The 72,089-nt window shown below is 42.5% G+C and overlaps 1 protein-coding gene across 1 annotated transcript; it reads left to right on the top strand.

Annotated features, from left to right (window-relative positions):
* The first annotated feature begins 25,717 nt into the window (after positions 1 to 25,717).
* Positions 25,718 to 67,297, top strand: LOC124718661 (probable cytochrome P450 304a1). Its single transcript, XM_047244288.1, has 9 exons — positions 25,718 to 25,859; positions 36,898 to 37,146; positions 39,609 to 39,772; positions 44,732 to 45,025; positions 47,194 to 47,311; positions 51,180 to 51,360; positions 53,062 to 53,179; positions 59,487 to 59,628; positions 67,004 to 67,297. The coding sequence occupies exons 1-9, from the start codon at positions 25,760 to 25,762 to the stop codon at positions 67,177 to 67,179; spliced, it is 1,542 nt and encodes a 513-aa protein (XP_047100244.1). The 5' UTR covers positions 25,718 to 25,759; the 3' UTR covers positions 67,180 to 67,297.
* Positions 67,298 to 72,089: the final 4,792 nt, after the last annotated feature.

Genomic DNA, 72,089 nt, shown 5'->3' with positions numbered 1-72,089 from the left:
TCAATGGTTCAAAAATTTCGTTCAACAAAATGAGAGGGATATTCTTAATGAAACGTTTTTCACTGATGAGGCGTGGTTTCATTTATCTGGGTACATAACTCGCAAAATTCTCATATGTGGAGTACTGCAAATCCATTGTGTATTCATGAGGAACCACGTCATTCTGGGAAAATAGGAGTCTGGATTGCAATATCTAGACGTCGGATTGTGGGTCCCATATTTTTCAACGAAACAATAAGCGCACAACGATACTGTAGTGATATTCTGTACCCATTCATAAGAGAACTTGTGTTAAGTGAAACACTGAACGGTTATTTTCAACAAGATGGTGCAACCGCACATAAAGATCGCGTTTCAGTGTCACTGCTTGCTGATATTTTTGGTGATTGCACAATTTCACAGCGACTTTGACCTCCAAGATAGCCTGATCTCCTGACTTTTTCTTTTTGGGTGCAGCGAAAGCAACTGTCTATAATAACCGTCCAAAATCCATCAATGAATTGAAAACTGCAGTATGCACTTTCACTGCTTCTGTTGCAGAAGAAATGTTACAGCTTGTGTTTGAAAACACGATTAGACGAATTGAACTGTGTATTCAGCAACAGGGGGGGACACATTCAACATTTAATGTGAAAATTTGTAAGTAAAAATGAATAGTCAATAAATTAGTAACTTGTATTTCAGTGAGTTTCATTTCGGTATATTCACTGCGGCATACGGCACGCGCGGCTAATAATCATATGTCACTGCGGCGACACTTTTTGAACACCCCCTATTATTAGAAGTGTCTTTAGGGACTGTGAGGAGAAGTTTTACTTTATTGTACAACTGCTTATTACTTAAACTTTGTGTGCATCTGATCTATTTGATATTGTTAATATCAGAAAATTTTAACAACTTAGTCTTGGCCACAGCCCAAACCACTTTGTAAAATTTTTTGAGGGAGCAGGGGGCTATGTAAGTAGCCTTTTTATATTTTGTATGTTGGCAGTGCTATAGACTGCATTAATATCGCTGACTGCGCTCTGCGCCCTCGGTAAGAGACTCTGTGGTTGAAATCTACTATGTTACGACTTATCGGGTCTAGTGCAGCAGGGGATACAACCCGTCGGCTTTGAACAATGACGTCATTCCTTAGTCATAGATCGTAATGTCTTCACTTCGAGGCATAGATAATAAAGCAGTTCTGTGTTCTAATAAGCACTATCATTAAAATAATTGAATGTTAATCTAAAAGCGATCGCTTGATATTCGGTACATCATTGAACGTGTGATTTAATTAACTTAATTGTTTGTTTTTTATTCGGCCGGTACTTAATAATAACCTGATCCTAAGATACAGATGCTTCAGTAGCTGATAAGTGGTTTTCGGCTTTTTTTAAAAAAAATGTCACAGTAGCTGATAAGTGTTTTTTGGCTTTAAAAAAAAATCTCACGAGGTAGAATAAACTGATCCTACTTTATTAAGCAATCAATAAAAAAACTAAACTAAAACGTAACAGCTTTTGCTGTTATGTTTTAGCAGTAGCTGATAAGTGTTTTTTGGCTTTTTTTAAAAAATAATCTCACAGTAGCTGATAAGTGTTTTTTAGCTTTTTTTTAAAAAAAAATCTCACGAGATAGAATAAACTGATCCTACTTTATTAAGCAATCAATAAAAAAACTAAACTAAAACATAACAGCTTTTGCTGTTATGTTTTAGCAGTAGCTGATAAGTGTTTTTTGGCTTTTTTTTTAAATCTCACAGTAGCTGATAAGTGTTTTTTGGATTTTTTTAAAAAAAATCTCACGATATAGAATAAACTGATCCTACTTTATTAAGCAATCAATAAAAAAACTAAACTAAAACATAACAGTTTATTCTATCTCGTGAGATTTTTTTTTAAAAAAAAGCCAAAAAACACTTATCAGCTACTGAAGGGAGCTACAACACTAAGAAGAATCGCTTCTCGGCGTTTGACAAGATATTGCTTAATAAAGTAGGATGTTAATTATATCTCGTGAGATTTTTTTTTAAAAGCCAAAAAACACTTATTAGCTACTGAAGGGAGCTACAACACTAAGAAGAATCGCTTCTCGGCTTTTGACAAGATCAATGTTTATCTCTCTCACATTCCTTTGTTTCTCAACATTCTCCTCAGCTCTTTCATCTTTGTAATACATGGTCTCTGGCGACTTGTGACGTCATTGTTCAAAGCTGACGGGTTGTATCCCCTGCTGCACTAGACCCGACTTATCTCATCTAAATTGAAGCTACTTTAAAATAATCAAAATAGAATAATCAATAATGAGACCGAGCGAACGGCTTGAACATGTGTCCTTTGTGGAGACTCAGTGTTGGTAGGACATGCATTCTAAAATGAGGATGGATGTAGCTGGTAATGGTTGGGGAAATACAGAAGCGTCCGATCTTACCCGTCGGCTTTGACCCATGACGTCACAAATACCGCGGAAACGACTATAAACAATTCCAATATGGCGGATATAAAAACATCGCATACGTATTGTAAACACTGAAATACACAAGTTTCACAAAAAGCCTAATGACTGTAACGGGAGAAGCGTGGGAAATTAGGGGTTTTTGGGTGCGGAGAAACTAAATATACAGAAATGTAGCCACCGACCGCCATTCAAAACCACGCAAAACAACGAAATAAATCAACATCACAAAACTGACCAAATACCAAAAAACACATTCCTATCCATAATCGGACACTTCCCTTAACCTATATAGCTCAACAGAACCTACCGATCACATCCCCCAATAGAAAACTAAGAAACGAAAGCTTCCCTTACACCTACATACATCGGCACTTATGCAGTTTAGCAGGTACGGAAAAAATTTTTCATTTTTTTTCAAAATTTGATCATCATGTGTCGTTATGCGGTGGAGGGAGTCTGCAGTGCCCCCCCATCCCCCCACAGGCTTCATTAGTGTCAAATCAATATTTTCGAATCATAGGCGGCCGCTGCCGCGGCCGCATTCCAAAAAAAAACTCCCAACCTAACCTCAAGTGGGCTACGCTACAGATCAATATGTTCATCAAATTGCTTCATACTACGTATACATGTTCATTAGTGTCAAATCAATATTTTCGAATCATAGGCGGCCGCTGCCGCGGCCGCATTCCAAAAAAAAACTCCCAACCTAACCTCGTATTCAGGGCTACGCTACAGATCAATGTGTAGGTCCCTTACGTCACGGGTCAAAGTCGACGCGTGAGATCGGACGCAATGAGCATTAAATTAACCATTAACTCACTAATAGAAATTCCGCTTCAAATCCAACACCTGAGCAACAGAAAACTGACCCCACCACACGAAACAAACGAAACAAACGAAAACCATGAACACACCACCAGAGAGCACGACAAACAAAAACAAGACATCTACAAACACGCCACAATCGCAAATCAAACTCCGCGCCGTAATGACGTCACACACCACAACACGCTTACGTCACGGGTCAAAGCCGACGGGTAAGATCGGACGCTTCTGTTGACCCAATGGTTGGTTAGTGGAATTATTGACAGCTATATAATTTATTGAACTGGATGTCACACGAATGAGGTAAAATCTGCTAAATACATTGTTTGCTCTTCAAAAACTCTTTCTTTTGCTATCCATATGACTCCTAGTAGTTAGAGCCCATAATAGTTAGAATCCTTTTATTTAGCTGGTTGTAGTTGCTGCTTGCAATAATTGCTGTAGTTCGTATTATGAAGATTTTCTGTGACGTAAGTGACTTATGAATAGTATGGGTTATTGTTAGGATTCCTTCCAATTCAGGGCCATTCTTTTGTGTTAATTATTTGAGGCCGTGTTGTCATTGTATAGCAGTCAGATTGCGTTGGGTTGTACAATTGCGGGTCCGGGAAGATTCTGTAGGTCAGTGTTTGAAATGATAAAAATAAGTAAACACAAAGAAGTTTCAAGACACGGACAAGTGCTGTTTCCTCACACACACGCCTCAGGAAACGACGAGAAAACCAGCAAAATTAAAGCTCATACGGAGATGTATCGACACTTGCTCTTTCCACTACCTAGTTAGTTTTCCTCTGCATTGCAAACAAACGAATAGACCTCCTAAAGTACAGTATTTCGCATATTTACACTCAATAATACGTTACAGAATGATTTGTTGGAGTAGCTCATCACTTAGAAAGGAATTAACTGATTGCACAAAAGAAAAAAAAATGGTTCAAATGACCCTGAGCATTATGGGACTTAACATCTGAGGTCATCAGTCCCGTAGACTTAGAACTACTTAAACCTAACTAACCTAAGGACATCACACACATCCATGCCCATGGCAGAATTCGAACCTGCGACCGTAGCGGTCACGCGGTTCCAGACTGAAGCGCCTAGAGCCGCTCTTCCACCGCGGCTGGCCACTGATTGCACAAAACCAAGCAGTGAGAATAATATGATGTCTATTCAAAAAAATTCGGAACTTTGTCCACCAACTTTTTTGCGCTTATCTATTAATTATCGTGCATGGTCTCCTCCGAAATATTTTTAGCACGGTGCAGCAGAGTCAGCAACTGTAAAATGCAATAATATTAAATTTCAGCCTCCAGTTACATAAGCCCGCGGCGCTCAGTTACGACTCAGCGTTCGCGGCCCACCTGTCTGGCACCTGCGTGGCCTATCGGCAAAACATTAGTAGAAGTGACGCAGTCTTATGACTGTGTACTGTAGTACTAACATTTTAAGTTTGATAAGGCCAATATCTGGAATGTTCTAATTTTATATTGTGACATTTCTGAAGAAGGGTACATTATTATAGCCGAAACCTAGGTAAAGTTTCTTTGCTTATACAGCTTGTAATGGTACTTGAATTACGTAACCATTACGGCAGCTCACCTGAACCTCTTGATACCAGCAATATTCTACTGTGTTTTTTTAAGCAGTTAACACATTTCTGAGACAACATTCAGATTTGATTTCATTAATGTAGAGATGCTTTGATACATCGATATGTTTATATTGCAATGATATTATTCTTATGTGTATTCTTTCTTTTGTCACTATGATCTTTGACGTACTTGTAACTCTGATTTTCGGGCGCGTAAGCGATTATTAGAGAATTAGAGAGTCGGACCTTGAGAAAGTCAAGTCTTGGACGTCATGTTGGAAAGACGCATAACGTAGTCAGCTTATAACATGTGAACTTTGACAGTGAGGAAGATGTTTTCAAGTATGTTTTGTATTGTGAAGTGATGTTTTGTGTGTTACGTGGTATTGCAATAAAAGCAATTAAAACGAAGTGTAACTTAAATTCGGAGTGCTGATTACTTTTTTTACATCACCATTGTCCTGCAAAAGTGTAATCTTCAAGAATGGTTTGTGAAATACATCTATAAAACTTTTGAATATAGCAGGATAAAACCTAGGCCTCTTTACATCCGAGCTTGGAATCATCACCACCTAGATTTTCGACGATTGAGCCATGATTTTACAACGAGACCAGCATGGGAAACACGAAAAGATGAGTGCCTAGTTTATTTATTATTACATGGAATGACTTTATTAACTGTGCTCTAATGACACCTGCCACACAATAACTTTGTTGTTGCCCGAAAATGCAGTATTTATCAGCGTGAGCAACACCACAATCATTATTAACTTTTGACCTTTGTTGTGGTAGGGTTGTTAGAAACTGGAGGCTGAAATTTAATATAATTCCTTCGAAATACTCTCCTCCACAATTTACACACCGCTCCCGATGCCGTTTCCACTTCCGGAAGCAGTCTTGGTACGCCTGTTCCTGGATCCCGCGATGCGCAGTCTGCGAATTTTCTTTTCTCTCGTCTATCGTTGCAAATCTTCGTCCATTCAGCGGGGTTTTCAACACTGAAAATTAAAAAAAGTCCGCAATGGTCAGATCTGGAGAGTGCAGAGGATGAGGCAGCACAGTGATTTCGTTTTCTGTGTAACAGTCACACACCAACAAGCATGAATGTGCGGGTGCGTTATCGTTAAGCAACAGCCATGAATTGTCTCACTGCATTACAGTCCGTTTCCTTCTCACATTATCTCGCAGGTGTCGCAACACGTCCCGATAGTACCATCGCTTAACAGTTTGTCGCTCTGTCACGACTTCGTGATGAACTAATCCTTCAGCGTCAAAGAAAACTATCAGCATTGCTTTGACATTTGAGCTGACCTGACGATCTCTTTGATTCTCTAGAAACATCTCGTCCGCATTTTGCACAATCCAAAAACTCTTTGACAGATTGCTAGCCGAAGGTGTTTCTAGTCATGACTCATGAGCCATGGGACGGGATATCTGATACGATCCTACTGAAATGTTGGATTCTTCCCCAATTTCTCGGACTGTCAATTTTTGATTGGCACGCACAATTTCGTTAACTTTCCTGGCATGACCGTCGTCGTTAGACGTCGAAGGGCGTCTGAACGAGGGTCATTTTTAACTTCTGTTCGGCCATTTTTAAACTGTGTGAACTATTTGTAACATCGAGTACGGCTTAAAAACTCAACGCTGTAGGCTTCCTGCATCATTTGGTGTGTCTCTGTAAAGATTTTCTTGAGTTTCACGAAATATTTAATGCAGACGCGCTGCTCTTCTAAGTCTGCCATCTCGAATTTCGCAAACTGTGCGACGAAACGTTCTGCTCAATACGAGGGGGGACCCAAAAGAAATCGGATCGATGTCATAAAAAAATTATTGATGAACATTTTTACAAAATTACTTCAGTCACCTTCAAAATACTCTCCATTACATGCGATGCACTTGTCGAGTCTCTTTTCCCACTGTTGGAAGCATGTTTGGAACTCTTCAAGTTTGATATTGTCCAGCGCCCTTTGCGAAGCTGTTTTTACCGCCTCCACATCGTCATAACGCTCCCCTTTTAGCGTTTTTTTTTTCATTCGTGGAAATAGGAAAAAGTCGCATGGGGCTAGGTCCGGCGAATACAGAGCGTGGGGAACGACAGACCACCTCTGAGATGCCAAATAGTGGGTCACTCGTAAGGCCGTATGTGCTGGAGCGTTGTCGTGATGCAGAAACCGGTCAACTGATCGCCAAAGTTCCGGACGTTTCCTCCTTACATCCTCTCGCAGTCGCCTTAAAACATCCAAGTAAAAGTGCTGGTTAACAGTCTGGCCAGGGGGCACGAATTCCCAATTCACAATTCCACGAACATCAAAAAAGACAATGATCATCGCCTTCACATTTGACCTCACTTGCCTTGCTTTTTTTGGTCTGGGAGAGTTGGGAGTCCTCCAATGGCTTGACACTTGCTTGGTTTCTGGGTCATACCCGTAACACCAACTCTCATCCCCTGTAACGACTTTGTTCAAGAAGTTTGGATCACGTGCAATCTCTGTTTTCAAGTCCTGACATACATTCATGCGGATGGTTTTTTGCTCCCGTGTGAGAAGGCGCGGAACAAATTTAGCAGCAACACGTCTCGTGCGCAAATCCTCACTCAAAATCCTCTGGCACGAGCTCCAACTGATTCCTGTCTCTGCTGAAATTTGGTCGATCGTTTGGCGACGATCCTCGTTATTCTTTTGGCGGACCTTTACAATGTTCTCCTCATTTCCCGATGTTGAAGGGCGTCCAGAACGAGCTCGGTCTTCAACACACATCTCACCACGTTTAAAGCGCCCAAACCACTCGAAAACCTGTGTGCAGCTCATAGCGTCCTCCTGGAAAGCTCCCTGAAGCCTTTGGTGTGTCTCAGTCGCAGTTTTTTTAAGCAGGAAACAAAATTTCACACACACTCTTTGTTCTTTTAAAGTTGCCATAACGACTTCGCAGAGGTGATCCGCCAACAGTCAGAGAAACACAATACCACACTCGCACGTTAAGCTCTACACTGACGCCGTCTGCACAGCTGTTTCATGAAGGTCTCTACTAACACCATCTAGCGTGAGAACCCTGCACTACGTCTAAGAGTGGTAGCGCCCTCGGAGTCCGGTTTCTTTTGGGTCCCCCCTCGTACAGCACTGAACAATAACTAACAGACATACGACAATGAAAGTTCCGGCAGTTTACACAATAAACACAGGAGTGTGCAGAGATGCCAACAGCATTTAGTTACAACATACCATTGGCGCGAAATCACGAACGTTGTGGAGTTTTTTGAACAGCCTTCGTATGTAGTGTTCACTTGGAGTCACTTTGAAGGACGGACATAATGGCCAGTGACTTGATAGCGGCTGTATGAATTGTGAGCCCATACAGCACTGCAATCATGCGGAAACAGCATAAAAGTGTCCCACAAAAAACTCCCTCAGTTATGCTTAGCCAGAGTATCCCGTTGTCTCACAGTCCCGTTTTTTATGGCTCGAGACTTATATCTACGTAAGTCCGCCGGTGTGGCCGAGCGGTTCTAGGCGCTTCAGTCTGGAACCGCGCGACCGCTACGGTCGCAGGTTCGAATCCTGCCTCGGGCATGGCTGTGTGTGATGTCCTTAGGTTAGTTAGGTTTAACTAGTTCTAAGTTCTAGGGGACTGATGACCACAGCAGTTAAGTCCCATAGTGCTCAGAGCCTTATACCTACGTAATATAGAATGTTAGAACATAATGAATTTTGAACAGAATGACCTCCTCAAAGCCAACCAGCATAGATTTCGAATACATCGATCACGTCAAACCCAACTCGCGTTTTTCTCACATAACATACTGAAAGCTTTGATCAAGGCAATAAGGACTTAACTGCTGAGGTCATCAGTCCCCTAGAACTTTGAACTACTTAAACCTAACTAACCGAAGGGCATCACACACATCCATACCCGAGGCAGGATTCGAACCTGCGACCGTAGCGGTCGCGCGGTTCCAGACTGTAGCGCCTAGAACCGCTCGGCCACACCGGCCTGCGCAGTAAGGTATTTTGTGGTTTCCAAAAAGCATTTGACTAACAAGGTGTTATATCCTAGCCAGTAATGCCACCCGAGCCCGCTGCCAAAAGGTTGGCAGCATGAAAGTCCGGACGCCGTCCGCATAAGCAGCGCCAGCGAGACAGGAAATCGCCGCAAGTCTGCGCGCGCCACCGCTGGCTTCTGGCTTCTTAAGCGCTGGAGTCGCGAGCGCTAGCACAGTTCTGTATTCGCCGCTCAGTTGTATACTCGCCACCGAATTGTGTACTTGCTAGTCAGTTGTGTGTTCATCGCAGCAGAGTTGTTGTTTGTCGTCAGCCGACGCTGACCTAGCCGCTCCGACTCGAACTAGACAGATTTCTGTAGACACGGAGTTCAGTACTGTGTTTCTGTACCTTCGTTAATAAAGATAAGTACCGACTTATATTTAATCAGAGTGTTTGGGTTTTCATCTTTCTGTTCGCTGTTCCAGCGGACCGGTCGGCTCGCTATTAAAAGTGTGGCGGTGACTTCGTAAGCCGTTTCTACAGCGAATAGTTTGTCGCTACGAACACCGCCACAAAACAAGGGGAGGCCGCCAATTGTGAAATTCAGATTCGATTCATACTGCGCATAATAAAAGCTCATGCCCAGAGGTGTAATGTGGCAAAGCACCAAGATGCACTTCTCAGCCGTTGTCGAGAAAATCGACAGTTAAAAGAAACCGTTGCGGTGAAATACTCTCTACGATTAATAATTTTATAGAGCGTCGTGGCGCAGCGGTATATATATATATATAGTATTAATGAATTGCTTATGCATGTTGGTGAAGGCGGATCGCTCTCCAATTGCACCGCCTCCATTTTTCCGTTTGTTTAACAGGGTGTACCAAAGCTCTCCCGTCCGCACTGATTTTCGACGACGTTATAAGTTGCGCTAGGGACCGCATCTACCTTCTTTCGAAGTTAGCAGGCAACTACGCTTTTATGCGGCGGCTCATTTCGGCCCATTCAACATCTGTCCTTCAAGTGTAACGAGCGAGTAAAGGAGTTTATATTTCATACCTGCCGCAGCAAATTTGTGTTCTTGGGGTCTCTATTCTAATTCGAACGTTTGACTTACGCTATACGTATTCGTTTCGGAATATCGTTTCTACGTCTTCCGTTAACTATACGTGGTTAACATTATGAAGATAATTAATAACATTTGTGAAATACAACTTTGTTTGCAGAAAACATAATGATGTTCGAAGTCGCCAGTTTTTCCACGAAAAACGACTTTCAACAACTTATTAAACTTATTATATGCATAATTGTTGCAACTGATTGCCGGGAATTATATATATATATATATATATATATATATATATATATATGTGTGTGTGTGTGTGTGTTTGTGTTTGTGTGTGTGTGTGTGTGTGTGTGTGTGTGTGTGTGTGTGTGTGTGTATATATATATACACACATTTGAATTACAAAAAACAAATACTAAAAAAAAAAAAAAGGTTGCATGGCGCGAGATTCGATCCGGCGACCGTCGGATTACGAACCCGAGAGCTTACCGCTGCACCACGACGCTGTAGAAAATTAATAATCGTAGAGATTATTTCACCGCAACGGTTTCTTTTAACTGTAGATTTTCTCGACAATGGCTGAGAAGTGCATCTTGGTGCTTTGCCACATTACACCTCTGGCCATGAGCTTTTATTATGCGCAGTATGAATCGAATCTGAATTTCACAATTGGCGGCCTGCCCTTGTCAGTATTGCACCTACACTTACTGTCAAAAGTACGATCGTATGGGGTATCAAGCTAAATTTATGACTGGATTCTTGGTAGGAAGGGTGCAGCATGTTATCTTGGATGGAGAGCAACTGTCAGATGTAGAAGTAATTTCAGGTGTACTGCAAGAAATGTGTTTGGACCCTTCTGTTCGTATTGTATGTTAATGATATTGCAGACAATATTAATGGTAAAATTAGACTGTTTGCCGATCATGCAGTTATCTATAATGAAGTACTATCTGGAAAAGCTACATAAATATACAAACACCTGGGTGGAACACTATTTAGGAATCCGAAATGGTCACATAGGTTCAGTTGTGGGCAACGCACATGGTAGACTTCGGTTTATTGGAAGAACGCTGGGAAGTGCAATCAGTCTACAAAGGAGATGGCGTACAAATTATTCTTGCGGCCGGTTCTAGAATATGGCTCAAGTTTGTGGGACTCGTACCATATAGAACTCAGAGGGGATATTTAACGTATACAGAGAAGAGCAGCACGAGTAGTCAAGGTCTGTTTAATACGTGGGAGAGTGTCACAGAGATACTGAAGGAACTGAACTGGAAGACTCTTGAAAATAGACGTAAACTATCCCGAGAAACTCTATTCACAAAGTTTCAAGAACAGGCTTTAAATGATGACTCTAGCAATATACTACAAGCCCCTATGTATCGCTCACATTCGGCTCGTGATTAGAATAATTACTCCAAGCACAGAGGCATTAAAAAAATCATTCTTCCCGCACTCCATACGTGAATGGAACAAGAAGAAACCCTAATAAGTGGTACAGTGGGCTGTACCCTCTCCCATGCACCTTACAGTGGTTTGCAGAGTACAGATGTAGCTACATATACATCTGTATACAAACCACTTTGAAGTGCATGGCAGAGGATAGGCCTACAGACATTTACGACCATATCCTGTCGTAGGAGGGAGCGGTTCTAGGCACTTCAGTCTGAAGCCGCATGACTGCTGCAGTTGCAGGTTCGAATCCTGTCTCGGGCATGGATGTGTGTGATGTCCTTAGATTTTTTTTTTTTTGGTCGTCAGTCTACTGACTGGTTTGATGCGGCCCGCCACGAATTCCTTTCCTAACCTCTTCATCTCAGAGTAGCACTTGCAACCTACGTCCTCAATTATTTGCTTGACGTATTCCAATCTCTGTCTTCCTCTACAGTTTTTGCCCTCTACAGCTCCCTCTAGTACCATGGAAGTCATTCCCTTATGTCTTAGCAGATGTCCTATCATCCTATCCCTTCTCCTTATCAGTGTTTTCCACATATTCCTTTCCTCTCCGATTCTGCGTAGAACCTCCTCATTCCTTACCTTATCAGTCCACCTAATTTTCAACATTCGTCTATAGTACCACATCTCAAATGCTTCGATTCTCTTCTGTTCCGGTTTTCCCACAGTCCATGTTTCACTACCATACAATGCTGTACTCCAGACGTACATCCTCAGAAATTTCTTCCTCAAATTAAGGCCGGTATTTGATATTAGTAGACTTCTCTTGGCCAGAAATGCCTTTTTTGCCATCGCGAGTCTGCTTTTGATGTCCTCCTTGCTCCGTCCGTCATTGGTTATTTTACTGCCTAGGTATCAGAATTCCTTAACTTCATTGACTTCGTGACCATCAATCCTGATGTTAAGTTTCTCGCTGTTCTCATTTCTACTACTTCTCATTACCTTCGTCTTTCTCCTATTTACTCTCAAACCATACTGTGTACTCATTAGACTGTTCATTCCGTTCAGCAGATCATTTAATTCTTCTTCACTTTCACTCAGGATAGCAACGTCATCAGCGAATCGTATCATTCATATCCTTTCACCTTGTATTTTAATTCCACTCCTGAACCTTTCTTTTATTTCCATCATTGCTTCCTCGATGTGCAGATTGAAGAGTAGGGGCGAAAGGCTACAGCCTTGTCTTACACCCTTCTTAATACTAGCACTTCGTTCTTGATCGTCCACTCTTATTATTCCCTCTTGGTTGTTGTACATATTGTATATGACCCGTCTCTCCCTATAGCTTACCCCTCCTTTTTCAGAATCTCGAACAGCTTGCACCATTTTATATTGTTGAACGCTTTTTCCAGGTCGACAAATCCTATGAAAGTGTCTTGATTTTTCTTTAGCCTTGCTTCCATTATTAGCCGTAACGTCAGAATTGCCTCTCTCGTCCCTTTAGTTTTCCTAAAGCCAAACTGATCGTCACCTAGCGCATTCTCAATTTTCTTTTCCATTCTTCTGTAGATTATTCTTGTAAGCAGCTTCGATGCATGAGCTGTTAAGCTGATTGTGCGATAATTCTCGCACTTGTCGGCTCTTGCCGTCTTCGGAATTGTGTGGATGACGCTTTTCCGAAAGTCAGATGGTATATCGCCAGACTCATATATTCTACACACCAACGTGAATAGTCGTTTTGTTGCCACTTCCCCCAATGATTTTAGAAATTCTGATGGAATGTTATCTATCCCTTCTGCCTTATTTGACCGTAAGTCCTCCAAAGCTCTTTTAAATTCCGATTCTAATACTGGATCCCCTATCTCTTCTAAATCGACTCCCGTTTCTTCTTCTATCACATAAGACAAATCTTCACCCTCATAGAGGCTTTCAATGTATTCTTTTCACCTATCAGCTCTCTCCTCTGCATTTAGCAGTGGAATTCCCGTTGCACTCTTAATGCTACCACCGTTGCTTTTAATGTCATCAAAGGTTGTTTGACTTTCCTGTATGCTGAGTCTGTCCTTCTGACAATCATATCTTTTTCGATGTCTTCACATTTTTCCTGCAGCCATTTCGTCTTAGCTTCCCTGCACTTCCTATTTATTTCATTCCTCAGCGACTTGTATTTCTGTATTCCTGATTCTCCCGGAACATGTTTGTACTTCCTCCTTTCATCAATCAACTGAAGTATTTCTTCTGCTACCCATGGTTTCTTCGCAGCTACCTTCTTTGTACGTATGTTTTCCTTCCCAACATCTGTGATGGCCCTTTTTAGAGATGTCCATTCCTCTACAACTGTACTGCCTACTGCGCTATTCCTCATTGCTGTATCTATAGCGCTAGAGAACTTCAAACGTATCTCGTCATTCCTTAGTACTTCCGTATCCCATTTCTTTGCGTATTGATTCTTCCTGACTAATGTCTTGAACTTCAGCCCACTCTTCATCACTACTATATTGTGATCTGAGTCTATATCTGCTCCTGGGTACGCCTTACAATCCAGTACCTGATTTCGGAATCTCTGTCTGACCATGATGTAATCTAATTGAAATCTTCCCGTATCTCCCGGCCTTTTCCAAGTATACCTCCTCCTCTTGTGATTCTTGAACAGGGTATTCGCTATTACTAGCTGAAACTTGTTACAGAACTCAATTAGTCTTTCTCCTCTTTCATTCCTTGTCCCAAGCCCATATTCTCCTGTAACCTTTTCTTCTACTCCTTCCCCTACAACTGCATTCCAGTCGCCCATGACTATTAGATTTTCGTCCCCCTTTACATAGTGCATTACCCTTTCAATATCCTCATACACTTTCTCTATCTGTTCATCTTCAGCTTGCGACGTCGGCATGTATACCTGAACTATCGTTGTCGCTGTTGGTCTGCTGTCGATTCTGATTAGAACAACCCGGTCACTGAACTGTTCACAGTAACATACCCTCTGCCCTACCTCCCTATTCATAACGAATCACCGAGCGAGGTGGCGCAGTGGTTAGCACACTGGACTCGCATTCGGGAGGACGACGGTTCAATCCCGTCTCCGGCCATCCTGGTTTAGGTTTTCCGTGATTTCCCTAAATCGTTTCAGGCAAATGCCGGGATGGTTGCTTTGAAAGAGCACGGCCGATTTCCTTCCCAATCCTTCCCTAACCCGAGCTTGCGCTCCGTCTCTAATGACCTCGTTGTCGACGGGACGTTAAACACTAACCACCACCACCACCATAACGAATCCTACACCTGTTATACCATTTTCTGCTGCTGCTGATATTACCCGACACTCATCTGACCAGAAATCCTTGTCTTCCTTCCACTTCACTTCACTGACTCCTACTATATCTAGATTGAGCCTTTGCATTTCCCTTTTCAGAGTTTCTAGTTTCCCTACCACGTTCAAGCTTCTGACATTCCACGCCCAACTCGTAGAACGTTATCGTTTCGTTGATTATTCAATCTTTTTCTCATGGTAACCTCCCCCTTGGCAGTCCCCTCCCGGAGATCCGAAAGGGGGACTATTCCGGAATCTTTTGCCAATGGAGAGGCCATCATGACACTTCTTCAATTACAGGCCACATGTCCTGTGGATACACGTTACGTGTCTTTAATGCAGTGGTTTCCATTGGCTTCTGCATCCTCATGTCGTTGATCATTGCTGATTCTTCCGCCATTAGGGGCAATTTCCCACCCCTAGGACAAGAGAGTGCCCTGAACCTCTATCCGCTCCTCCGCCCTCTTTGACAGGGCCGTTGGCAGAATGAGGCTGACTTCTTATGCCGGAAGTCTTCAGCCGCCAATGCTGATTATTTATCAAAATTTAGGCAGTGGCGGGGATCGAACCCGGGACCGAAGACGTTTTGATTATGAATCAAAGACGCTACCCCTAGACCACGGGTACTAACTTCCTTAGGTTAGTTAGGTTTAAGTAGTTCTAAGCCTAGGGGACTGATGACCTCAGATGTTAACTCTCATAGTACTCAGAGCCATTTGAACGAATTGTCGTAGGAGGAAAGAGTTTTCTGCATGACATTTGAGAATCTACAATACGCAGCATTTGAGGAACTGGCCGAGAGGATTGATCTTGCGCATAATTGCAAAAAAAGGACCAGGATGGCTGGAAAGGGGTGGATTGTTGGTGTACAAGAAAAGTTTCCTATGCTGAGGTCATGGTCAGGTGCCCAGGGTATGCATTCGGGGCCCACAAAACGGGCGCGGCTATTGTCAATGTCAATGGAATTCACCAACACCCGTATAACTTAAGACATTATTTTATTTTATTTCGAAGGCTAGCAGTTTCAGCATTTCCTTATGCAATTCTCAGGCCCCTTATGAATCTCTGCAAATAAACTAAAATGTCATGTAGAGTTATAAATCACTGGATGTCGTGGATTCAGTCGTTACTCTAGTGCTTCATTCGAAAATTTGATAGGTTACTATCAAGTCTTCGAATAAAGCGTTAGAGTAATGATTGAATTCACGATCTGATAGGTTTGCTATCAAGTCTTCAAAATTGGAAATTTGTGGTAAGGACTAAGGGATCAAACTGCTGAGGTCATCGGTCCCTAGGCTTACGCACTATTTAATCTAACTTAAACTAACTCATGCTAAGTGAAGAATACTGAGTATTGTAGAACACTCAGTATAATGTCGTTTATTGAAACTGAACTACACTTCTCGAACAATCACTACATACACACAAAAACAAATAACTTGTAGACGACCATTCATCAAGAGCTTCGGCGAGGTCCGTCGGAGCTGGTCCTAGCTTGGCGAGGAACTGGCCGTACTGCCGCTGCTCTGGCCTCATAAAGCCGGCAGAGGTCGGCGGAGTACTCCAACTTCCTTGTGTCTGTGTGGCGACCTCTGCAGAAAAAGGTTCGCATTAGTCTCTAGCAAGTTCTGTTTGTTTTGAAGAAATATTTTCCTCTTGGTTGCGCCTGCAAGTGCTTGTGTATGTTATATGCTACACAGGGGTGTCTGGAGTGTAGTCTGCTGGCAGGGGCTGTCTGTGGCAGACGTAACACTAAGGACAAAACACACACCCATGCCCGAGGGAGGATTCAAACCTCGATGGGGGAGCTGCGCAAACCGTGGCAAGACGCCCTAGACCGCACGGCTACCCCGCACGGCTCAAGTCTTCAACTGAGGCATTAGTGTAACGACTGAATTCACGACCTCCAGAGATTTATGGATCTATATGACATTTTCGTTTATTTGGAGAGGTGCGTATTGGGCCTGAAGATGACATAGTGAAATGCTGAAACAGGTAGCCATCAAAATAAAATAAAATAACATCTTTAGTTACACAGCTATTGTTGAATTTCATTGACACTGACAACTACTTTACCAGCCGATGTTCTCTGTCCATGATTGGCCAACAAAATCGAATGTGATTATTTGTGCAAAAACTTTACTTAAATTTTTTCTTTAATTTTTTTTTTACTTTAGTAATAATAGTAAAAGCTAGTAATAATAGCGATTACTGTAGTAATAATTAAGTTCTCTTGAAATTGTGATTCACCTTATGTAATTAATTTGTCACTCTCAAAATGTAATTTTAAGTTTGTACTTTTTTTCTCTGTACACTTTTTTAAAGTTACAAGGGTCGTTCGATAAGTAATACCCCACATTCTTTTCTCAGAACATGTTTATTGTGAAGAGTCAGAATTTGGAGACAATATACCTCAACATGTCTTATGCATGTCCCATTTTTCTACATAGTCTCCATCACGTTATATGGCCGTACACTAACAGCAAGTATTCCCTGCTGGCAAAAGCTCTTATTTCTTCCTACGTAGGTGGGTGTCAACAAAATATTTTCGCATTCGGAAGAGAAAGTTGGTGATCGAAATTTAGTAAATAGATTTCTCCGTAAAGAAAACAGCCTTTATTTCAGTGACTGTAACCCCAAATCGCGTATAATATCAGTGACACACTCAACCCTATTGCACGATAACTCAAAATGAGCTGCCTGTCTTTGCACTTTTTTTCGATGTCCTCTGTCAATCCTACCCAATAAGCACACGACACCGCACAGCAATATTCAAGCAGAGGACAGACAGGCGTAATGTAGGCTGTCTCTTTAGTGGGTTTGTCGCATCTTCTAAGTGTTCTGCCAACAAAGCGCAGTCTTTGTTTTGCCTTCCCCACAATATTATCTATGTGGTCTTTCCAATTTAATTAACTTAGTATTAAGAAAACATTCTTAATCTTAAAAACGCGATTAAGACTGTTTTCTTGATACTAAGTTAATTTTATATCAATTGCTGTTTCTCCGTAACCATATTGTCCAAACATCTTTCCAATTTAAGTTGCTCGTAATTGTAATTACTAGGTATTTAGTCGAACTGACAGTCCTAAGATTTGTGCACTTTATCTTATAGCCAAAATTTATAGGATTTCTTTTAGTAGGCCTACCCATGTGGATGACCTCCCTCTTTTCTTTGTTTAGTGCCAATTGCCACCATACAGAAACTCTGTTTAGATCATTTTGTAATTGGAATTGATCGTCTGATGATTTTACTAGATGGTAAAATACAGCGTCATCTGCAAACAGTCTAAGGGGGCTGCTCAGATTATCACCTAGATCATTTATGTAAATCAGGAACAGCACAGGGCCTACGACACTACCTTGCGGAACGCCAAATGTCACTTCTGTTCTACTCGATGATTTACCGTCTATCACTACGAACTGTGACCTCTCTGAGAGGAAATCACGAATCCAGTCACAAAACTGAGACAATACTCCATATGCACGCAATCTGATTAACAGTCGATTGTGAAGAACGATATCAAAAGCCTTCTGGAAATCTAGGAATATGGAATCGATCTGAGATCCCTTGTCGACAGCACTCATTACTTATTGGGAATAAAAAGCTAGCTGCGTTGCACAAGAACGATATTTTCTGAATCCTACGGGAAAGTACCTTTCGAACTGTATAAGGATCATTGGCTTTCTTGTACATTAAAAATCGGTCCGTCAATTTTCGTGTTCTCGTGTTAATATTATGATGACGTAAGAATTTTACACCCATCCATTTCGCAAGCAAACTGCGTTTGTCGAGCCAGGCACAGCGGAAAACTTCCGCTGGACCACGCTGCCATCACGTATACGACGTTTAGGCATTGACGTCGCCAGACTCAAAATTGGCATTCGAATGGACGATACATGCGACGACAGCTTTACTCCTATATTTCTCACACTTAAGCAACGGCCTGGCCGCAGTGGATACACCAGTTCCCGTCAAATCACCTAAGTTAAGCACTGTCGGGCGTGGCCGGCACTTGGATGGGTGACCATCCGGGCCGCCATGCGCCGTTGCCATTTTTCGGGGTGCACTCAGCCTCGTGATGCCAATTGAGGAGCTACTCGACCGAATAGTAGCGGCTCCAGTCAAAGAAAACCATCATAACGACCGGGAGATGCAGTGTGCTGACCCCACGTCCCTCCTATCCGCATCCTCATCTGAGGATGACACGGCGGCCGGATGGTCCCGATTGGCCACTTGTGGCCTGACGACACACTCAACCCTATTGCGCGATAACTCAACAGATGAGGATGCGGATATTATACCCCACGCACATCTGATTATTGCAATGTTATTGCACAATTTACAGCACGTACCACAATTTTTAAAGCAAAAATTAATAGGAAGTTCACATTTACCAGGTTTTGTGTCGTGTATCCGCTTTTGAACCACGAAGACCTAAACATGTTCACAAATGGAGAGGGTGAAAACTGATTACGAATAAAAGATTGAATTTTCGGGATAATATTGCTCAAGTGCAAATTTAAGTCATAGCCATATAACAGGGTTACATCATGGTTGCATTTTGCGTTGTTAAATATACAGGGTGATTCAAAAAGAATACCACAATTTTAAAAATGTGTATTTAATGAAAGAAACATAATATAACCTTCTGTTATACATCATTACAAAGAGTATTTAAAAAGGTTTTTTTTCACTCAAAAACAAGTTCAGAGATGTTCAATATGGCCCCCTCCAGACACACGAGCAATATCAACCCGATACTCCAACTCGTTCCACACTCTCTGTAGCATATCAGGCGTAACAGTTTGGATAGCTGCTGTTATTTCTCGTTTCAAATCATCAATGGTGGCTGGGAGAGGTGGCCGAAACACCATATCCTTAACATACCACCATAAGAAAAAACCGCAGGGGGTAAGATCAGGGCTTCTTGGAGGCCAGTGATGAAGTGCTCTGACACGGTAGTTGACGTTCAGGTTTCATAACTAACCTTTTTCGTAGGACTCTCCATACAGTTGATTGTGGAATTTGCAGCTCTCTGCTAGCTCTGCGAGTCGATTTTCCTGGGCTGCGAACAAATGCTTGCTGGATGCGTGCTACATTTTCATCACTCGTTCTCGGCCGTCCAGAACTTTTCCCTTTGCACAAACACCCATTCTCTGTAAACTGTTTATACCAACGTTTAATACACCACCTATCAGGAGGTTTAACACCATACTTAGTTCGAAATGCACGCTGAACAACTGTCGTCGATTCACTTCTGCCGTACTCAATAACACAAAAAGCATTCTGTTGAGCGGTCGCCATCTTAGCATCAACTGACGCTGCGCCTAGTCAACAGCGCCTCAAGCGAACAAATGTACAACTAAATGAAACTTTATAGCTCCCTTAATTCGCCGACAGATAGTGCTTAGCTCTGCCTTTTGTCGCTGCAGAGTTTTAAATTCCTAAAGTTGTGGTATTCTTTTTGAATCACCCTGTACTATTAGATTTACTGCACATAAACTTTTTATCGTTTCAAAAATTGTGAGGTGAGAGGAGTGTTTCGAAATATATCAAAATGTTTGAAGATATGATTGCACAGTTGTAAAGTACTGTGGCAACCATGAATATTATGATCCAACATTTTTGTTATATCTTCTAATGTTTCGACCACGTGTGCTCAGAAAGAAACCGAGTTTTCTTCGGAAGAATTTTCACCAGCGGTCGTATGGTCACCTATAAAAAGATACGTGTCTCATATTTTGAGCTAGACTACAAGATATTCGAAGTGTATCAGAATGGGCGAGTGGCATTTGAGTCGTGTTACTTGTAAGTAACCAGGCGCCAGTGGAACTGAGAATACAGGGATCTGTAGTGGTACCTGAACTATCCTATGCCACACACCGTAAGCTAGCTTGTAGATGCAGGTGTAGCAGTGTTTTAGATGCAGAACTCCACACTGCAGGGAGATTGGAAAACCATGCGAGAGTACTTCAATGCGAGATGCTTTTAATAATTTCCACAACGAAACTCTGTCTCGGAATCTGGCAGAAAACCCAATGAGATTCTGGTCATACATAAAGCACACCAGTGGCAAGACACAATCAATACCTTCACTGCGCGATAACAACGGCGAAGTCACTGATGACAGTGCCACTAAAGCAGAGTTATTAAACACGGTTTTCCGAAACTCCTTCGCCAAATCGGACGAAGTAAATATTCCTGACTTCTAATCAAGAACAACCGCCAAGATGAAAGTTTGGAAGGTAGGAGACGAGATACTGGCAGAAGTGAAGCTGTGAGTACCGGGCGTGAGTCATGCTTCGGTAGCTCAGATGGTAGAGCACTTGCCCGCGAAAGGCAAAGGTCCCGAGTTCGAATCTCGGTTGGGCACACAGTTTTAATCTGACAGGGAGTTTCATATCCGCGCACGCTCCGCTGCAGAGTGAAAATTTCATTCTGGAAACATCCCCCAGGCTGTGGCTAAGCCTTGTCTCCGCAATATCCTTTCTTTCAGGAGTGCTACTTCTGCAAGGTTCGCAGGAGAGCTTCTGTAAAGTTTGGAAGGTAGGAGACGAGATACTGGCAGAAGTAAAGCTGTGAGTACCGGGCGTGAGTCGTGCTTCGGTAGCTCAGATGGTAGAGCATTTGCCCGCGAAAGGCAAAGGTCCCGAGTTCGAATCTCGGTCGGGCACACAGTTTTAATCTGCCAGGAAGTTTCATACCAGCGCACACTCCGCTGCAGAGTGAAAATTTCATTCTGGAAACATCCCCCAGGCTGTGGCTAAGCCATGTCTCCGCAATATCCTTTCTTTCAGGAGTGCTAGTTCTACAAGGTTCGCAGGAGAGCTTCTGTAAAGTTTGGAAGGTAGGAGACGAGATACTGGCAGAAGTAAAGCTGTGAGTACCGGGCGTGAGTCGTGGTTCGGTAGCTCAGATGGTAGAGCACTTGCCCGCGAAAGGCAAAGGTCCCGATTTCGAATCTCGATCGGGCACACAGTTTTAATCTGCCAGGAAGTTTCATGAAAAATATAGATATCCTCGGTATAATAAAGCAGCTTAAATCACTTAATAAAAGCAAGGCCTCCGGTCAAGATTGTACACCAGTCAGGTTCCTCTCACAGTACCGCTCGCTCACAGAAAGGTCCATACCTAAAGACTGGAAACTTGCTCAAGTCACACCAATACCCAAAAAGGGAAGTTGGAGTAATCCGCTGAATTACAGGCGTATATCACTAACGTCGATTTGCAGTAGGGTTTTCGAACATATACTGTCTTCGAACATTGTGAAGTTCCTCGAAGGAAAGGATTTATTGACACACAGTCAGCACGGACTCAGAATGAATTGTTCTTGTGAAACACAACTAGCTCTTTATACTCATGAAGTAATAAGTACTATCGACAGGGGATGTCAAATTGATTCGATATTTTTAGATTTTCAGAAGGCTTTCCACACCGTTCCTCACAAGCGTCTACTAATCAAACTGTGTTCCTATGGAATATCGCCTCAGTTGTGGACTTTCTTCGTGATTTCCTATCAGAAAGGTCACATTTCGTAGTAATAGACGGAAAGTCATCGAGTAAAACAGAAGTAATATCCGGCGTTCCCCAAGGAAGTGTTATAGCCCCCCTATTGTTCCTGATCTATATTAGCGACATTGGAAACAATCTGATAGTCCGTCTTAGATTGTTTGCAGATGATGCTGTCATTTACCGTCTTGTAAAGTCATCAGATGACCAAAGCGAATTGCAAAATGATTTAGATAAGATATATGATGGTGCGAAAAGTGACAATTGACCATGAATAAAGAAAAGTGTGAAGTAAACCAGATGACTAGTAAAAGAAATCCGCTAAATTTCGATTACGCGATAATTCACTCAAATATGAAGGCTGTAAATTCAGCTAAATACTTAGGGATTAAAATTACAAATAACCTAAATTCGTATGATCACATAGATAATGTTGTGAGTAGAGCAAACCAAAGACTGTGATTCATTGGCAGAACACTTAGAAGGTGCTACAGGTCTACCAAAGAGACTGCTTACACCACGCTTGTCCGCCCTATTCTGGAGTATTGCTGTGCGGTGTGGGATCCGCATCACGTGGGACTGACGGATGACATCGAAAGAGTACAAAGAAGGGCGGCTCGTTTTGTATTATCGCGAAATAGGGGAGATAGTGCCACAGACACGATAATTGAATTGGAGTGGCAATCATTAGAACAAAGGCGTTTTTCGTTGCGACGGGATCTTCTCATGATATTTCAATCACCATTCGGTTGACACCTACATAGGGAGAAATCATCATCACGATAAAATAAGAGAAATCAGGGATCGCACAGAAAAATCTAACTGCTCGTTGTCCCGCGTGCCGTTCGAGCGTGGAACGGTTATAGCGTCCCCAGTGAAATAATAAGAAAAGACTTAAAAAACAATATTTTTTTAGAAGAGACATTTAAAATTTGAATAATAAGTGGACACGAGCCACTCGGGCGAACATACATTTTTCTCCGCATTATAATAACTTCTCTGTGTAAGTTTCGAGGGCAAAGAAATACAACAAAATGATCTAAAGAGACGACAAGATACTCTCTTTTGTTAATTTTTTAGTCGTCTTCACTTCTTCGCTTGTCTTGGTTGCGTGTAGACTGACATCTTGCGAGTGCTGGCAAATGTAAGCATTTTTGTACTAATTAAGCAGATAATATATTGATTTAATATTGTTGTTCACTTTTTATTTGTAAGAGATGATTTCGATTTCACGTCCGCCTTCCTTGAATTAACCTACATTCGAGTAATTTACAGTGCAACAATCGCAGCGGCCGATGCAGCCAACGACGCCATTACGTGGCGATATTAACTTATAAAATTAGCGGAAGCGAAAAACTTGTCCGCTATTAACATAATATACATTTTTCTCCACAGCCGCCTGACGTTGCAGAAAATCCGTAGCTTTAACATTCTTATTTTCATTACAACAGCGGAGAGCCAGAGCCAGGACTCCGACTACAATGCAGTGGTTAACGGAGGCAAGAAAAAATACTCTCGCGCGTGTGTGGGCTGCAATTTTAATTAATAACTAAAGATTTTTTGCTTTAAAGTGAGCTGACTAGCCGAGGAAATTAATATGAAAAGTTTATTCCGTTGTTCAACTTATATGTTCATGTTTTAAGATTCAGCGAGTCTAACGTTCATTAACATAACAAATAATTTGTACTGTAGATTAATATTGTTAAAAAAGAGAACTTCACAAAAGCATTTAATTGTAAATCAGAATTGAAAGAAATATCATTTTGATTAAGGCCCGCCGGCCGAAGTGGCAGATTGGTTCTAGGCGCTTCAGTCTGGAACCGCACTGCCGCTACGGTCGCAGGTTCGAATCCTGCCTCGGGCATGGATGCGCGTGCTGTCCTTAGGTTGGTTAGGTTTAAATAGTTGTAAGTCTAGGGGACTGATGACCTCAGATGTTAAGTTGTTGTTATTGTTGTTGTTTTTGGGGAAGGAGACCAGACAGCGAGGTCATCGGTCTCATCGGATTAGGGAAGGATGGGGAAGGAAGTCGGCCGTGCCGCTTCAAAGGAACTGTTGTGAATTGGCAGGAGCCAATTCACGGGGTTTGGAGGAAGCCGAAAGGCACGCGTTTAAGCTCACGCAGACTGGCGTGAGGTCTGGAACAGGTAAAGTAATTATACTATCAAGAAAAGTACGTAGCTGCTGGAATACTTAACTTTAATCCATAATTGGTGAACATCGGTCTGACTGTACATGCATCCCAAGATAAATAACAAATGATAATGGCGCCTTGCTAGGTCGTAGCAAATGACGTAGCTGAAGGCTATGCTAACTATCGTCTCGGCAAATGAGAGCGTAATTTGTCAGTGAACCATCGCTAGCAAAGTCGGCTGTACAACTGGGGCGAGTGCTAGGAAGTCTTTCTAGACCTGCCGTGTGGCGGCGCTCGGTCTACAATCACTGACCGTGGCGACACGCGGGTCCGACGTATACTAACGGACCGCGGCCGATTTAAAGGCTACCACCTAGCAAGTGTGGTGTCTGGCGGTGACACCACAGGAACCATCCCGGCATTTGCCTGGAGCGATTTAGGGAAATCACGGAAAACCTAAATCAGGATGGCCGGACGCGGGATTGAACCGTCGTCCTCCCGAATGCGAGTCCAGTGTGCTAGCCACTGCCCCACCTCGCTCGGTCAGATGTTAAGTCCCATAGTGCTTAGAGCCATTTGAACCATTTGATTAAGGCCCACCACGTAAGTCGGCAACTATCAACATTACCGATAAATAATATATTAAATTACGACGGCCGTTCGAGGATGGAGTGGTAGAGAGACAGCTTGAAGGTGATTCATTGAACCAAAAAAAATGGCTCTGAGCACTATGGGACTTAACATCTGAGGTCATCAGTCTCCTAGAACTTAGAACCCATGCCCGAGGCAGGATTCGAACCTGCGGCCGTAGCGGTCGCGCGGTTCCAGACTGAAGCGCCTAGAACCGCTTGGCCACACCGGCCGGCTTCATTGAAGCCTCTGCCAGCCACTTTATTGTGAATTGCAGAGTAATCACGTAGATGTAGATGTGAGAGGTTTTGTGAAGTTATTTCAACTTCCAGACGACCAAAATAGCTTTTGCTTGTGATATGAGCCGATAATGATATACCACGTGACTTGCGTCCCGTGTTTACCTTTCCTCCGAACGATACAGCAGCGGTGCCTCAATAGGCCGCACGCGATGACTCGAAGGTCGCTGGGGACGCCTACTGCTCCAGATAGGTGCCTACTCATCACAGGTAGCGAGATAAGTCGCGAGCCATGCAAAACAAGAATGAAAAAGGAAAGCGATTTTTACGCTGCAGAATGACAACCTCGCTTCCTCCCGAACTGCCGCGTGTGATGACGTCAGCATCGTCTAGAGATGCTGGTACTACAGGAGTGTGTTTACTCATCATAGGTAGCGAGATAGGTCTTGTGGGGGTGGGGGGGAGGGAGGGAGGAGGTGGAGTGGGTGGTGGTGGGGCTACGATACGGTTAGGGGGAAGGGCGATGGAGGAACATTTCGGTCGGCTCTGCCTTTAAAACCACCCGCCCCAGCTGCTAGTGGGTTAAGTTGTGTTGCGTCGGAGTATCTCGCAGGAGTGTACCGTGCAGACACTGTGCTTGTCGGCCATGGCGATTGCCGGAATCCTGCTCGCTGTCTTAGCTGTGGGGCTGCTCGCTTACTACGTCATCAAGGCGGCCTATGACAAGCCCCCCAACTTCCCGCCAGGTACGTACCCAGTCTCACGGCGGTGAATTATTCTGACTAGGTGGTCGTAAGCTTCACAATTCGGAAATGTGGGTATCTGTTGCGAAACACGACAGAAATAAGATGGGAAATGTACAGCTGCTGCAGAGTATGACAGTCAACCTTCCTATCCAACTTATTATTATTTCGCTTCGGTATGTAGAACCACTAGCTAGCTTTGAGATTTGCTGTTGTTGTTGTTGTTGTTGTTGTTGTTGTGGTCTCCAGTCCAAACACTTGTTTGATTCAGCTCTTCGCGCCACCTTACACTGTGCAGGCATCTTTGCCTCTAAATAGCTACTCCAGCCTACGTCCATTTGATTCACTGCATTCGATCGTCGTTTTTCCTTCTGCAATCTCTACCCTCCAGTATTAAATTGACGAACTCTATATAGACACATCTGTGCTCAAGAGTGTACACATTGCAAATCAGTTATTCCTAAGAAAAGTTTATGTCTCTGCAAAACTTCCGATACCAAATGATGTGTCACAAACTTACTTTCTTACACTCACGTATTTATCAAAGAACAATATTGCTGATAAAAATAGAACAGATATTAGTGGGTCTTTTAAATAAATTAAATATTTTTATACACAAGGTGTACAACTTGGCTTCCGCCTTTTTTCCCCCAGCATTTGAGGCTTTAATGAAACAAATTGGTTACACTGGTATTATTCAAAGTATTTTCCATCGCTGTCCACTACTATCTCCCATCTTTCGGGCAGTGTACGAATTCCGCCTCGAAAAAATTCTTCACCTTTTGAAGCGATCCACGAATCGATGCAATTTGTGACTTCTTCATGAGATCGGAAGTGTTGGTCAGCCGGCCGGAATGGCCGAGCGGTTGTAGGCGCTACAGTCTGGAACCGTGCGACCGCTAGGCTTAAGTAGTTCTAAGTTCTAGGGGACTGTTGACCTCAGCAGTTAAGTCCCATAGTGCTCAGAACCATTTGAACCACATTTTGTTGGTCAGACAGACCATGCGTCATTGATCTAAACAGGTTATAGCCAGAGGGAGCAATGTCTGGAGAATACGGCGGGTGGGGTAGGACTTTCCATTTTATCGTTTCCAAGTACGTTTTGGCCTCTTTTGCAACGTGGGGTCGAGCGTTGTCGTGCTGCAAAATCACTGTATCGTACCTCTCGCTGTATTGTGGTCGTTTGTCTTTTAATGCTCTGCTCAAACTCATTAATTGCGTTCAATAACGAACGCCTATGATTGTTTCACTTGGTTTTAACGCCTCATAGTACACAACGCCGAGCTGGTGCCACCAAATGCAGAACATGATCTTGAAGCCGTGAATATTCGGTTTGGCCGTCGACGTGGAAGCTTGGCCGGGATATCCCCCTGGTTTTTTGCATTTAGGGTTATCGTAATGAACCCATTTTTCGTCCCCAGTCACAATGCGATGCAGAAATCCCTTCCGTTTTTGCCTCTGAAGCAACTGTTCACAAACACACAACGTCTCTTGGTTTCAGCTCACACGGGAGCCAAGTTCCTTCTTTCTGAATCATGCCCATAGTCTTGAGACGTTTTGAAATGGCTTGCTGTGTCACTGCCACTAATCGTGCCAATTCCTCTTGAGTTTGACGCGAGTCTCCACTCAGCAATGTCTCCAATTCTGCATCTTCGAAAACATTCTCTCTTCCACCACTATGCCGGTCTACGACGTTAAAATCACCGTTCTTGAAGCGTTGAAACCACTCACATTCTTTCACTAATAGCGTCCTTACCATACATACTTGAGAGCATTCGATGAGACTCAGCAGCTGTTTCCTTGATATTGAAACGAAACAGTAACACCTCACGCAAATGACGAGAATTAGGCTCGTAAACTGATATTTTCAATCAAGAACAACTTTATGATGCAGACACAAATCGACTGCCTGACCTCTGCGATCTGTTTCTTTCGACCACTACTTACCGTTGTCGCCACCTATCGGCAAACGGCGGAAGCAAAGTTGTACACCTTGTAGAATCTTAGTTATGAAAATATGTCTCTATAAGGGGCGGGAAATCCAAAACTTTGCATTTGGGGGCGTTGCCCCAGCAAATATGCAAAGTAGTACAACTACGATGCGGATATATAAGCACCGACACGTAGGCAAGGGATTAGTGTAATATTCGCGTCATTTCGACGTGTGTGCTGGAAATGAGGAAACGTTTACTGTGACGACGTTATTACCAAATGCATACGCACAGAACCGACGTGCTGTTATTATTTTCTTGGCTGCCGAAGGACAAACACCGGCAGATATCCACCGAAGAATGAAGAATGTGTCTGGGGCAGCATTTCTGTCGAAAACCACAGTTGTGGAAAATTGCGACAAGGGTTGCTGCTGCTTCGTGAATACGCACTTCCCAATATCGCAAATGTTACGTATGAGTTACGACAATTCAACTGGGAGACACTCGATTATCTGCCCTGTAGCCCTGATCTCTCCCTACGTAAGTATCACGACTTCGATCCCTTAAAAAAGGTCTCGAAGGGTCGACGATTCCTAGTGGACGAGGATGTGCAGCAAGCAGTTACCGAATTCTTCACACAGCACGACACAGTTTTTACCAAACGGGTATATTCAATCTGGTGTATCGGTGGGATTATTACCTCAATGCTGACGGTGATTTTGCCTCATTGGCGTACCGATTATAGGGTGTGCGACCTTCGACCGGAAACTTTTTGGACGTCCCTTACACGATTTCCTTTCTTAACAGTACACGTAGTCTGACTAGAGATAAAAATTTTGGATCATTTTGACAACATTACGATTTCAAGCTACTTTTCTTAAAGCCGTGACCTTCGGAGATCTTCAGTTATTTTAATAGTACAAAAATATAGGTGGAATGTTGGTATTAACATCAAGGCGAATCAGTTGTGTTTCGAAAATGTTGTCTACGATGCAATGTAATTGTTACTTACTTCAATTAATCCCCAATCCAGCAAGTGTGCTGGAAAGGAAGTTTTGCTGCATCTCCGTTACCTGTGCTTTGTAGTGACATACCAATATCATAAAGGATAAATAATTTTTGTAATTCGAATTTTCGTAAATTATGTGTTTCTTGAATTTCAGTGTTGTTTCCATGTTCTGGTAACACTGGAGAATATTTACGAACTGCAGTCTATAAGAGATTAGATTGTGGATCAGTGCAGGTTATTTGCGAGGCATGGCCAATAAGAGATTAGATTATGAATCACTGCGCATCTAATTGCTTCACTGTCTATCAGTATTGAATTATTATGTAGTTTTAACCATATTAGAAAATTTTAGCTTGTAATCAAACATTGCCAGTTGGACGAGGTTAATTCTATGTCAGTATCCCGGATAGCATAGAGAAGGTTGTCATTCCAATTACGAGTCTTAATCTCTAACGCATAGCGTAAAAGTATCGACTGCATTTCTCGATACCTAGCCTGTTTACTTTTGGATCATGGCCACCGATCTGATTATACAGTGAAAAGATAGATAGCACACAAAATGTGTTACACCATCAACCACGCCTTCTTTTACTCAAGCCACGCCTTAAATATCTTTCTTCCCCAACCGATTCAGTACTCGCTCATCAGTTATTCGAAGTACCTATCTAACCATTATCATTCTTTGATGGCACCACATTTCGAAAGCTGCTACTGCCTTCTTGCATGAACTGTTTATCGTTCACATTTCAGTTCCATACAAAACTAAACTGCAGACGAATACTTTCAGAAAAAAACCTGCTGATACTTAAATTTATACTCGATGCTAACAAATTCGTCCCTTTCAAAAATGGTTTTCTTGCTACTGGAAGCCTGTACTTAACATCGTCCCTACTTCGAACATCGGCAGCCATTTTGCTGTCCAAATAGCAGAACTTCAATGCCTCATTTCCTAATCTCGTTTCCACAGAACCATCTGACTAAATTCGACTGCATTCCGTTATCTTTGTCTTCCTCTGACAACGTTCATCTTAATAACATCATTTCAAGATACTGCCTATTCGCTTCTACTGCTCATCCAAGTCTATTACCGTCTCAGAATTAGAACGTCATAGGCAGGACTTGAAGTTCTTTTTATTTCTTCTGCCTGGCCTTTAATCCCCTTTCCACTTTTAACGTTGGTTTCCTTCACAGCTTCCTCATTAATAACATCAGGCCTAAGCTACAACCCTATCTCACTTTTTTCTGAGCTACTACTTCCGCTGCATGTCCATCGTTGTTATAACTACAGTCCAAATCCTGTACAAGTAGTCAAGTAGTAGGTACACATTCGCTCCTTGTATTTTATCCTTGCTACCTACAGATTCTCAAAGAGTGTATCCCATTTAACGTATGCTTTAGGGGTAACATATTTAAGGGGTAACATATTTAAGAGGTAACACCATTGTGACGGCCTAAGAAAAGCACTTCTTTTTTTATCACAAAATAGTTTGTCGGAAAATATTACAGATTATCCTAGTGAGCTTGAGGTGATCTGCGCCACACACTGTAGCTGGTGCCACTTTGAATCTGGAAAAAGGAAAGAAATATCTAAGTAATCTACATGAGTATAGCTAGTGAACCACACAGGGGATTTTAGAAATATTTATCTTTGCGTAGTTGGCGAGTGTTTGAATAAAGTCATTCTATTCCCACCAAAACACAGACAGTCATTTGGTAATAAATGTTGTTTAAATTTACGTAATCGAAAATTCCCTAGTGGTTATGCTATTTCAAAACTGTGGTTAAATTTTCAATTGAAAAGATTAAAAATTGTTGGAGTTATACTATGTGTCGTTTCGAAAACTCGTATTGCGAGAGAAACGTGTTTGAAGTTTTGAAATGTGTTACAGACACGAACACATGAAGAAATTCTACTTTTAGAAAACTCTTAGTGTTGATACGCTATCCCAGGACCGTCTTGTCGCACTGTTGCCGTTCCGACTGAAAACATATCCAGTAGTTTATCACAGAACGGTTGAAATATCGGTCGATGCAGTTAAATGAGCGAACAAAACGTTATAATTCCGTTAGCCCTAGTCCAGGCATTGCTTGGACGATTCGACGCTTGATTTCATATGCGTCCGTATAAACTTACTACTTGGTATAACGGCTTCTGTGAAGTTTGGATAAGCAATAATTATCGTGGAGCCCAAGCCTCGAAGACTTCGTTCTTGCAACGTGATTTCTGCATTGCAGTTTTTGCAGATCACGTGTTGAAAAATAACAAAGAAAACAGCAAGAACATTTATAATCCTATTGCTCAATCCGTAATGCACATCAATATCCTTGTCACTGTCTTTCAATTTCGTAGCAGAGGCGCTGAGTCATTCTCTGAACTTCTCTCAGCCTCATATGTACTCTCCGGACGCTTTGATGACATACTTCTTCGACGCCGCGTCGGATACGATATTTCCGCACCTTTTCTGTCCGAGTACACTTACTCATCACTCATTCTTACTTGAAAGACAAAAAAGTACACTATCAGATCACAAATAAACTATCATTCGAAAATACTGCACATAAATATCAAAATTCGAAGCGAATGAGTTGTTTTTTCTTACACCCATTGATCCCTGATTGCACCAAGCTACGTATCATTGCTCTGAAATGCTTGTAACTATACCCAGACACTACAGGGGGTCTCGAGTTGGCACAGGTAGGTAGTTTTGGGTCATCCGAGGAGCTAGAGGAGCGGCTTGGAATTCCATAGAACACTTATTTTTCAAGGATTAGAATTTTTGCCTCATATTTTAGAAGGTTCGAAGCATATTTTAAGCCAATAAAGAAATTGCTTGTTCGAAAATTCTGCTACCCGTTAAGGAAATCGAAATAAATTAATAAATATAAAAATTATGAATTTCTTCTGCGTTGATTAGTCACACTTTATGTCTCTAAACACTATTTTTTAAAAATGTCTGCCCCGGGTAGCTGAGTGGTCAGCGCGACAGAATATAAATCCTTAGGGCCCCGGTTCGATTCCCGGCTGTGTCGGAGATTTTCTCCGCTCAGGGACCGGATGTTGTGTTGTCCTTCTCATCATCATTTCATCCCCATCGACACGCAAGTCGCCGAAGTGGCGTCAAATCGAAAGACTTGCAGCCGGCGAACGGTCTACCCGACGGAAGGCCCTAGTCACACGACATTTATATTTTATTTAAAAATTTAAAAAATCTTGTTTATCATTATCTAATAAAGGTGGGTTTATTGTCACTTGGTATCCATTTGCATGTTTCATAAATCATGTGAGGTGCAATTCTCAATGACAGCAAATGACGTTGAATATTAGTTAAGCGGTATAGATCATGTCTCTTTTGTGAACAACAGTCTATTTCACAAAAACAAAAATTTAGCGCAACTGGATTAAAAATAATGGAAAAAACTCAGTTTCATGATGATTACATACATTGTTAATATGTAGACACTTCAGTTTTTAATATCTAAATTGTCCAGCTACAACTTGTTTACCAACTCTGAGAAGGGAGGCTGTTACCACCGTTCATGTACAACATATGAAAGTCGATAATGTCGACCGCTTTTGGCTCTGATTATACTTTCTACTTTCTTATGCCGCAATTGTTTTAAAATTTGATAAAATAATACGGCATACTTAGTACAAAATATCTTATGAAGTTTTCGTTGTATTTTCGATGTTTCTCTGTTTTGCTACATCCTGTAGTAATGCAGCAGCGGTAATGGTCCAGGTGCGTCTGTTTTCATCACTTAGTATTCATAGCTGGCCAGTAACCGGTACTAACACGTCCTTTATGTATTCGGTTGTAGTGTCTTGTCCGGAAGAAGCATCTCAGAAACAGGCTGGAAGATGAACACCAATGTAAGTGAAACAAAGGCAATGGAATGTAGGCAAATTCGGCCAGATAATGTTCGGAAACTTAGATTGGGAAATGAGACGGTAAAAACAGTACACGAGATTTGGTATCTGACCAGCAAATAAACCGACAGCTACATGAATCAGGAGAATACAAAATGTTCACAGAAAATAGCAAAAGAAGCTTACTTCTGACAAAAAGAAGTGTGTTACCGTCGGAAATACAATTCAACTGCCAGAAAGTATTTTCTGATGGTATTCACGTAGGTTGTAACCACGTTTGTGAATAAAATATGGACTATAAACAATACGGGAAAAGTAGAAAAGACGGCATTTGAAATGTGGTGCTACATTAAAGTGCCTTTTACGTCACAACTTGATGTTAAGAAGAGCTACTTTGGTTCGTCCAAACCACAAACATCAGGGAACATGCAGTTCGGTAACACTTCTTTGGTAGGTGACAATTAACTTACATCTTCTCAGTGCTATTATGGCTATGTGTGTTCCACTTTAATCTATAGTAACACTTTACTAAAATGTAAACCAATCGCGTACGAACACTACGTATTCACAAATTCACCTATAAAGTAGAAGGATATATCCACTAGTATGAATTATATATGTTTTTAAAACCGTTTCCATTGTCTGTCATCACCTGAAATTCACGAGGGAGGCGGTCAACTAATTTTTATGTCTACATGCGTTTGCTCTATTCTTTGCAAGATTAAGATTAAGATGTGGGCTGAGAAATCGGCTTATACTTCTAGTCTTACATTTATGTACTCTGCCTTTGTTTTCAAAGAATGCCTGATTCCCCACAACAGACATCATACAAGGGTAAATGGTTTTTGCCTTAATTTTTTTAACAGCAACTTACATGAAGGCTGAGGACAACAGCAGACAGATTCCCTATAGCATATGTTTGTACAATGAATACTGCTTGACTAATTGCATACTGCTGCATACAATTATCCAAAGTAATGCTAATGACTGGAAGTACACGAAGTAATCCAATTACCTGTTGGTTTCAACACCAAAATCATCACTTACACAGCTATAATAAAATGTGATTTCCAACTCAAGTTCTGCTCAATGCAGGAATCCTGAACAGTCAATTTAGCGTACTTCCTTTCCTATATTGTCTGTTGTTAATGTTGCTCATACATCCTGCCTAGCAGAGAACTGGATGAACTGAGAATCTTTCAAGTTAAGTTCAAAAATGGCTCTGAGCACTATGGGACAACTGCTGAGGTCATAAGCCCCCTAGAACTTAGAACTACTTAAACCTAACTAACCTAAGGACAACACACACATCCATATCCGAGGCACGATTCAAACCTGCGACCGTAGTGGTCACGCGGTTCCAGACTGTAGCGCCTAGAATCGCACGGCCACCCCGGCCGGCTTTCAAGTTAAGTGATGTAGCATCATGACGAATAATGCAGTGCTTTTCTATGTACGTCATTAACGTTTTAACCAATCTCGAGCGGTTTCACTTGTAACACAGTGCCAGTGAAAAATATTTACTTTATGGATTAAAGTCTGTCAGTTCTGATGCACATGCTGGTGAATACAAACCAACATATAGTGAACAGACCGACTTTTATTCATAACACGTGCTTCAATTTTCCTTTCTTCTGCGGCTACATCCTTATTGGATATGTTATGGTGCATGAGTCATCAGTAAATAGCATTGGTTTTGGTTTATTGCTGTAACCTGGAAGATCACTTGTGTATACAACAGAACATTGAACCCTGTACAACGCCAGTAGAAATTCGCGAAATCTCGATGGGAGATCTAACAAAATTCTTCGTTTTGACTTTTGTATTTTCAGTTACAGTCCAACAGTTATATAAAAATTATTTTTTTGGAAGGTTTTGAGAATGAAGTAAGTGAATCAGATCATTTATAATTAATATCTGTCATAAATTATTAATTGAATAAGAGCATGTTTTACTCTATGATAAAATCTTCTCGGGTTGACAGCCGAGTCAATGTGTTGTTCTCTAGCAACGTTTCAGCATGTTTCTCACTTTCTATCTTCAGGCGAAGTGTCAGGTTCACGTCTCGTCCGGATCTTTATAGCCACGGGCTTCTCTGCATCCTCGGCGCCAGTCGAGCCAATCAGGAGCGAGCGGAATCGGCGCGGAGGGGACGTGAACCCGACACTTCGCCTGAAGATGGCAAATAAGAAACTTGCTGAAACGTTGCTGGAGAACAACACATTGACTCGGCTGTCAACCCGAGAAGATTTTATCATCGACATTCGCGGAGAAAGCCTGCATTCTCATATGTTTTAATCTGTTAGGGAAGTTACCTTGAGAAAGTGACGATTCCCATGTGTGGCTGAGTACAAGAGCAGTGCTTGCTTAAAAATGGAAGTAGTTCAGCTAAGTTCATCTACGAGAATATTAATTATGACAATCTCCTCCAACACAATTCTAGTGGAGAATATTAAAAGTGAGAATGTAAGAGTTAAGCTTTTTTATCTCTGAGCCATCAAGAGAAATGGACAACGATATAACCACAAAACATAATTTCCTGTCTTATTGTCTGACTCGTGCTACCCCAGGATTTGTATTTATCAGAAAGCTAAGTTTTCATATTGGGGATCCACCAGGTGTAGCAATTATACATGTGCTTTTCAGCAGTATGTTTTTACATGCCTACCCTTCAGTATTTTTTTTTCCAAAATAGTTGTGTTGTTTTGAATTTAGGAATGTTTCTCCCATGTATGGCAGATCCTCCTTACATAGTATTCCTTTTGCAGTGGGAGCTGCTAAATGACAATCATCAACATTTAATATTGCTACTGCTGCATTTAACTGGTGCTCAGTAATGGTTAATACACAGACTACTACCCCAATTTATAACGCTTTTAAACAAACTATTAGATTAATAGCTCTGTTTTCCAAACGTATAGTAAATTTGTTGAGTAATACTAAATGAAGTCTCCAGTTTGTCTTTCTCTGTGGTTTTCATAACTTCATAATTTTAATTTTGTTCAGTATAGTCTTTATAAATGGAAAAGTTAATCTACAAACATGAGCCCCTTCCACACTAATTGATAAGTTGAAGGAAGTTAGCGTAAGTGTTTCGAGTATATTTAAAAGTCACCTTAATCCCTTGTTACAATATTACTTAAAATAAGCGTGCCTTGAGATTCTATTCTTGGACCACTGCATTTCTTAACAAAGACAGCTTTCAGGAATGAAATGGGAAGGACGATCTTTTAATGTAATAACAACTTCCTACTGTATATAATGAGTGTGCTAATTATTCTTCAAAAGTTTGTGTAACATTTGTGATTTTAGTGTATCTATTGTCCTTACTATCCGCTAACTGAAAGATGTAAATGATAGTCAAATTTGTTTCGTTTCATTTAACTTTGGAGCATCCACAGTTCTTATTTTCGCCAAAATGTTCTACATCTGTGACTTTTTCTGAGTCACTGATACACTACCATGAATTACTAATGTCGTGTCTGCATATTCCCTTCACTCATAAATGATTTTGCAACTTCACATGTCAATAATTCATGAATAATTAAGAGGGCTCTATGCAGTAGCCAATAATACCTTACAAAAGGAAGCCTGATACGAAAGTCTGTAAGAGGTAGACTGTAGACATCAAATAGGCAAGTACACTTTCTTAGAAATTCTGTCTAAAATTTATCACAATACCTGGACGATAATGTTCGCTGTTTTGGCCATGTTGTATATCTCAGATATTCGAAGCATACCACAATGTTATATGGGCTCATTATAACTGCCTCCATGAAAACGTCTTCCAAAGCTCATCGATCACGTAAATAAATAAATAAACGATGTTTTACTAATGAAGTGTCTCAATATATAATAATTATCAAGAATTCCTACAGAGACCATTCACTGGTACACACACCCATCCATCCATCGCTCACGCAAGTCCCATCTGTCACACAGGAATTCTTCAGGGCAGTCCATATTAGAGATACGTTGTTTAAATGCTTTATGAGGTGTTGGGCTGTAATAACTGTTTGCTTGACTGCAGTTTTTGTTGAGAAATTCGATTTGTTGAGCCACAATACAATGATTCACATATTGGATCCTTTGAAAATGGCATAATACCGAAATGCACGATCTGTAAAGAAACCTATAAGAACTATGGTGAAGACAAAAATGTTATTGTAGTGCAGTCCATCTGACTGTCGCAATATTTTGCTACACATATGTAATACATACTCAATCTTGTAGGCCCCCCTAGAATACCAATATGGGGCAGCTACATCCAGCTGCTTCTGGAGAACTACAAGTTCCCGTATAAAGTGATGCACGCCTTCACGCGCCGCTACAAGTCCAAACTGGTGGGCTTCTACTTTGGACCTCTTCCCGTGGTGGTCATCAGTGACTACGAGGCCGCCAAGGAGGCCTTGAACAACCCCGCTCTGCAGGGCCGGATATCCAATATCGCCATCAAGCACAGAATGCCACATAAGGAACTTGGTAAGTGCAGATTTAACTCACAATACCTTCTCTGGTCTGTAATAATATTCTAAAGGAATTCATCTAATAGAATACTGTTTACACACCAGTATCTATTATCATATGTTGTTGTGTGAATTATCCACACACAACAATAAAAGCTTTTAGAGTTTCCTACTAAAATTTATCATTATGAAGTATGAAACTGTTGGGCCCCTTTGAAGTGCGGCTACCACAGTGTTCTCTCTGCAGACCACAGCTTTCATTGATAAAACTTCTAAAAAATCTGTTCATTACATTAAGATGGCTCTAAAATACCTCTTATTTGTAAATGATGCAAGCAACATTGTTAATAGTTGAAATATAACGTAAATGACTTAGTTGAAAGGGTTCATTTATGTTATTCATCTATCAGTGAAAAATATTTCTCCATTAGGAATAGCCCCAGTTAAAGAGATGTGTATTATACAGTAGCATGATGGAGGTGGAGGGCGGGCTTGCTGATGCACTGAAGTACAAGAGGCTAGCAAACACTGGACACAGCAAACTAAACTCGCCAACGGTGATGTTTACTGCGATCCCTATTCAATATCTGGAATAGTTATGGAACTGTCGGTGTTCTGGGAACAATTTGTTAATGCCAAATGGACGTGTGTTGCTAGCTGAAAGGTGTTATTTTTCATGTTCAAAATTAAGCTTTGTAGGCTTTGTGTGTGACATGAGAAAAAAATTATGTGTACTACCTGACGAGTTATACAATGATCTCACCAGACGTTCGAATCCTTCCTCGAGCATGGGTGTGTGTATTGTTCTTAGCATAAGTTAGTTTAAGTAGTGTGTAAGTGTAGGTATCTCAGCAATTTGGTCCCTTAGGAAGTCACACATATTTTATACAATATAATATAAATAAATATGTTGAAAGTTATAATAAACACAAAGTAGAAGATTCCAAAATATACAAAGAAATAATGAGCAATCAACGTTTAAATTCGTTGCTGTGTCAGATAGATACAAACGTCTCAAATATTAATTAGATAAGTTACAATAAAATTAATCCTCAGAAAGAGTCAGGAAGTTGTAGCTGCATAAATATGCTAAAAAGGAACGAGTGTTCCACGTCTTGATTTGTTGCAGCATCAGGTAGACACACAAATATCATACATCACAAGAACACGTCCAATTCCCAACCATAAAGTCAAAAAGATAAAAAGTAATAATAGTTAACTGAAGCATGTAAGATAAATGAAAAAAAATAAGTCACTTATTTTTTACTAGTTCACCATCTAGCTTACGGATCACAATATAATGTATGTGGGTGCCAATACGTACATGTGTTCTTTCCAGCTCTCTCAGAGAGCACAGCAAAATGGACATGTTATTAGACGTGGATGTTCATTTTAAAATTTTCGTAATGGCGTGAGCAAAAAAAAAAAAAAAAAAAAAAAAAAAGAGTACATAGATTCGAAAGTCACACGGAAAGTCTCTATGGATTCCTGTTATAGCAGCAACAGTTATTACTGCCACTGCAGATTGAGAGCTTACTCACTTGATATTCCATCTGGAAGATAGCTATGTCAGCTATATCAGAAGACCTATCACCGCAGAGGAGTAGAAGGTACACAAACGTCCAAGAGGAGCATGGTTTTATGGCTACTTCTGAGATAACAAATCAAAAGAATAAAAAGCAAAAAGGGCATATGGGGTGGATGATGAGTGCAGTGTGTCGGAAGAGACTATGGGGATCGAGTGAGTAATCAGCACGAAGGAAGGAAAGGTTTGAGAGTTCTAGAAAGTGACTAGACGCGTCATCGGATGTAGTATGGAGGGGCGTGTGGTTTCTTGACATTGGAACCGACAGTAACCGGTCGAGCACCTCTACGGTCGACCTCACGAGGCTGAGTGCACACTGCACCTGTCCACCCACCAAGGAACGACCCATGGCGGTACCCGGAATCGAACTCAGTCCACTGCTTGCCAGTCAGCTGTGATGAGTGCTCATCTACAGAGGCGGAAAAGTATATTTATGTGGTGTTGCACTATTAAACTGAGCAGCTAGTCTTAGAGATGTTGTACAACTATGCATCGTATGGAAAAAATTAGAGGTATAATATGTTGTTACTTATTTGTAGTGAACCATACATCACTCATTGTTGTTGATAATCACTAGGTCATGTTTTCTATTAAGATATTTAGGATATTATTCAGGTATTTAGAACGATGACCAAAATAATATTTATGTGGCGTTGCACAGTATTGATGTTCTATGCTGCTGTGAAGGGGTGCTAGAGAGGTATCTTGCACTGTTGTCTTTCCATGTCAGCGACATTTTATTCGAGGCAGCTCTGCAACACAGGCCTAATATATTCAAAACTCTTGAATTAAATATTTTAATCGTAAATAAACTAAAGTAATAGTTAAATTTTTTGCATCGGATACTAAAAAATCTGGTGTGGATTCTGACTGTCGGGCTCTCCACTGTGCAGGCATCAACTTCCTGGAGGGCGAGGAGGCGATGGAGCAGCGCCGCTTCATGCTGAGGTACCTGCGAGACTTCGGCTTCGGGCGGCGATCCGACCGACTGGAAGCGGAGATCGAGTCGGAGATGAGGGAGCTGGTGGAGCTCATCCGCTGTGGGACCGGAGACAAGGTGGCTGTCCTACTTGTCCTGCCTCACTGCACTGCACACATTGTAGGGCTAAAAACGATCTGGCCCCAGGGAAGAAAGTACAAGGAAAACGCACATCAACTGTTATAATAGCCCAGGGGTGACTATACAACAGTTATATTGATTACTAGTCCAAATGGCCTGGGAGATGAGGATAATGGACTAAAGGAGGTTGAAGTAGACTAACGATCGGTCAAAGACCTCACGAGGATAGAAATAGAAATGGCTTTGTACAAGACGAAAGGAGGAAGTCACTGGGTGTGGAAGAAATAAATGCCGAAATGGTGAAACTGGCATGGGAGGTTGGGAAGCATTGGCTGTATTGTATGATGAGGGTGGTGTGATGAAATGAGGTGAAGACTTTGCGGGATTGTAAGAGGGCACTAATCAGCTGTGGATTCAAGAGAGAAAGAAGGAGGGATTGTAAAAACTACAGGGGAGTCACATTGATAGCACACTGTACCTAGGTATATGAAAAGATCCTGGAGAGCAGACTCTGAACGAGGGTCAAGAACAAATTGAGAGAGGAACAGCGTGGTTTCAGATCTGGGAGGCCAACTGTTGACCACATTTTTCCAATGAGGGATTTCCAGGAGCACCACTATGAATTTGGGGAAGACTTCATCATGGCCTTCCTTGGTATAGAAAAGGCATTTGATAGTGTCTGTAGAAGGAAGGTCTAGGAAGCATTGGAAAAGAAGAGAGTGAAAAAAAGAGAAAAGAAAGAGAGCGGAGGAGGTGTATTGTGTAGGTCTGAATTGTGTGAAAGTGGCAAATGAAAGGATGGGTTGGTTCCAGCAAAGGAGTTGTGTGAAATAGGGCAATGGATTGTCACCTCTCCTCTCCATTGTGATCTTGAATGAGATAATGATAAGGTGGCAGAAAAAACTGTGGAAGAAAAGATGAAAGCAATAATGTTTTGAAACGAAGGGATGATTTGCAGAAACAAGGAGGAAGACATTCAGGAACTGCTGCATGCTGGGGAGGAAACTTGAGACACTATGGAATGAAATTTAATGGAAACAGATCTTAAATTACAACTAGAAAAAAAGATAAAAAGGCTTGAAGGTGAACAATTAATGAAGATGGAAAGTGTCAGTTACTTGGGAAGCGTGACAGAGGAAAATGGAAGAAATCAGAGATGAGTGAAAGTGGCAGACAGGCAGAAGCACTGCTGCAAAATTTTAGGAGTCTGGTTTGGAAGAAAGATGTCCCAGGAAAAAAACAAAGAAGCGATATATAGAAGTTACTACATTGCAATACTGATCTGTGCATCTGAAACAAGGATAATGAAGACAAGAGAAGTAAATAGATTACAGGCATGTGAAATGAAGTTCCTCAGAAGTCATATGGCATTAAAAAGGAGAGATAGGGTGAGGAAAGAAGTGGTAAGGGAAATAATGAAGGAGGCACCATTTGCAGAGCAGGATAGAAATATCAAGAGTAATGTGGTATGGTGACCTAAAGAAAATGGAAAACAAGCGGATTCCCAAGAAGATTCACGAAATGACAAAGGGGTGTACAGCTGAAAGATGTGAAGGAATGTTTTGAAAAAAAGTGGTGAAGTCAGAAACAGAGTGAGTACATTAAGAGGGTGGAAAAACAGGACTACATGGTGAGGCTTATGTTCCGAACAGACCCAGCCTGTGGCTGCTAACTGGTGACGATGATTAGTTTCAATGTTCACAAAAAGTCCAGACCTTATGAGAAGGCCTCATGGACTGCTCTGTCCTCTTCGATTATATTCATACTGAGGTGATTTGAAAGTAAGTGCCTGGACATCAGTTTTATAATGCTGTGTGTCACACTTATCGAAAACACTCGAAAAAAATCATTTTGAAAAATTTCCATGTGCTCTTTAGTGTGAAAGTACAAAATGTTCGTAGCAGAGCTGCTTATTGCATGTACATTGCACATAACTGGCTAGTCCAACACTGCCGCTTAGTGCAGAGGAACTCCTGAGCGTTTCCCCCTCCCCCTCCCCCCCCCCTATCTTCCTTGCTGACAGAAGGAGCTAGTATAGGCCACTTTCCAGCCAGCCCAAATTGCACTCACTCTGCACTTGCAAGGCAACTAGCCATCCCCATCCGCATGCTTTCGGTCAGTGCAGTACTACCCAGCTGGCTGAGCCCACAGTCTGCAGGTCAGCTGATCCTATGTGCCCATTTTCCAATGTGCTGCATGCCTGTGGGCACGTGAGATGGAACAGTCCACTGTATAAGTCTCAGGGTTGCTGGTTACATACTTTTCCATACAGATCCATTTGAATTTTATTGCTGTCATGATACACAATGTTCAGTAGTAGGATCACAATTTCTTGAAAGAAATAACGTTTTTTAAATAACTAATCAAGTAAAAATGCGAGTATTCAAGATTAATGTCAAATGAAAAAAACTTTAGTAATTATAGAACACCATTACTGAAGCATATAAGTTTTTCATTTATCAATCAAAAACAAATAAGAGTGCTATGGGCGACTAATAAATGTTCTTAAAATATATTACACCTGCAGAATGAATTTTTCACTCTGCAGTGGTGTGTGTACTGATAAGAAACTTCTTGTGAATTTAAAGCTATGTGCCAGATCGAGACTCTAACTCAGGACCTTTGCCTCAAGTGGGAAGTGCTTCACCAACTGAGTTGCAAAAGCATGACTGGTTAACAAACCATGACACCTCCTGTCGCCCTCAGGGCTTTATTTCCGCCTGTATCTTGTCTGTACCTTCAAGACTCGCTGTGAGTCATCATTGGGTGGCTCAGTTAATAGAGCACTTGCCTGCAGAAGGCAAAAGTCCCGAGTTACACTCGTAGTGTGGCACCCAGTTTTAATCCGCCAGGAATTTTTATGTTAAGACTATCTTAGTAGCATCGAATTTACCTACTTTTGGACTGTGGTTAAAAATCACAGCAGCCTCTCTTCACAAAACACAGCATTTACACACCAATTTCACAAACTAAAATTAAAATGAAAAGAGCGGTAAGACCATTATATTACTGGAAATCTCAGGACCACCCTCCTAGGTGTCACTTTACTTCAAGGCATGCAGACTATTGGCAGACAGATCTTCACTGGGGTGCAGGGTCCGGAAACGTTTGCCAAGTATGCATTCAGTAGCTGCATTAGATTCTGCCAACAACTAGCAATAGCTGTGGGTGGCAGTCACTGCTTGTACACAGAACAAAGTCTTGAGCAACCTCCTAGCAGAATTGGAAGTGTCTCATACGAGGCTTAGGACCAAAGTGTCACACACAGCTACATGTACATTTACATCTTCATGTACATTTACAAATTTATCTGCATCTAGGGTGCTCTCTCTCTCTCTCAGAGGTCTGCAAAATTTTGTCTGAGATTGTCCTTATATCTGACTATCCAGCTCTGATTGTCTCTCTTGCCGCTCAAATAATTTGTTAGCATCCTTAATTGCTATTGTGTAACAATCACATTTCCCAATGCAGAAGAAACACACATACGTGGAAAATGTTCCATTCTAAGAGTATTCACTTTTGTGTATTGTTTAGTTTCTCTAATATTGTACATTTTCGGTCCTGTTGAGATACAAATCTTTTTGTTTTGGTTAGCACCTCTTTTGAACCGTCGTTAGCTGGGTCAGCTGGTGTGAGAAAGCTATGGTCTGGTCTTTTTCGAAAATTCAGTGGTTGGAAATGTTCCTCCTTGTGTCTGCCATGTCAGTTGAGAGAACTTGGTGGTGGTGTCATAGTACAGACAGACTACACACCAGTGAAGACAGAGTTGGAAATAAAGCCATAATTACCTTCATACAGGATTTTGCTATATAGAAGTGAGATAAAAATATTCAGGAAATTTTCAGAGGGTCACCACACTATCAACACTGTGAGAAGCTACAATGACTGTTCCATAGGGTTCAATGTTGTTGCCAGTGCTTCTTATCTCTGTAGGTATGAGACCCTATTTTATGTCAGATCTAGAGGTGATACTAATTCTTTTCATAGTTGATATCAGCGTTATCAAAAAGATAGATCCAACAAAAACTGTCCGGAAATTCACAAAAACTACCAACCTATTTTGCGTAAATGAACACTCTGTAAGCATAGAAAATAAAATAATGCCGAGCTTGGACAGGGAGAGTAGGTATGAGCTCTTTAGTGGGGTGTGAATGAAAACTGGCAACTGGAAGTCTGTATAGTGTATATCCTAAAACGTTTAAATTCAGCTACATTTGCCCTTAATATAATTGTTAACTAGAGATTAGTAATTGAACATATTGTTCTTGATTCATTTACAGATGTTCTACAGTGTAATATAATAGCTACCTCCACAGTCAGACACTCAAATTTCTTGAGGAGACTGTTAGGCAGCTAATGACAGGGCAATATGTCAAGCAGTGAAGAGCTATTGCGTAGCATAGGGTAATTAAAAGTTGCAAACAGAGTAACTGCTGTTCAGTTTAAAGCTATTCTTTGATAAGGGTGGATTTCAAAGGAATGAAACCATAATAATTTACTGAGATTACTTGCTGTCATACCTTAATGAGGTACATACACAAGTGAGCAGCTGTGACAAGCAGAAGCAGTAAGCTGGAGGATGGTTAGAATGTAGTTACCTGCATTTAGTTGGTGCCATTTGGGACATGTTAGTGTGCCTCATGAAACGACTCAAACCTCCAACAAATTACTAGCCCATCTCAATATGTTTTCCTCCAGAAACCCTTGAATAATGAAACTGGGAGACCATTAGCTATGAGGTAGTGATTTTTTTGGACACACTTGCCTTTCTAGAGCAACATTCAGATCAGGTTGATTTATTCGCTATATATTTACAGTTCACACTTGTAGATTTCCTTTAGATCATGGAGGGGTCAATCTCTCACCTAACACTGCTGTGTACAATGAAACATGGGGGATTAAGCATGTGGCACTGTACAGCGGAAGGGCAGAAAGTAACTGGTGACGTTTCGACAGGCTGTGATGCAACCGTCATCATACGGAGAAGGCTGCCGGCGTGTGCTGCTGCCCGACGCGCTGTTCCCCGGCTTCATCAATGGCTTCATGCCAGTGGTGGCTGGCAGCCGGCTGCCACGATCCGCTGACGGGACGTGCCGCCATCTTGGGCTGGCAGGCCTGCAGGCAGCCAGGGCTGGGGACGCCACTGGTGGTTTCCTCACGCTGCACCCCACACTCAGCAGCATCGCCCCCAAGATGTCCGGCTACTGGGACACGGTCGAGTCTGCTGAGAAGATCCTGGGTTACTTGCGTGTGAGTACCCGTGTACCTGTTACTCTGCTGTCTCACAAAGCCCTATGTTTGTAAAGTGAATGTAACAGAACCATATCAACAGTATGTATGAGAGATCTCCAATCCACAATGGCGAAATAAAAGAAAAAGAATGTTCCACTTTCTAAGTATGTTAAAACAGTTTAATCTCTCTTCAAAAAAGGCAATGTCCTCACTTACTCACTCACTGAATTATCGTCACCCAGCCCACACCACTAAGGATAGAAAGTTCAGATTTGGAGAGGATGTGACTTTAACTGTAGGCATGGTTTAACAAGGGATAGCTCCAAATTCCGCTCCTTAGAAGGTGAAACAGGGGATGAAAGTCTTTCTGAAAATCTGTCACAGTTAAGATTGGTCCTAAGAAAATTGGTATTTGGTTTCTCAGTAAGAAATAAAGAAATACATGTTTCACCATTTTTGAAATTTAGCCCCTATGGGGCTTTTTGAAAGAAAGTCATTATTTAAGATCTACTAAAGTCAAAAAAATTTTTATGCGGGTGTGACTGCATATCAATACGTAAAACTACTGCCGTTTCGGTCCTGTTGCAAGTGACCTTCTTCGTGTTTTTTTGTTTACAGTTAACAAAAACACCCTGAAGAAGGTCACTTGCAACAGTAAACAAAAACACCCTGAAGAAGTTCACTTGCAACAAGTAGTTTTACGTATTGACAATCCAGTTACAAACACAGAAAAATTTTATTGACTGTGACAATGGCCACAGAAACCTACGATTATATATAACTACTAAAGTATTTTTAAAGTTCCATAGGTGAAAACTGGTATTTGACTTCTCAGTTAGAAATATAAATACATGTTTCACTGTTTTTTGGAAATTCAAACCTTGTGGGGGTGAAAGAGGAAATGAAAATTTTTATGGAAATATTTTATTATACAAGCACTTTCGAAACTAAGAAAATTTGTCCTTGGCTTCTCTCTCAGAAATAAAAAAATAAGCATTTCACTGTTTTCGGAAATTCAACACCTAAGAGGGTAAAACACGAGGTGAAAATTTTTAGGGAGATGTTTCGTTACATTAAAATTTTTTTAGAATCTGATTCTATGAAGAACTGGTTTTTCATTTCTTGCTTATATGTAATGAAATATTTGTTATGGGATTAACGTTTCTGCAGAAATATCACCACAAGAAAGCAAACAACATCTGTAACAAAACTTTGGACTCCAGTTACCGGAATCGCCTTTTTTTCAGAAATACATTCGGAAAAGATAATGATTCTATGACCTTAATTAACATGAAAAGTTTAAAAGCTGTTGCAATTTGTGATTAACACAAAATTACGTTAAAGGAAAACAAAAAACAAAAAAATCTCTGCAGACCATAGAGCCTATGTAAGTGAAACAATGGGTGCCAAACTAGTTTAGACTGTTTAAAACAAATAATACATCAAACTGAAGGTGAACTAAACTAGTTTCTCTTACGAATGTTCAGCATGTGCACACTTCATTATAGGTGGCACACATCCAGTCTAAAATCCAATTCATCCCACACTTTGGTTAATATGTCCGGTGTAGTGAAGCAATAGTGTGATGCAATTTAGATAATGGAACAGCGGAAATAAAATGTTATAATTTACTTGACATTTTGTATGATGTGAACTAATTAAATGATAGAAAGTTACAATGTTTCTCAAGAAACATTTACCTTCAGAATTATATTCGCAATCATATTTTTATGTTTTGAAATAGAACTAATAGTACGACAACCTCTTAAAACTATTATGATGATGTGTTGTGACAGCTAAAATTTATTTGCATCATTTATAATCATATACGAAAATATTGTCACAGGAACTCAATTCTATCGTATATTCCTTTACAAATATACATCAAGCGTTCTCAAACTAAAACGGTATCAAATGAATTGAAAATAAAAGTGGTGGTGTCGCAAAGTTTGTGTGACAAATTTGTCTTCTCTCTTGGTCTGTTTCACTGTCACTGAGAGAATTACCGCCTTGTTCCTGAATGAGTGTTTACTTCCCCATCGATGGTCATTGTGTTGTGACAGTCATAACGTATCATTGATATTCAATGTCTGATAATTTTGAAAGTTATGCTTGAAAAATCTTCGCTTCATCTTCCGTTTATCAGTTCGTGCTAGTCCAACTTATCGTTTATCTACATTTTACAGAAAGTCATCCAAGAACACGAGAAGACATACTCTGATGACCACATGAGGGACTTCATCGACAGATACCTCAAGGAGATAAAGGAGAGACAGAAGACAGGCGAACCCAGCACTTACTCCAGTAAGTAAACCAAAACTTAGTGATACACCACTAAACTACAGCTAAGAAGTGTATTGTATTTGTAGCCATTATGGTCAGAGGAACAGCAACCTCAAAAATCCTCACGAACAAATGGTAAGTATATGTATACTTTATTAATGCAATATGGAGGCAAGTTTCTGTTATACAGTATACAAGTAAATTTTTACCAGTAGTTTTCGAAAAATAAGTCCATTTACTACACTGAAATTGTAGTTCTTGTTGAGACAATGCGTTTCCTAGCTTTGGAGCTGACATCACGCTGACAGCCAGAAGTATTTTGTCAGTTACCCATCAAGAGGGATACTGGTTAGCAGCGTCTTTGAGAAACTGTAAGACGGCTGAGGTGAATAAATCGAGTCACTCAGTCATAGGATCGGAAAGATGGTGTCCAATTTAGTGCGAATTTTTTCATATTTCTCACATCACTGAGGAGCATAAAGAAAATACTTACGTAATTTTCAGTACTAGCTGTTCATTATTAAAAACACACTGGGCAACAGAATTCAGCCGAAATTGCTACAAAGGTAGCTACTTATTTTCGCCTGCCTTGTTAACAAATTTTTACTTTCAGCGAAGCGTGATCTGTGACGAATGTTGAGTAACACGCAAATATATTTTACAGACATTTTAAAGTTAGCTTCTTTTGCCGGAACGCAGCGGAGTTCGCACAATGTCATCTTACAAACATGTCAATTCTGTTGCACTTGTGACAGAAACCTGAAACAGCACCATATTAGATAAGAAAGTTACACGTGTTAACTTAATGGAAAAATTATCTCCATCTTACATGCAACACTTTGGGAAAAACTCGTTTCAAATTCTTGAACAATTTAGGAGATACAATGGATGTCAGTAATATTTTCATTTTCACTTATCGTTAGCGTGCGTGAGAGCGGAAGTGAACCCACTACATACAATTCTTTTTTCAAGACTGGACTTACATATAGATCTCCCCACAAGTTTAAAGAAAACTTCAACATTTTAGCTAAATTTCATGTGCAGCAATGTACAACCTAACATGCACCAATCGTAAACTCATGGTGACTCCTATTTTTTATTGTAATCAATTCTAACTACACACTAAGACCACTAACGAAATGATACACTTCACCATGAAGCTGACGAATGATGCTACAACATTGAAAATTTTCAGATTTTTGTACTTTAAAATCGTGTGAGAAAAACTGCAAAGCAGTCGCAGTATCTGCGACGCTCTATTCACAATGGCACTGCTCCACCTCCATTATTCCCTGTGTGAGCTTTAGACATATACACTGAAGCGCCAGAGAAACTGGTATAGGCGTGCGTACCTTCGACCATAAATATAATAGACTGGCCCTGACGTCATTTTCGTGGCTCCAACATCTCTGGGCTAAAGTCACGTGAATGTTGGCAAAACATGATTGTTTCGTGTTGCGCTTATGGGTGTACTCAGCGTTTTGTCGGGGGAAATGGCATTACATTTCACGTGTGTTTCTATGATAATGCAGATGCGTTTATTGAAATCTGCTGAAGTGACTCTTATATGTTTTTTACACTTGAAATAGAGTATCACGTAAATTAAAGTGTTGAAAGTGATGCCTGTAAAGTCAGACTCATATTACATTTCGGAAAGTATCTGTGATAATTCGGTTACAGAAGTAAGTATAAGTGTTTCTCGTTCCCACTCATAGGTTCCCTAAGGATGAAAACCGAAGACAGCTTTGGATACAGGCCCTGAAACGGAGAAAGTTTAAGCCATCTGCACATAGGCGCCTTTTTGTATATACAAGTGAGATTATAATAAGGTAAGAGCACCTATAGTCGACACATGAAGAGCATTTTTTTCTACCTTCTAATACTATTAAATAAATGTAGGTTCCAAAATTATTTTCTGAAACTTCAGAGTCTCATCTTTCATCTAAAATATCATTTTTTTAAACTGATAGTTTAAACTTTTGTAAAAATAGTAGGAACTGAACCTTTGAAGTGCACCTAAAATTGATACTCTAAAATGGACCTGCTCCTAAAGTCGACAATTTTGGGACCTATAGTTGACATAATTCCCGTATCCCATTTTCTTTTATAAGTGACCAGAGCTCAAAACGCGGCGAATACAATGTTTAAAGTTTTGACACGAGCCCACTCTTATTGTTTAAAAGAATTTTAACGACGTTTTACTTTAATTGATAGTTTATAGTAATTTAGTCCCGCTGCCCACCAGAGGGGCCTTCGATATATTTTTTAGATTTTATAAATGGTACTGTGAACAAATCCAGGTCAAATGTAGTTCTGACATAATTTTTCGCAAATAAAAAAGTAATTTTTGTTGGAAGCGTTTGGCAGTCAATTGAGAAATGTGGGTAAAATACGATACAAACACAGGATGGCAGACCGCTCATTTGAAATCCCGCCACGTTTTGCCAACAGTCACGTGGTTTATGTTGGAGTCACACCAGCCCTATAGCTTCTGCACAGCAAGGCCAGTCTACTAGTATCTATGGTCGAAGGTGCGTACTCAAATGCAGAGATGTGTAAACAGGCAGAATACGGCACTGTGGTTGGCCACGCCTAAATAAGACTAACTCTCTGGCGCAGTTGTTAGATCGATTAGTGCTGCTACAATGGCAGGTTATCAAGTGTTATGCGAGTTTGACCGTGGTGTTACCGTCGGCGCACGAGTGATGGGACATACCATCTCCGAGGTAGCGATGAAGTGGGGATTTTCCCGTACGATCATTTCACGAGTGTACCGTATCAGGAATCCGGTAAAACATCAAATCTCCAACATCGCAGCAGCCGGAAAAAGATCCTACAAGAATGGGACCAATGAGGAGTGAAGAGAATCGTTCAACTTGACAGAAGTGCAAGCCTTCTGTAAATTGCGGCACATTTCTATACTGGACCATCAAAAAGTGTCAAAGTACGAACCATTCAAAGAAACACCATCGATATGAGTTTTCGAAGGTGACGGTCCACTCGTGTATCCCTGATGACCGCCCGACACAAAGACTTACACCTCATCTGGGTCCGTCAACACCGACTGTTGATGACTTCAAGCATGTTGCCTGGTAGGACGAGTCTCATTTCAAATTGTATCGAGCGGATGGACGTGTATGGATACGGAGACAACCTCATGAATCCATGGATCCTGCATGTCGCAGGGGACTGTTGAAGCTGGTGGAGGCTCTGTAATAGTGTGGGGCATGTGCACTTGGTGTGATATGGGACTGGATCCGACTCTGACAGGTGACACGTGCGTAAGCATCCTGTCTGATCACCTGTATCCATTCACGTTGTCCATTGAGATGGACTTGGGCAATTCGGGCAGGACAATGCGACACCCCACACATCCAGAATTGCTAGAGAGTGGCTCCAGGAACACTCTTCTGAGTTTAAACACTTCCGCTGGCCACCAGACTCCCCAGTCACGAACATTATTGAGCATATCCTGGGATGCCTTGCAAAGTGCTGTTCAGAAGAGATCTCCTCTCCCTCATACTCTTACTGATTCATGGAGAGCCCTGCAGGATTCATGGTGTAAGTTCCCTCGAGCACTACTTCAGGCATTCGTCGAGCCCGTGCCACGTCGTGTTGCGTCGCTTCTTCGTGCTCGCAGCGACCCTAGACGATATTAGGCAGGTGTACCAATTTCTTTGGCTCTTCAGTGTGTAACAGCACTAGACAGCGCAGTAGCCCAGCACACAGACTACTTTTTTCTTTGTGTTACAAGACTTACAGTATCTACGCTAGCTTGCGGAGTCCAGATCGACATCACCGTTTGGTGAGGACACAAAACTACAAGTAGTTATGACTGCTGTACTGGTGGAGGTGTGTGGTTAACCATCTGCCCGTGTCGTGTTTGCAGCCGACCAGCTGGGCGTCATGATGTTCGACACGTTCCTGCCCTCGTCGATGGTGCAGTCCACAGTGCTGACCTGGGCCCTCATGTACGTCGCCTACTTCCCCGAGGTGCAGAAGCGGGTGCAGCAGGAGCTCGACTCCGTCATTGGGCCTTCCAGACTGCCCAACCTCAACGACCGCCCAAAGTGAGTCCCTCGCTAAACTCTTCTCTGGACAACCCTCTGACTATAGCTCAAAGTGGATCAAACCATCCTGTTGTCCAAATTAGTGGAGTGTTCTTGTAACCAACTCACCTGATGATGCCTTAACACATTTGTTTTTGCACTCTTCATCAATTTTGCCAGTTTATTTTTCTCTGTGCTGATCCGTTTCCTAAATCCTTCTTCCATACGAATATTGTATGGAAGAAAACAGAATCCCTTCACTTTACCTACTTCGTGGTTCTCTAGCTTATCATTAATCTGATTGGGGTTCACCATTACTTTCGCTTTTACTGTTTACTATCACTCAGTACTATGTGTTCATTAAACTGTTCATTTATTCAACAGGTCTTGTGCATTCTTGTTCCATTTTAATGAGCGCTGTAATGTCATCAGTCAGTCTTGTGACTGACCTCTTGTAGTCCGACGTTCTAGCTAGTTTTCACCTTTCCTTGTTTGATGTCTAGACTGAAGAGCAGTGGCAAAATCCTGCATCCCTGCATATCACCCTTTTTAATCGAATCACTTCATTCATGGTCTTGCATTCTTATTGCTCTCCCTTAACTCTTGTAAACATTGGATATTACTTGCTTTTTCCTTCAACTAACATACATTTTTCTAAATTCAAACATCTTGCACCATTTTACATTGTGGAATGGTTTTCTCTGTATCAACAAATCCTAGGAGTGCTCCCATATATACGAGCAATGTCAGAAATGCCCCTCTGGCTCTGGTGCATTTATCCCCCTCCTCCACTCAAAGCCGAACTGTAACTCATACAAATGTATCATATATATATGAACTTACTGTAAATATTACCAAGCTGGCTAGAGCAGTGGTTAGTACAATGGACTCGTATTCGAGAGGCCATCTGTTCAAACCCGTGTCTGGACATCCTGGTTTAGGTTTTTCGGTGATTTCCCTAAATCGCTTAAGGCAGATGCTGGGATGGTTCCTTCTCTGTTTTTCCTTAATCCTAGCTTGGGCTCTGTCTCTGATGACCTCGTTGTCGACAAGACTTTAAACCCTAATCTCCTCCTCCTCCTCCACTGTAGGCATTCCATTGTTAAGCTTTCAGGGCTACACTTTCCAATCCTTACAGCCCACCCCTCATTTCTCCCACAAACAGCAGTGCTAGGGGTGTTTCATCAGCGTGGTAAGTGTCATCTGATGGTAAATCACAAATGTATCAGAGTCACACATGTACCAAACCAAGATGAAGTTGCTGAAGGTGTTCAACACCCATGTTGGAAAAGACATAGACATGTATTTTCATTTTTGGAGATAGAGATTTGTGATATTCTTCGCATTTCCAGTTTTTCTAATTTGCTACACCTTTGTTTTGTAAGGAACTTATTTGTTCAAAACGCTTTCATTCCTGTCCTCAGAACTCAAGGAAAGATCAGGAATGCTGCAGTCCGGAACCGCGGGACTTCTACGGCCGCAGGTTCGAATCCTGCCTCGGGCATGGGTGTGTGTGATGTCCTTAGGTTAGTTAGGTTTAAGTAGTTCTAAGTTCTAGGGGACTTATGACCTAAGATGTTGAGTCCCATAGTGCTCAGAGCCATTTGAACCATTTTTGATCAGGAATGAAACGTTTCTGCTCTGTGAGAAAGCTTTTGGTGATTGATTGGAGAGGTGGGCTTCCACGATGCTCTGCTCTGACTATGCCACTGTCTTCCACAGCTTGCCCTACACGGAGGCGACGCTACGCGAGACGATGCGGTTCCAGACGCTGCTGCCGATCGGAATTCCGCACATGGCGCTGGACGACGCCAAAGTCAAGGGCTACAACATACCCAAGGTCAGTCCTAGTCACTACTCGCGGATCAGTGATAGGGTGTATGACTGCAGAAAGGAAGTACGTGGGGGGAGCTTACAAACTGAGATCAATGCATTACTTCAAGAACAGCCACGAGGTGGAGACAAAACTTGCTGATACCATGCAGCGGTGAAACAGGTACGGGGTGGCAATTATTGAACTATCCAAAAAGAAAAGAAAAAAAAAACGTAAACTAGCTACAGACTACAGCGTGCTTACACACTATTCAAAAAGTAAATGTCACTGCAGATATTTGGATTTAGGTTATGACATGTTCGATATGCCTGTCATCATAGGCGATGATGTGATGCAGACAAATAGCGAAATTCTGCATGACCAGCTGAAATGTCGGAACATCGATGCTGTCGATGACCTCCTGAATGGCTGTTTTCAGCTGAGCAATGGTTTTGGGGTTCTGTACACCCTGTCTTTAATAGGCCCACACAAAACGAAGGCGCATGTGTTCAGATCTGGAGAATATGGTGGCCAATCGACGCCCATGCCAGTGGCCTCTGGGTCCTCAAAGTGCTCCTCCAAGACGTCAAACACTCTCTTCTTTCAGATGGAGTCAAGCTCCATCTTGCACGAACCACATCTTGTCGAAATAAGGATCACTTTGCATAATAGGGAATAAATCACCTTCCAAACCCTTCACGTGCCATTCAGTGGCCACTGTGCGATCAAGGAATATCGCACCAATATTGCATGACTGGACACTGTACATCACTGAGTCAGTCACTGAGTGTAAAGAGACTCCTCGATAGCGAAATGCGGATTCTTAGTCCCTCAAATAGGCTCAGACATGCTGTACTGTCACTTTTCATGTGCAAATGGACGACAACGACAAGGTGTGTGTGCATGTGCATACCAATTCCCATTATACCCCTTGGGCAACCGTACAGTTGAACGTCCTAACGCAAACCATTCAGAAGTTATGACTATTTCATTTCATATAGTTCAATAATTGTCTCCCTATATGTGAAGTGGGCATAGAATAAATTCGAAGTGATAGACAAAGTAGCAAATAACAACAGCAATCAAAGATGTGTGAATGGATTTGAATCTCCACACCAGGCTGTTCAAGTATCTACATCTACATCTATAATCCGCAAGCTACCTGACGGTGTGTGGCGGAGGGTACCTTGTGTACCTCTGTCGGTTCTCCCTTCTATTCCAGTCTCGTATTGTTCGTGGAAAGAAGGATTGTTGGTATGCCTTTGTGTGGGCTCTAATCTCTCTGATTTTATCCTCATGGTTTCTTCGCGAGATATACGTAGGAGGGAGCAATATACTACTTGACTCTTCGGTGAAGGTATGTTCTCGAAACTTAAACAAAAGCCCGTACCAAGCTACTGAGCGTCTCTCCTGCAGAGTCTTCCACTGGAGTTTATCTATCATCTCCGTAATGCTTTCGCAATTACTAAATGATCCTGTAACGAAGCGCGCTGCTCTCCGTTGGATCTTCTCTATCACTTCTATCAACCCTATCTGGTACGGATCCCACACTGGTGAGCAGTATTCAAGTAGTGGGCGAACAAGCGTACTGTAACCTACTTCCTTTGTTTTCGGATTGCCTTTCCTTAGGATTCTTCTAATGAATCTCGGTCTGGCATCTGCTTTACCAACGATCAACTTTATATGATCATTCCATTTTACATCACTCCTAATGCGTACTCCCAGATAATTTATGGAATTAACTGCTTCCAGTTGCTGACCTGCTATATTGTAGCTAAATGATAAGGGATCTATCTTTCTATGTATTCGCAGCACATTACAGTTGTCTACATTGAGATTCAATTGCCATTCCATGCACCATGCGTCGATTTGCTGCAGATCCTCCTGCATTTCAGTACAATTTTCCATTGTTACAACCTCTCGATATACCATAGCATCATCCGCAAAAAGCCTCAGTGAACTTCCGATGTCATCCACAAGGATGGCTGAATGGGCACAGATAGAAGGCAGGTAGGAATGGGCAAAAGGATGACACATGGGGCGATACTGCAGCTGGGCCGTAGCATAGTCCACTGGCCAAGCTTAGGGGATTAGAGATGACCAAGCAGGTCACACATGCTCACAACACATGCAAACTGGCTGCCTTGCGGGTTGCCTACACCACGCACCACAGTCAGCGGAAGAACTGCATGGCGCTCGGGCACACATGATCAGTGGTGCAGCCTTGCAACAGACTGCTCGACAAGAACAGCTCTGCCTGATCAACAGAATACGAAGTTAAAAACGTCGAGGAACATAACACGCAACTTCAGAATTTTCTCAACATTCTTCCAAACGTATGAAGGGAACTTTATGTTTTGACAGTTTCGTTATGGCCAAGAGAAGCCCAGTGTTGTATTACTACACAACAATGGATTTCAACTCGAGAGGGAAGTTTATTTAATTCAGAGTGACATTTGGAGAGAAGAGCAGCCTAGATTTATATAATCAGTATTGTATGCCAAATCGAGACTCGAACCTGGACCTTGCTTTTCATGGACAATGGACATACCAACTGAGCAGTCAGGCTGTGACTCACAACCCACTCTCATATTCACTTCCACCAGTAACTGACCCCTACTTTCTGAACTCCAGAGACGGTTATTCTATGAGTGGACACTGAATACCTTGTGGGATTAGCATTCTAGAGACGATTACTTATCCACAGCACATGGGAACGTTTCCAGGACGAATCGTCCACACTACAGTGAAATGTTCGCTGTTTTTTAAACTTCCCTACACATTAAACTTGCAACCCCTAGGTTGCAGCAACACTTTTCCCCCTCAATATTCTTTCTTTCAGTAGAGTTATTTTCACTTGATATGCAGGAGAACTGCTGTAAGGTTTGCAGAGTAGGAGAAAAGGGGATGCCGGAAGTGTACCTGTCAGTGCGGGTTGTGAGTCATGCTCGGATAGCTGAGTAGGTAAGAGCCAATGGAAGGTCCTGAGTCAGAGTCCGTGTGCAGCACAGAACAGCCTGCTGGGAAGGTTCAAAACAGCACACCCCTCATTAGGTTCAGAAACGTTTATCTATTATCATATTTTCTGTCTGGGTCAAGCCACTTCTAAGAAACTAGATCATCCAGTGGATATGTGAGAAAGATGGGGAAACACCGAAGGAATCCCAGATGGTGTGCCGCCGAAAGCGAGACGGAAAGTGTAGAGACATGCAACAGGGGCGGGAGGGGGGGGGGGGGGGAGGGGGGGGCTCCCTGACAAAAAAAATGTGAATTCATAACAAAAAAATCCAAAGCTCTGTAATCTGTGCCAGTATGCCAGTAACATGTAAATGTGAGATATCCAAAGTTTCTTACTGTTATCGCATCTTAAAAACCTCCTGAACTAAGGATACTCATCGAGTTAGTTTTTACTGTGAAACGTAGTAAGATGGTTAATATACACTAATTTCTTGTAACAGCACGTTGACTGTCCCAAACATATTAGTTTCAAAATTATGCAGATGAATCACGAATCTGAGCCAAGTACTTTTAGATGAGAGACTGGCGGTCGAAAATGAATATTGAAATTTTTCATTGACACAAATTCCTTATGTCTCACATCAACAAAACAGCACACCCTTCATTACGTTCAGATACGTTATTTCTATTATCATATTTTCGGTCTGGGTCAATCCGCTTTTAAGGAACGAGATCATCCAGTTGATATGTGAGAAAGATGGGGAAACACTGAAGAAATCGAAGATGGTGTGCCGAAAGTTAGACGGAAAGTGTTGAGACATGCAACACACTCGGCCCCCCCCCCAGACAAAAATATGTGAAAATATAACAAAAAAATCCAAAGCTCTGTAATCTGTCCCACTATGCCAGTAAAATGTAAATGTGAGAAATTCAAAGTTACTGTGTAGTTGCTTACCATTAGCGCATCTTAAAAACCTCCTGAACTAAGTATACCCATCGAGTTAGTTTTTACTGTGAAAAGTAGTAAGATGGTTAAAATACATTAATTTCTTGTAACAGTACGTTGACTGTCTCAAACGTATTAGTTTCAAAATCATGCAGATGAATCGCGTATCTGAGCCAAATATTGAAATATTTCATTGACACAAATTTCTGATGTCTTACATCAACAACTTCAACTCACAGTACGTCTTCAAAGTCTCTGCTGCGTGAAAACACTGATTACAACATTACTAGCGATCGGTTCAATTCCGAAAATTCTGAAGGTATGTGGGATGAAATATAGGGATTGAAAATTTATTTGCATCTTGTACACCGACCAAACTGTAGATGTAAGAGTCGAAGGGCACGGAAAGGAAGCAGTAGTTCAGAATTAAGTGAGATAGGGTTGTGGGCTATATCCAATGTTATTCAGTTTGTACACTCAAATAAACAGTTAAGGAAACCGTGGAGAAATTTGGAGAAGAAATTATGGTTCAGAGAGAAGAAATAAAAAGATTTGACGTTTGCCAATGGCAATGTAATTCTGTCAGAGACAGCAAAGGATGTGAGAGAATAGTTGAATTGAATGGATATTGAAACTTCCTGGCAGATTAAAACTGTGTGCCCCACCGAGACTCGAACTCGGGACCTTAGCCTTTCGCTGGCAAGTGCTCTACCATCTGAGCTACCGAAACACGACTCACGCCCGGTACTCACAGCTTTACTTCTGCCAGTACCTCGTCTCCTACCTTCCAAACTTTACAGAAGCTCTCCTGCGAACCTTGCAGAACTAGCACTCCTGAATGAAAGGATACTGCGGAGACATGGCTTAGCCATAGCCTGGGGGATGTATCCAGAATGAGATTTTCACTCTGCAGCGGAGTGTGCGCTGATATGAAACTTCCTGGTAGATTAAAACCGTGTGCCCGACCGAGACTCGAACTCGGGACTTTTGCCTTTCGCGGGTAAGTGCTCTACCATCTGAGCTACCGAAGCACGACTTACGCCCGGTACTCACAGCTTTACTTCTGCCAGTACCTCGTCTCTCTCCGCTTCAGAGTGAAAATCTCATTCTGGATACATCCCCCAGGCTGTGGCTAAGCCATATCTCCACAGTAACCTTTCTTTCAGGAGTGCTAGTTCTGCAAGGTTCGCAGGAGAGCTTCTGTAAAGTTTGGAAGGTAGGAGACGAGGTACTGGCAGAAGTAAAGCTGTGAGTACCGGGCGTGAGTCGTGCTTCGGTCGCTCAGATGGTAGAGCACTTGCCCGCGAAAGGCAAAGTTCCCGAGTTCGAGTCTCGGTCGGGCACACAGTTTTAATCTGCCAGGAAGTTTCATATCAGCACACACTCCGCTGCAGAGTGAAAATCTCATTCTAGAATGAATAATGCCTTGAAAAGAGGTTATAAGATGAATAACTAAAAGTGAAGCAAAGGTAGTCGAATTAAATCAAGCGATGTGGAGGGAATTAGAGTAGGAAGCTAGACTTTCAAAGTAGTTAATGGGTTTTGCTAGTTCGACAGCAAAATTACTGATAGGGCTGAAGTAGGGAGTATATAAAATGCAGGCTGGTAATACCAAGAAAATCATATCTCTAAAAGGGGAATTTATTAAAATCTGATATCAGTTTAAATGTTAAGAAGTCTTTTCTGATAGTATTTTCTGGAGGGTAGCCATGCACAGAAGTGAACTGCGATAAATAAGCAGTTCAGACAAGACGAGAACAGAAGCTTTTGTAGTGTGATGCCACAGATAATGGTGAAGATTAAGTGGGTAGATCGAGTAAATAATGAGGAGTTTCTGGGCAGAATTCGGGAAAAAAGAAATTTATGGGGGATCTTGACTAATGGAAGGAATCGTTTGACAGAACACGTTGTCAGGCTTCGGAGATTCGTCAGTACGATAATGCAGTGGAGAGAGAGAGAGAGAGAGAGAGAGAGAGAGTGCGTGTGTGTGTGTGTGTGTGTGTGTGTGTGTGTGTGTGTGTGTGTGTGTGTGTGTGTGTGTTGAGTGGGTGTGTGAGGGAGGGCTTATGTTTGAAGAGGGAGGCGTGAAGACTGTATGGAGATTCAAATGGATGTAGGTCGCAATAAGTATCCAAAGATGAAGAGGCTTGCACAGGATTGATTAGCAAGCCGTGCGGCATTAAACCAGTCTTAGGACGGAAACCAGAACATTAACATCAATTCCGAGGAAACTAACTGCATCATGTAATCGTGAGACATTAGTAGCTTAACAAAGAAATTGTGTCACGAAAAGGATGGCAAGACGACGGTAAGAACTTTTATTTCGTAACAAAACATTTTTTCTTCAAATTGCCAACTCTCTCAATGCTGGTATTTTAAAGTGTTAACTCAGGGAAATGTGATAAATAACGCAGTATTTTTGTGTTACAGGGAACCGTAGTGGTGACCAACCTGTGGAGCATGCACATGGACAAGGACGTGTGGGGAGACCCAGATAGGTTCAGGCCAGACAGGTTCCTTGGCCCAGATGGGAAGATCACCAACAAGGACTACACTCTGCCATTTAGCACTGGTACGTACTCCTTCTTCCAGTATTTCCAGTTTTGGAGGTACGGTATCATATAAACAGACAACTTCGAACATGCAGCAACCATAGATACATCTACAACCATATATATATATATATATATATATATATATATATATATATATATATATATATATATATATACAGGGTTATTACAAATGATTGAAGCGATTTCACAGCTCTACAATAACTTTATTATTTGAGATATTTTCACAATGCTTTGCACACACATACAAAAACTCAAAATTTTTTTTTATGCATTCACAAATGTTCGATACGCGCCCCTTTAGTGATTCGGCAGACATCAAGCCGATAATCAAGTTCCTCCCACACTCGGCGCAGCATGTCCCCATCAATGAGTTCGAAAGCATCGTTGGTGCGAGCTCGCAGTTCTGGCACGTTTCTTGGTAGAGGAGGGTTAAACATTAAATCTTTCACGTAACCCCACAGAAAGAAATCGGATGTGGTTAAGTCGGGAGAGCGTGGAGGCCATGACATGAATTGCTGATCATATTCTCCACCACGACCGATCCATCGGTTTTCCAATCTCCTGTTTAAGAAATGCCGAAGACCATGATGGAAGTGCGGTGGAGCACCATCCTGTTGAAAGATGAAGTCGACGCTGTCGGTCTCCAGTTGTGGCATGAGCCAATTTTCCAGTATGTCCAGATACACGTGTCCTGTAACGTTTTTTTTGCAGAAGAAAAAGGGGCTTTAAACCGTGAGATTGCACAAAACACGTTAACTTTTGGTGAATTGCGAATTTGCTGCACGAATGCGTGAGGATTCTCTACCGCCCAGATTCGCACATTGTATCTGTTCACTTCACCATTAAGAAAAAATGTTGCTTCATCACTGAAAACAAGTTTCGCACTGAACGCATCCTCTTCCATGAGCCGTTGCAACCGCGTCGAAAATTCAAAGCGTTTGACTTTGTCATCGGGTGTCAGGGCTCGTAGCAATTGTAAACGGTAAGGCTTCTGCTTTGCCTTTTCCGTAAGATTTTCCAAACCGTCGGCTGTGGTACGTTTAGCTCCCTGCTTGCTTTATTCGTCGACTGCCGCAGGCTACGCGTGAAACTTGCCTGCACGCGTTCAACCGTTTCTTCGCTCACTGCAGGCCGACCCGTTGATTTCCCCTTACAGAGGCATCCAGAAGCTTTAAACTGCGCATACCATCGCCGAATGGAGTTAGCAGTTGGTGGATCTTTGTTGGACTTCGTCCTGAAGTGTCGTTGCACTGTTATGACTGACTGGTGTGAGTGCATTTCAAGCACGACGTACGCTTTCTCGGCTCCTGTCGCCATTTTGTCTCACTGCGTTCTCGAGCGCTCTGGCGGCAGAAACCTGAATTGCGGTTTCAGCCGAACAAAACTTTATGAGTTTTTCTACGTATCTGTAGTGTGTCGTGACCATATGTCAATGAATGGAGCTACAGTGAATTTATGAAATCGCTTCAATCATTTGTAATAGCCCTGTATATATATATATATATATATATATATATATATATATATATATATATATATATATATATATATATACACTCCTGGAAATGGAAAAAAGAACACATTGACACCGGTGTGTCAGACCCACCATACTTGCTCCGGACACTGCGAGAGGGCTGTACAAGCAATGATCACACGCACGGCACAGCGGACACACCAGGAACCGCGGTGTTGGCCGTCGAATGGCGCTAGCTGCGCAGCATTTGTGCACCGCCGCCGTCAGTGTCAGCCAGTTTGCCGTGGCATACGGAGCTCCATCGCAGTCTTTAACACTGGTAGCATGCCGCGACAGCGTGGACGTGAACCGTATGTGCAGGTGACGGACTTTGAGCGAGGGCGTATAGTGGGCATGCGGGCGGCCGGGTGGACGTACCGCCGAATTGCTCAAAACGTGGGGCGTGAGGTCTCCACAGTACATCGATGTTGTCGCCAGTGGTCGGCGGAAGGTGCACGTGCCCGTCGACCTGGGACCGGACCGCAGCGACGCACGGATGCACGCCAAGACCGTAGGATCCTGCGCAGTGCCGTAGGGGACCGCACCGCCACTTCCCAGCAAATTAGGGACGCTGTTGCTCCTGGGGTATCGGCGAGGACCATTCGCAACCGTCTCCATGAAGCTGGGCTACGGTCCCGCACACCGTTAGGCCGTCTTCCGCTCACGCCCCAACATCGTGCAGCCCGCCTCCAGTGGTGTCGCGACAGGCGTGAATGGAGGGACGAATGGAGACGTGTCGTCTTCAGCGATGAGAGTCGCTTCTGCCTTGGTGCCAATGATGGTCGTATGTGTGTTTGGCGCCGTGCAGGTGAGCGCCACAATCAGGACTGCATACGACCGAGGCACACAGGGCCAACACCCGGCATCATGGTGTGGGGAGCGATCTCCTACACTGGCCGTACACCACTGGTGATCGTCAAGGGGACACTGAATAGTGCACGGTACATCCAAACCGTCATCGAACCCATCGTTCTACCATTCCTAGACCGGCAAGGGAACTTGCTGTTCCAACAGGACAATGCATGTCTGCATGTATCCCGTGCCACCCAACGTGCTCTAGAAGGTGTAAGTCAACTACCCTGGCCAGCAAGATCTCCGGATCTGTCCCCCATTGAGCATGTTTGGGACTGGATGAAGCGTCGTCTCACGCGGTCTGCACGCCCAGCACGAACGCTGGTCCAACTGAGGCGCCAGGTGGAAATGGCATGGCAAGCCGTTCCACAGGACTACATCCAGCATCTCTACGATCGTCTCCATGGGAGAATAGCAGCCTGCATTGCTGCGAAAGGTGGATATACACTGTACTAGTGCCGACATTGTGCATGCTCTGTTGCCTGTGTCTATGTGCCTGTGGTTCTGTCAGTGTGATCATGTGATGTATCTGACCCCAGGAATGTGTCAATAAAGTTTCCCCTTCCTGGGACAATGAATTCACGGTGTTCTTATTTCAATTTCCAGGAGTGTATATATATATATATATATATATATATATATATATATATATATATAAGTGTTTATCTTTGTTATCTTTGTAAACATATGATATCACAGCACCAAAACTGTCCCATTACTGTCATAATAAAATTAATTACTACGTTACTTCAACGAATATAGGACGACAGTCAAAATACAGTTACAAACGAGGTTTTATATATATACGTCAATCCATCTAGACAGTATATAAGTAGCAATCCATGCTCAATGTCGTACCATAACATAAATATGTGTAACGGATATAACGTCACCCACACTTTACTGCAGTTCATTTGATAATGGTAGTGCATCTGAAACAAACCTATAGTTAAAGATAGACAAAAATTAATGTCACACAGCAGCGATTCTCGACACTTCTTGTAAATAAGTCACTTACTGAATTATACTAAGCGGCAGGTGCTGTGGAACATAGAAAATAGCATTCTGAGGAAAACCCACTCATCCTTGAAGTCTCCATATTAGTTGAACAATGTTCAGTGATCCGTATTTTGTTTACTGAAGAAGAAAAACCGCCTAAAGTCTTTTCTCGAATGATTTTACAGTATGGTGAAAGCTATATGAGCAACGTTAACTTTTCTAAGCAAGTGGAACAGTTCAAGACTGGTCGATCCTCAGTGACTGACAGCCAGTTGAAATGTCAATAGCCTCGCTAGAAACCTGCAATGACGACATTATTGGCAAAGACCGATGTATTACAGTTTAACGTATAGCAAAGACAGTTGCAGGAAGTGTTAGCACAGTTCATAACGCGACTGTAACAAGCTCAACACAACAAGTACAAAGTGGGTGCTGGAAGAGTTAACGGAACAACGCAAGGAAACAAGAGTCAGAGAGTGTACAGACTTGGAAAATTGCTATGAAAGCGAAGGGGATTGTTCTGTAAACAAAATTTTCATTTGTTTGGTCCGTTCAAGGAGCATTACGTTGAGAAAAAGTTCGGCAACGACGAGAAGGTGAAGGAATTTGTGGGAAAGTTGTTCAAACAACAAGACAAGGACTTCTTTGCATCATGTACGAATAAAAGTGGTTCATCGTTGGGACAAGTGTTTTAATATTGGCGGGGATTATGTTTTGTAAAAATACACTGCTATTTTTCTACATCAATTGGCTCCTAATTATTGAATGTCCCTCGTACAAAGTTTTCCGTTTCTTTATATGTAGGCTTATCTTTCTAGCAGCTCTTTCAAGACTTCTAGAGTGTGCTTGTTTTTCTTGTAATTATATCAACAGCAACTGCTATGGCGACCCCTGAACTGATGTGCCCAGGGCAGTTTCCCTCTTATTCATGTCTGTACCTCTTATAACGTTTTGCAAGGTTTATATTAAACAGAAGGTTGTTGCTGTTGTTGTTGTCTTCAGTCCTGGGACTGGTTTGATGCAGCTCTCCATGCTACTCTATCCTGTGCAAGCTTCTTCATCTCCCAGTACCTACTGCAACCTACATCCTTCTGAATCTGCTTAGTGTATTCATCTCTTGGTCTCCCTCTACGATTTTTACCCTCCACGTTGCCCTCCAATGCTAAATTTGTGATCCCTTGATGCCTCAAAACATGTCCCACCAACCGATCCCTTCTTCTAGTCAAGTTGGTTCAAATGGTTCAAATGGCTCTGAGCACTATGGGACTTAACATCTGAGGTCATCAGTCCCCTAGAACTTAGAACTACTTAAACCTAACTAACCTAAGGACATCACACACGTCCATGCCCGAGGCAGGATTCGAACCTGCGACCGTAGTGGTCGCGCGGTTCCAGACTGAAGCGCCCTTAACCGCGTGGCCACACTGGCCGGCCTAGTCAAGTTGTGCCACAAACTTCTCTTCTCCCCAATCCTATTCAATACCTCCTCATTAGTTACGTGATCTACCCACCTTATCTTCAGCATTCTTCTGTAGCACCACATTTCGAAAGCTTCTATTCTCTTCCTTTCCAAACTATTTATCGTACATGTTTCACTTCCTTACATGGCTACACTCCATACAAATACTTTCAGAAACGACTTCCTGACACTTAAATCTATACTCGATGTTAACAAATTCCTCTTCTTCAGAAACGCCTTCCTTGCCATTGCCAGTCTACATTTTATATCCTCTCTACTTTGACCATCATCAGTTATTTTACTCCCTAAATAGCAAAATTCCTTTACTACTTTAAGTGTCTCATTTCCTAATCTAATTCCCTCAGCATCACCCGATTTAATTTGACTACATTCCATTATCCTTGTTTTGCTTTTGTTGATGTTCATCTTATATCCTCCTTTCAAGACACTGTCCATTCCATTCAACTGCTCTTCCAAGTCATTTGCTGTCTCTGACAGAATTACAATGTCATCGGCGAACCTCAAAGTTTTTACTTCTTCTCCATGAATTTTAATACCTACTCCGAATTTTTCTTTTGTTTCCTTTACTGCTTGCTCAATATACAGATTGAATAACATCGGGGAGAGGCTACAACCCTGTCTCACTCCTTTCCCAACCACTGCTTCCCTTTCATGCCCCTCGACTCTTATAACTGCCATCTGGTTTCTGTACAAATTGTAAATAGCCTTTCGCTCCCTGTATTTTACCCCTGCCACCTTCAGAATTTGAAAGAGAGTATTCCAGTTAACATTGTCAAAAGCTTTCTCTAAGTCTACAAATGATAGAAACGTAGGTTTGCCTTTTCTTAATCTTTCTTCTAAGATAAGTCGTAAGGTTAGTATTGCCTCACGTGTTCCAACATTTCTACGGAATCCAAACTGATCTTCCCCGTGGTCTGCATCTACCAGTTTTTCCATTCGTCTGTAAAGAATTCGCGTTAGTATTTTGCAGCTGTGACTTATTAAACTGATAGTTCGGTAATTTTCACATCTGTCAACACCTGCTTTCTTTGGGATTGGAATTATTATGTTCTTCTTGAAGTCTGAGGGTATTTCGCCTGTCTCATACATCTTGCTCACCAGATGGTAGAGTTTTGTCATGACTGGCTCTCCCAAGGCCATCAGTAGTTCTAATGGAATGTTGTCTGTTCCTGGGGCCTTGTTTCGACTCAGGTCTTTCAGTGCTCTGTCAAACTCTTCACGCAATATCTTATCCCCCATTTCGTCTTCATCTACATCCTCTTCCATTTCCATAATATTGTCCTCAAGTACATCGCCCTTGTATAAAGCCTCTATATACTCCTTCCACCTTTCTGCCTTCCCTTCTTTGCTTAGAACTGGGTTGCCATCTGAGCTCTTGATATTCATACAAGTGGTTCTCTTCTCTCCAAAGGTCTCTTTAATTTTCCTGTAGGCAGTATCTATCTTACCCCTAGTGAGACAAGCCTCTACATCCTTACATTTGTCCTCTAGCCATCCCTGCTTAGCCATTTTGCACTTCCTGTCTATCTCATTTTTGAGACGTTTGTATTCCTTTTTGCCTGCTTCATTTACTGCATTTTTATATGTTCTCCTTTCATCAATTAAATTCAATATTTCTTCTGTTACCCAAGAATTTCTACTAGCCCTCGTCTTTTTACCTACTTGATCGTCTGCTGCCTTCACTACTTCATCCCTCAGAGCTACCCATTCTTCTTCTACTGTATTTCTTTCCCTCATTCCTTTCAATTGTTCACTTATGCTCTCCCTCAGACTCTCTACAACCTCTGGTTCTTTCAGTTAATCCAGGTCCCATCTCCTTAAATTCCCACCTTTTTGCAGTTTCTTCAGTTTCAGTCTGCAGTTCATAACCAATAGATTGTGGTCAGAATCCACATCTGCCCCTGGAACGGACACTGTTTTGGGATGTCAAGAGAAAGTCACTGCACTGCACTGACGTGGGTTTGTGTATATACTAAACAAAAGACAGGATAATGAATCTCCCCGTCTTACTCCATTTTTTGTAGTCACAGCACTTCACAACATATTCTGCATCATTGACACTGGGTATTTTCCATAGTGGCTTGCACTGAGCAGTTTTCAGTAACGGTATCGGAGGACTAATCATAGCTTTAAAGTGACATCTCTTTACATGAAGTTCAGCAAGCAAACACCTGCTAGGACCGAGACATTTATGCCACCCTTTTTCCATATTAATGTGTTATCGTCTGCCGGTCGGAGTGGCCGAGCGGTTCTAGGCGCTGCAGCCTAGAACCGCGAGACCGCTACGGTCGCAGGTTCGAATCCTGCCTCGGGCATGGATGTGTGTGATGTCCTTAGGTTAGTTAGGTTTAAGTATTTCTAAGTTCTAGGGGACTTATGGCCACTGCAGTTAAGTCCAATAGTGCTCAGAGCCATTTGAACCATTTTGTTATCGTCTCTTTTTGTGACACACGTGATTATATCTGTCGGCCACTGTTTTGGGACGCCTAGAGGAAGTCACTGCACTGACGTGTCTTGGTGTTGGCAGGCAAGCGCGTGTGCCCCGGGGAAACGTTCGCGCGGCAGAACATGTTCCTTATGCTGGCGACAATCCTGCAGAACTTCTTCATCAGGTCGGACGGGGTGCCGCCCCCCTGCATCAGCAACATCCCGGGGGTGGTCGAGACGCCGCCCGCCCTGTGGGTCGAGTTCCAGGCCCGATAGGTGCACCCTGCGCCCTGCACCCCACTCCAGACTAACAAACAACACCGCCTGTCTCACAACACAGGCAGAAGGCGCATACGTGTTAAAAAATACTGTCACTTTACAGTGAACAAAAACAGTTTTCTATGATATCAAATATGGAAATATTAGCCTTATTGCTAGCAAACTGATTCTGTTTCTGTATTGCTTTCCTATATATAGGAGGCATGACTTTTTCAAGTATGTATCCTTTGTTTACAAAAAAACACATGTGTATTTTAAAACATTTTATCCTTGCACCAAAGCTTGTACTGTAATTTAAATTTCAATAAAATTTTTCACTTGTATTAAGGCACTTATGACTACAAACAAAGGCACCCGAAATTCTTCCTTATAGAAATCTGCGACCGTACTTCTCGAGCAGCACTGAATGACCGTTGTGAGGTTATCGTCATTTTCTTGAGATAAAACGAACACACCTTGAAGTTGCAGAAAACTCACTAGACGTGGACGAAATGCACCGTTGAGCTTCGCCGTTGACTTCCTGCACAAAATATTGGTAATGACATATGTTTTCGCCGGCCGCTGTGGCCGACCGGTTCTAGGCGCTTCAGTCTAGAACCGCGCGACCGCTACGGTTACTACCTGGCTTCCGCATGCAACATACCTATGTCACCAGTGACTACTAGTGTAGACACATACGGTTGCTGTCAACAAGTATGCACCTGAAGATGATGTTGTAACAACACCGAAACTAGTTGCCAATAAAAGCAACACCTTAATACAGCTGGAGGAATTTCGTCATTTTTTAACATACCGGGTGATCAAAAAGTCAGTATAAATTTGAAAACTGAATAAATCACGGAATAATGTAGATAGAGAGGTACAAAGTGACACACATGCTTGGAATGACATGGGGTTTTATTAGAACAAAAAAAAAAAAAAAATGCAAAAGTTCAAAAAAATTTCCGACAGATGGCGCTTCATCCGATCAGAATAGCAATAATTAGCATAACAAAGTAAGACAAAGCAAAGATGATGTTCTTTACAGGAAATGCTCAATATGCCCACCATCATTCCTCAACAATAGCTGTAGTCGAGGAATAATGTTGTGAACAGCACTGTAAAGCGTGTCCGGAGTTATGGTGAGGCATTGGCGTCGGATGTTGTCTTTCAGCATCCCTAGAGATGTCGGTCGATCACGATACACTTGCGACTTCAGGTAACCCCAGATATCGCACAGGGACCTGGGAGGCCAAGCATGACGAAAGTGGCGGCTGAGCACACGATCATCACCAAACGACGCGCGCAAGAGATCTTTCACACGTCTAGCAATACTTTTTTTGGTTGTAATAAAACCCCATGTCATTCCAAGCATGTGTGTCAATTTTTACCTCTCTATCTACATTATTCCGTGATTTATTCAGTTTTCAAATTTATACTGACTTTTTGATCACCCGGTATATTATACTAGCTGACGTCCCAAGTCATCCGTTTCAATTACGGATATACGAAGATTTGAACAGATGGTTGCCCACTTCACAATACGTCAAACATCAGAATTGCCGTCTCTAAACGCCCTTCTTACCAATGCACTGGTCACGCAGTTTTCCCCATAAACTTCATTTGTCTGCCGGTGATAATCTGCACTGTAACGTCTTTCGCAGAGAGAAGACGAATCACTGTACATATTTCGTACTCAGGACGGTTTTCAATTGTTGTTGTCTTCAGTCCAGAGCCTTGTTTGGTGCAGCTCTCCATGCTACTGTATCCTGTACAAGATTCTTCATCTCCAAGTAACTGCTGCAACCTACATCCTTCTGAACCTGCTACGATTTTTACCCTCCACACAGCCCTCCAGTACTAAATTGGTGACCCCTTGATGCCTCAGTACATATCCTACCAACCGATCCCTTCTTCTAGTTAAATATTGCCACAAATTCCCCTTCTCCTCAATTCTGTTCAGTACCTCCTAATTAGTTACGTGACCTGCCCATCAAATCTTCAGCATTCTTCTGTAGCACCATGTTGTGGATTGGCAAGACAGCCAATCCACTATAAGGAAGCCGAAAGGCACGCGTTTAAACTCATGCAAGCTGGCGTAAGGTCTGGAACAGGACAAGGAATTGAGACTAGCAAAAAACGTACGTATCTTCTGGAATACTTAACTTTAATCCATAATTAGTGAAGATCGCTCTTGACGGTACATGTTTTACAGCATCAATAGTAACTGGTAATGGCGCCTTGCTAGGTCGTAGCAAATGATGTAGCTGAAGGCTATGCTAACTATCGCCTCGGCAAATGAGAGCATAATTTGTCAGTGAACCATAGCTAGCAAAGTCGGCTGTACAACTGGGGCGAGTGCTAGGAAGTGTCTCTAGACCTGCCGTGTGGCGGCGCTCGGTCTGCAATCACTGATAGTGGCGACACGCGGGTCCGACGTATACTAATGGACCGCGGCCGATTTAAAGGCTACCACCTAGCAAGTGTGGTGTCTGGCGGTGGCACCACATTCCTCCCCCGCAAATCGGCGGACGGTTGTGGCATAAGGCTTCCGCCCGCCGTGGAGAGGACCCCATGTTGGCGTATGCGACGAGGTGGGGAGCCTAACAACAGGCGAGGCTGTGCCATCCGCACCCTGCCATTCGGTCCGAGGGGAGCTAGGAAACGCCTGAAAACCTAGTCCAGGGTGCACGCCAACATGCGGTGTATGCGCCCGTAGAGAGACAGGAGGGGCCGAAGGGTCGACCTCCATCGGGCCGGGGCACCCGACGGGCGAAGACGACATATGGTCCCGAGTGGGCAAGAGTTCCATGGCGGAGGACAACTGGTCACGGGAAGCGATTGGCGGCGCGTGACCCAGAGAGGCGCCCGGCGGTTGCAGCGACGCGTCCACTGCGGGCGTCGCCGGCGGGAGAACAGGCGGCGGCGGCGACGGCGGCGCGCCGCCATGGGGCAAAATGGAAGGCAGCGTCGGTAACACCTGGGGCTGAGGCGAGCCAGTAGATGGATCCCCAGGGCGCTGACCGGACGGCAACGTCGCTGAAAGCAGACGGGGAGCGGAAGATCCCGTGCGACGACAGAGGCGCAGCTGATTGAGATGCCGACGCACCTCACCAGAGGCCCCCAAAACCAAATACATAGCGCGGCCGAGGCAGCGAAGAATGCGCCCTTCGTGCCAACGCCGTGAACCTCGATAGTTGCGGTAGTAGACAACGTCGCCTGGGGCAAAAGCAGGTGTCTGCCGCTGCACAGGAACCTGATGCGGCGGATGTAGCAAAGACATCAAGGTTCGATGAGGGCGACCGTGAAGCAACTCAGCCAGCGAGCGACCATCTCGGGGCTGAGAGCGATACGAGGACAATAAGAGCAATAACGCGTCCTCCCGAGAATTAGACTCTTTCAACTTCAACATCTGTGACTTGAAAGTCCTGACCAAACGTTCAGCGGCACCGTTTGACTGTGGCGAAAACGGCGCGGATGTCAGATGTTGAATACCATTCGCCTTGCAGAATGACTGAAATTCTGTGGACATGAATTGTGGGCCATTGTTGGAAACAATAGTCTGTGGAAGACCTTCAATGCAAAAGATAGCGGATAACGCTTGGATGGTGGCAGATGACGTCGTGGAAGACATCCGGAGAACAAAAGGAAAATTACTGAATGAATCTACCACAACCAACCATAGAGCATTCCAGAATGGACCAGCAAAATCGATGTGTAAGCGTTGCCAAGGGGAAGTGGCTTTTGGCCATGCAAAGAACGTCCGCGGTGGTGCGGATTGTTGTTCGGCACACGTCATGCAAGAAGAGCACATATTCGTAATCACGGCATCGATTCCGAACCAAGTACAGTGCTGACGAGCAAGTTGTTCCGTTCTCACTATACCCCAATGTCCTTGGTGGAGAAGCTGTAAGACAGAGGACTGTAACGAACGTGGGACCACGACCCTGGACTGATAATTATCTGAACGCAACAGCAAAACACCACGGCGTACAAAAAGTCTCTCCTTGTGAGCAAAAAATCGGCAAACCAACGGATCCGCGATCCGTGACTTTGACAAGGGCCATTGAGTAGCAACAAAACGCAGAACGGGAGCAAGCACAGGGTCTGCAGCTGTGGCTGTAGCTACACGACGAAAATCAATCGGAAACGATTCGACCACGTCATCGGTTTCCGAATCAATGAACATGCAAGCAAGTTCGGAGGAATCGAATGCTCTATCCTCAGCAACAGGCAAACGGGGCAACGCATCGGCGTTTCCGTGCTTAGCAGTGGACCGATACGAGATATCGTAGCGGTACTGCGAGAGGAAAATAGACCAGCGAATGAATTTCTGTGCTGTACGTGGAGGTACAGGCTTGTTCAGATGAAAAAGCGATGTCAAAGGTTTGTGGTCTGTGATGATGGTAAAGTGACGACCATACAAGAAATCACGAAACTTTGTAACACCAAATACGAGAGCCAATGCTTCTTTCTCGACCTGTGAATAATTTCTTTGCGCAGACGAGAGCAATTTGGACGCAAAGGCAATAGGGCGATCGTGCGAACCATCTTTGTGCGCAAGCACAGCACCGATCCCGAAATCCGATGCATCCACCATCAACAAAAGGGGTTTCTGGGGATCGAATGGCGTAAGGCAAGTATTGGAAAGCAACGCCGATTTCAACTGGCGAAAGGCGCGTTCGCATTCCGTCGTCCAGACGAACGGAACACCCTTACGGCGTAAGCGATGAAGCGGAGCTGAGATGGAAGAGGCGTGGCGCATATATCGGTTGTAATAATTAATTTTACCCAGCACACTCTGTAGCTGCTTCAAATCCTGCGGCGAAGGCAAGTCTTGTATGGCACGGAGGTGCTCAGGACTGGGATGTATGCCTTGGGCATTGATTACATGCCCCAAATATGGTAAGTCACAAGCAAAAAACACA

Source organism: Schistocerca piceifrons, chromosome 10, assembly GCF_021461385.2.
Source record: "Schistocerca piceifrons isolate TAMUIC-IGC-003096 chromosome 10, iqSchPice1.1, whole genome shotgun sequence".
Taxonomy (NCBI): domain Eukaryota; kingdom Metazoa; phylum Arthropoda; class Insecta; order Orthoptera; family Acrididae; genus Schistocerca; species Schistocerca piceifrons.
This window is presented reverse-complemented; position numbering and strand designations above follow the sequence as displayed.

Excerpts from the sequence above, each read along its gene's own strand:
- LOC124718661 (XM_047244288.1), top strand. The coding sequence starts at position 25,760 with ATGGCGATTGCCGGAATCCTGCTCGCTGTCTTAGCTGTGGGGCTGCTC. Across the intron at positions 47,312-51,179 it reads CGAACCCAGCACTTACTCCA|CCGACCAGCTGGGCGTCATG; the intron begins GTAAGTAAACCA and ends TCGTGTTTGCAG. Across the intron at positions 53,180-59,486 it reads AGGGCTACAACATACCCAAG|GGAACCGTAGTGGTGACCAA; the intron begins GTCAGTCCTAGT and ends TTTGTGTTACAG.